At 37.4% G+C, this 72,089-nt stretch overlaps 2 protein-coding genes across 2 annotated transcripts; both read left to right on the top strand.

Annotated features, from left to right (window-relative positions):
• Window positions 1-44,923: 44,923 nt before the first annotated feature.
• Window positions 44,924-53,258, top strand: LOC120417031 (uncharacterized). Its single transcript, XM_039578974.2, has 3 exons — window positions 44,924-45,077; window positions 45,134-45,754; window positions 52,841-53,258. The coding sequence occupies exons 1-3, from the start codon at window positions 44,970-44,972 to the stop codon at window positions 53,216-53,218; spliced, it is 1,107 nt and encodes a 368-aa protein (XP_039434908.1). The 5' UTR covers window positions 44,924-44,969; the 3' UTR covers window positions 53,219-53,258.
• Window positions 53,259-57,011: 3,753 nt separating this feature from the next.
• On the top strand, window positions 57,012-64,116 carry LOC120417037 (proton channel OtopLc-like). Its single transcript, XM_039578984.2, has 4 exons — window positions 57,012-57,195; window positions 61,613-63,048; window positions 63,108-63,539; window positions 63,927-64,116. The coding sequence occupies exons 1-4, from the start codon at window positions 57,100-57,102 to the stop codon at window positions 64,069-64,071; spliced, it is 2,109 nt and encodes a 702-aa protein (XP_039434918.1). The 5' UTR covers window positions 57,012-57,099; the 3' UTR covers window positions 64,072-64,116.
• Window positions 64,117-72,089: the final 7,973 nt, after the last annotated feature.

The raw sequence follows: 72,089 nt of genomic DNA, 5'->3' as shown, positions 1-72,089 counted from the left end.
TTGTAAATTTTGTAAATTTTGTAAATTTTGTAAATTTTGTAAATTTTGTAAATTTTGTAAATTTTGTAAATTTTGTAAATTTTGTAAATTTTGTAAATTTTGTAAATTTTGTAAATTTTGTAAATTTTGTAAATTTTGTAAATTTTGTAAATTTTGTAAATTTTGTAAATTTTGTAAATTTTGTAAATTTTGTAAATTTTGTAAATTTTGTAAATTTTGTAAATTTTGTAAATTTTGTAAATTTTGTAAATTTTGTAAATTTTGTAAATTTTGTAAATTTTGTAAATTTTGTAAATTTTGTAAATTTTGTAAATTTTGTAAATTTTGTAAATTTTGTAAATTTTGTAAATTTTGTAAATTTTGTAAATTTTGTAAATTTTGTAAATTTTGTAAATTTTGTAAATTTTGTAAATTTTGTAAATTTTGTAAATTTTGTAAATTTTGTAAATTTTGTAAATTTTGTAAATTTTGTAAATTTTGTAAATTTTGTAAATTTTGTAAATTTTGTAAATTTTGTAAATTTTGTAAATTTTGTAAATTTTGTAAATTTTGTAAATTTTGTAAATTTTGTAAATTTTGTAAATTTTGTAAATTTTGTAAATTTTGTAAATTTTGTAAATTTTGTAAATTTTGTAAATTTTGTAAATTTTGTAAATTTTGTAAATTTTGTAAATTTTGTAAATTTTGTAAATTTTGTAAATTTTGTAAATTTTGTAAATTTTGTAAATTTTGTCAATTTTTTAAACTTTGAAAATTTTTTGCAACATTCTTATAGACATTTAAAAATTTGAAAATTTTAATCCTTTTGAATATATTGGAAATATTGTACATTTTTGACATTTTAGAAATTTCGGAGATTTTGGAGATTTTGGAGTTTTTGACATTTTGGATTTTTGGATTATGGATATTTTGGAGATTTTGGACATTTTGGGAATTTTGATCATTTTATATTTTGGACATTTTTGAACATTTAGGGCATTTTTGGACATTTTTGACATTATTGACATTCTGGACATTTTGGACATTTTGGACATTTTTGACATTTTTGACATTTTTGACATTTTTGACATTTTTGACATTTTTGACATTTTTGACATTTTTGACATTTTTGACATTTTTGACATTTTTGACATTTTTGACATTTTTGACAGTTTTGACATTTTTGACATTTTTGACATTTTTGTCATTTTTGACATTTTTGACATTTTTGACATTTTTGACATTTCTGACATTTTTGACATTTTTGACATTTTTGACATTTTTGACATTTTTGACATTTTTGACATTTTTGACATTTTTGACATTTTTGACATTTTTGACATTTTTGACATTTTTGACATTTTTGACATTTTTGACATTTTTGACATTTTGGACATTTTGGACATTTGGGACATTTCAGACATTTCGGAAATTTTGGACATTTTGGACATTTTTTAACATTTTTGACATCTGGAAATTTTTGACATTTTTGATATTTTGGACATTTCGGACATTTTGGATATTTTGGACATTTTGGACATTTTGGATATGTTGGACATTTTGGATATTTTGGACATTTTGGACATTTTGGTCATTTGAGACATTTCGGACATTTCGGACATTTTGGACATTTTGGACATTTTGGACATTTTGGACATTTTGGACATTTTTGACATTTTGGATATGTTGGACATTTTGGACATTTTGGACATTTTGGACATTTTGGACATTTTGGTCATTTTGGACATTTTAGGCATTTTGGACATTTTGGAAATTTTGGGAGTTGCTTTGGAGAATTTGAACGGTGCGGGTCGCGGTCAACACGCCGGATTTTCGTTGCCGTTTCCGTCTTTGTTTTCCCCCCGATTGTGTGTGTATTTCGACCCGGACGATTTCGCGATGTTTGACAGTTGCCTTGAAGAATTGGAACGGTGCGGGTCGCGGTTATCACACAGGAATTTCGATGCCGTTTCCGTCTTTGTTGACCCCCGATTGTGTGTGTTTTTCGGTCCGGGCGGTTTCGCGTTTTCTCATTTTATTTGGTTTTAACTTTTTACAGCCGGCTGTCTAAGATTGAATCATTTATGCTAAACTCAACACCAAATAACCGGGAATAATCACATTCGCATCATCCGACTGTTTGCCTTGAGAATGCATAATACATCACATCATTAAACAAAATTCATTGATTATTGGGTCGCATCATCATCCTCTATGATGAATCCTGGCCATTACCCTTACCCACTAACAAAATCCCAAGTAGATGTAGTTTTCCGGCACACGTGGGGGTGTGGATATCGTATAGAACCCACCCTTTGTAGCAACCTGTGCTAACTAACATTCCCGTCCCAATCCCCTCGAGATCTACAAACTGACATGGCGGGCGCCGTTGGTGGCCAGTGACTGTTACCTATTTGCTTCAGATCTAGTTTTAATGATCTTGATGTTTTATCTTTTCAACGCATTCATACATGCTGTTGATAAGGGAAACACCATTAGATCGTTTAAGCGTATGGTCAGTTGTATTGATAGGAGATTACGGTCCTGTTCAGCAACGGAGAAGGACAACCATGGGTGGTCTCTCATGCTCATGCTCATGCTCATGCTCATGCTCATTTTGGACATTTTGGACCTTTTGGACATTTTAGACATTTTGGACATTTTGGGCATTTTTGACATTTTTGACATTTTGGACATTTTGGACATTTTGGATATTTTGGACATTTTGGACATTTTGGACATTTTGGACATTTTGGACATTTTGGACATTTTGGACATTTTGGACATTTTGGACATTTTGGACATTTTGGACATTTTGAACATTTTGGACTTGTTTTAGACAAATTTGACATGCTGATCGTCTAAGGAATATAAAAAAAACTTATATCATTTTGGAAAATCAACACTTTCAGGGCATTCTGGCAACACTTTCCAAACAAAAAAACAGACTCATTACCGTGAAAAACTTCAAATGAAAAGCTCACCTGCTCGAGAGAACAAAGCCTGGTCGTTCTCATTCCTCAAAACGGAAGTAAAACTAGGCAGTGTGGCTGCTAACCAGCTGCCATTACGGTTGGTGGATGCACCACAACCACATATTCTTCACCTTTTAATTATCTGCGCTCGTTCGTCCCGGGTTTTCCCGAGGCCACATTTTCCACAATGCCGTCTTTTTTTCGCAACCCCCACTTCAGGCTTTTTCTTCATTGAAAAATTGTATCGCCGTGGATCAAACTGGAGTGCAGTGCACACATGCCATGAAAAAAGGGACTAAAATGAGATGCTGGGTTTTTCTTCTTTTGTTTTACTTATTTTTTTTTATTTTCCTTTCCGAGCCACACACACACACACATCCTTCCGGAAAAATGCTTTTCTTCTCACGGGGAAACGATACGAAAGACAAATACTTTGCAGTCAGCCTTTTTGTTCTGTTTGGTGGCCGAAATATGAAAAGGAATTCGGCATGAAAAGGGATCAAACCAATTTTCCTGGTTAAACTGGAAGAAGAATTCGTTGCACAACTTTTTTGGCAGTTTTCCACTTCAGATAGATTTCCATCTTAAAAAAAGTTTCTTAGAGAATGGATGTGCACTTAAACCAAATATTATCTAGTTTTTGAAATATTTTATTATTATTTTTGCATCTTTTCATTTCCTAGTGTTGTCTCAAGTTTGTCCAAAACTTTTGTCTTGCACATGGTCAGTGATGCAATATATTATCGACAATCCCACCCACTCCATTCCAAATATGTTTCCAAATCACGAAAAATCTGCCCCGATTTTCCTCGATGCTCGTTTGTTTTCATCGCTCGGAGCCGGGGGAAAAATAACTTTTCCAATTCCACCGGCAAAGCAAAACTTTTCCCGTCTCTCGGACGGCACGAACTCACGATCAGCTTGAAAACTACAATTCTTCACTTTTCCAGAAAAAAAAGTTCGTTCCTCGCATGTGGGCAGCGGAGGATTTCATTTTAAATTAGGCGAGCCACCCTAGGCGGCTGATCAATGTGTTCATGATAGCGAACATCGATGGTGGGTGGTGGGAGGAGGAGTGTTTCCATGATTTGGGAGAGCAAATAAGATAAATTGCTTCGGCGAACAAGTTGTACAACCAGCACTCATCGATGGTCACGTGCTCGGTTGAGGAGGGGAAATGTTGGATGAATTGAACTTTGTCGGTGGGATCATAACATACTGATTTGATGAAGGTAAAGCACGCTGTTCGATGAGGAAACTTTTGTTGTTGAGATTCGAACTACAAGTCGAAATCGTGTGGAATTGATAGTTTTAAGCTTGAAAAATCAGTTTGTTTGTAATTTTCTGAGAGAAACAATATTGAATAATCTTAATCTAATATTATCATTGCGCTCTTCTGTTTCACAAAATTTCACCCACTTCTGACGCAATTTTTCCTCTCGTAGAAAACAAAAAAAAGGCCTCTTCTGGCCGCCCATCGCTTAGTCTACGAACAAAAAAAGCGCGAAGCACTTAATTTATCAGCGAACACTTTAACATCAACAGATCCTAAATGTTTTAAAACAAGTCACTTCAGCAGCAAAAAATATGTCACGCTCGAGTTTGAACATAGCTTTCTACTAAGAATATGTTTACAGTTGAAGTAGTGGGGAGCATTCGAAAATCACGTAACACATTATTAGATATTGCTTAGGACTTTTCAGAAAAAAAATGTTACATAAAAAATCTATTTTTCACTCAAAGAAATTATTTGCGCAACTCAACTGCAGTACTTGTTCGGTAAAAGGGCGTTGTTTAACTGGGCGCTCGATAACTGCGCCGTAGCCCAGTTCAAAAACCGACAAACTTCTAAAAACCAAAACAAACTGAAATTACCGAGGGGTTAATGGATGCAAAAAACATGTTCAATAGATAAAGAAAACATTGTTTAAACTTTCACTAAATTTCAAGTCACAATTCAAAATTTTTGAAAAGTTAGCATTATAAATAAATCTGAGAAGCCTTTATTTTCAATTTTCATCAGAAAAATATTAAACAACGGTGGTCCCCTCGTAATTTCTTGTTCAGCTGGGCTAAACAAGAATTCGATGACTGTGCTACTTTCTCTGTATTTTACTGTGTTTTGAAAAAAATAGTTTTTGATTTGTTTTAGATGACAAATATTGCCATCTTTTAAGCTTTGGTACAAGTTTTTTTATTAGGCTGGTATTTTTTTTCAATTTCTATAGAATCATGTTTTTTTAAACGTGATAAAAAAAGTCGAAAAATTATGTTCACTTTATCAAGGCTATTCCAAATATTTTTCAAAGTTTATGTCACCCCCACCCCCCCCCCCCCCCCCCTTCAAAGTTTGCCTGAAAAATCAGGGGGTAAAAAAAATATTTTTTCGAAAAACTTCAAAATTTTAATGGAAATTAAAGTTTAACCAACTGAAAACCAGTTAAAACCCATTTTCCCGCGTTTATAAACATATTTAGCATGTTCCTCCTTTGAAAACATTTTAAATTTTCATGAAATACCAATGTACAGTGTTGTTTTGGGTAAAAAAAAATTCCGTCAATACCTCGATATTTTCAAAATTATTGATTGGAAAGCAACTGTACGCCTGCAAAAAGCATTTTAGAGCACTTTTTTCATCCAAATGTTGAAACCTAGGCTTGTTATTTCAATTTTTATATATTTTTTATTTGTTTGCCCCCCACTCGACTTTGGTCAGAGCCGAGGGACATAAACTTCAAAAAATATTTGCAACGGCCTTATTAGATAAAACAAAATTAATTTAAACTGAAAAGGTCTATACATTAATTTTGATATCGTGTCCGTTTTTGAGTTACTTCCACTAATATTTGAATTGATGAAAGTATCTTGAAATGTATCCAACATTTGAAAAATGTTTTTGCCTTTCTTACAAAAAAAAGCCAGATCTGTAGCCGTGGGGTCGGAGACGAACATTTTATTTTTCGATTCACAATTTTCGACCAGTAAATGTGGTCAAAGCCATTTTTAGAGGTATTTTTTGGACTATTTTACAGATAACACTATCACATTTAAAGAATTCAGTTTCAAACAAAAAGCCATTCGAAAACATGCGCCATAAACTGTTTGGGCCCAAAATTTGAAGCTTTTCCAAAATGTATTTCCAGAGATATAGCGATTTTAGTGTTTTTCGTCTTATTTTTACCCTATTTTTTCCTATTAAATTTTTGGATTTCTGCAAAATCATATACTGAACATCAAATTCGAAGTCCCGGCTCGTTCTCGCTCGAAAGCTCGACAAGTCGTCAAGTCGAAGCTTCAACGCCAGCGTTTTTACGCTTGCGCGTTTTACGCTGCGCGTGAAAGTGTTCTTTCTGGCTTCTCATAATTGATTGACTAAGTGCAATAGCGATACATATATTTTTAAGTTTATCATAGACTAACATTATAGACTGAGTACCCTTTATTTTTTTTTCTAATAATGTTAATCCAATATGTTTTTCTTAATTAAATTTAAATGTCTTGCGACAAATAATGTACTTCTGAAATTAAAAAAAAATGGCATTTGAGGTTTAGCCTTAAAAGATTCGAAGCTTTAGGTAAAATTCTTACTGGATGGTATCATTATGTTTTGAAAAAATAATTGCACCAATATATTTTTCGGAGTTTCATCATTTTGTAAGAAAGGCTCTATTTCACCTCTGGTGATATTAAATCGGGTTTTTGTTCTTTTGAATGTTTGGACTGATTTTAAAAATATAAAATATTTTTATTTGAAAGCACAGCAAACACGCATATTTGCTTAGTTAGCAGACTCTTAAAAATTCATCGCCATTTTGATGATTTAAAGTAAAGCACGTTTTTAATACGTGATTTTCGATATTCGATATTTTCAGAGAAGGTCATGCTTGGAAAATTCTTTTTTAAGATTCAGATTTTATAAATGTTTTAATAGCTGCCAAAATTTAATAAAATCATGCATGGACAAACAATTCATTGGTTACAGAATATTGTTCATGAGTAGAAGTACAATTCTCTACAAAATCGGCCGATTAATTTTTATTGACCATTTTTATTTCTTGTGTTTTTTGATTTGGCTCAAAATTTGTTGGAGCCTTCCCTATCACCAACAAAGCCATTTTGTGTCATTGGTTCACCCATACAAATCTCCATACAACTTAGGCAGCTGTTCATACAAAAATGGTACGTAAATATTCGAAAATCTGTAACTTTTCAAGTAATTTTATGATTAATTTGGTGCCTTCGTTAAAGTTGTAGGTATTAATGAGGACTATTCAGAAAAAATAGAAACACGAAAAATAATTTGGTGATATTTTAATAAACTTTTTTGTACGAAAAAAAAAAACAATTTCCCAAAATCCGCTTTTTTAATTACTTTATATGTTTTAGGGGACCAACCCCCGGCTCCATTCAGAAATATGAACCAAAATTTTGCTGACGAGTTATGTTTTTTAGAAAAATTTATTTTAGTTAAATTGAAATAAAGTACTTTTTTGACCTCATTTTTATGTAAAATCGAATTTGCAATCGAAAAGTACTTTACAATTTTTTCGATTAAGAGCGAGTTTTTCACCGATGTGAAACAGGTCGTATCGAGGTGCTCCGATTTGGATGAAACTTTCAGGGTTTGTTTGTCTATACATGAGATGAACTCATGCCAAATATGAGCCCTCTACGACAAAGGGAAGTGGGGTAAAACGGGCATTGAAGTTTGAGGTCCAAAAAACATGAAAAATCTTAAAATTGCTCGCATTTTCGTAAAACTTCATCAATTCCAACTCTCTTAGATGCATTCGAATGGTCTTTTGAAGCCCTTCAAAATGTGCTATAGACATCCAGGATTGGTTTGACTTTTTCTCATAGCTTTTGCAAATTAGTGTTAAAAATGGATTTTTTTGAAACCTTAATAACTTTTGGCAACAGCCTCCAGCACCCTTACTCCCAGAGGTCAAAAGTTAGGAAATTTCATGGACTATAAGCCTACGGTATTAACTTTTTGGCCAATCGAAGTTTTTCTCATAGTTTTACGATTTTTCTATAACAAACATTTTACAACGTTAGTTTTTTCCCTGTAGGCCTCCATAGCGGTTTTTTTGGTCTCAATTTTGACATATTTGGAATCCTCAGAAAATTTTACATTAGATTGAGGTGTTGGAATTTTGAATTTGATTGGAAAAAATGCCATTTAGAATTAATTAAAATATTATTTAGCATTTTGTCGGATTATGGGTAAAACAGGAATTCGCCTACTTGATACAGCATTTGACGTATTGAACACAGGGTATGTAAAATCTAACTTTTTTTCAGAAATGTTTTATCTAATTATTTTCCTAATCAAATTCATAACTCTAACATCTCAATCTAATGTAAAATTTCCTGAGGATTCCGAATATGTCAAAATTGAGACCAAAAAGAGCCGCAATGGATGCCTACAGGGAAAAAACTAACGTTGTAAAATGTTTGTTATAGAAAAATCGAAAAACTATGAGAAAAACTGCGATTGGCCAAAAAGTTATTAAAGTAGGCTTATAGTCCATGAAATTCCCTAACTTTTGACCTATGGAAGTATGGGTGTTGGAGGCTGTTGCAAAAAGTTATTAAGGTTTTAAAAAAATACGTTTTTAACAGTAATTTGCAAAAGCTATGAGAAAAAGTCAAACCAATCTTGGATGTCTATAGCACATTTTGAAGGGCTTCAAAAGACCATTCGAATGCATCTAAGAGAGTGGGAATTCATGAAGTTTTACCGAAATGCGAGCAATTTTAAGATTTTTCATGTTTTTTGGACCTCAAACTTCAATGCCCGTTTTACCCCACTTTCCTTTGTCGTAGAGGGCTCATATTTGGCATGAGTTCATCTCATGCATAGACAAACAAACCCTGAAAGTTTCATCCAAATCGGAGCACCTCGATACGACCTCTAGAACAAACCGAGCAGAATCTACAAATACTGCCTCTTAAGTGCACTGTTTTCAAAATATAGCCATTCAAAGTTATTTTGTTTTCTGATAAATTCCGGTCTATTAACTTTTCAAAATAGTGTCCATGATTGTTCATTCCTAAACATAATTTCCTACAATTTTGTCTAAGAAACATTGAAGGTTGGACCACTGGTTGCTGAGATACAGTGAATAAAAGAAACAGGACAATGGTTTTTTTAAGACTCACCCAAACAACCCTCAATATTCTAATGTCGATATCTCAGCAACTAATGGTCTGATTTTCAATGTTAAAATATGAAACATTCGTGAAACTTTCCGATCTGTACGAAAACAATATTTTAACATTTTAAAAGGTTGTTATCAATACAGTTTCAGTTCGAATTTAAAATGGTTACTAGATTTTCACATATTCTACTATAGAACAATCATTTAAATTATAAAAAATGGTTAGAGATATAGTATGGTACACTACAATTATTGCTTCATGCTTGCCAAAGTTGACCCCAGAAAAATGACATTTTTAAAAACATTGCCAAAGACACATAAAACAAGTCACAACTCCAACCTTAGAATTTTCATAAATTTTAAGAGATCTTCTTTTCAATGATAAAAAATAGGTTGAATAATTATTTTTGGCAATTTTTTAGATCGAAGCCCGATTAGAAGCATGGTTGGGTTGTAGAGGGTTAAATCTGATCAATAGAAAAAAAAAACATAATATTACATCTAATAAAAGATATGTGCCAATGGTAAACAGTATGTGCCAATGGTAAACAGTAAACATAAATTATTGTAATCATGGTCAATTTTTAAGAATGTTCACAGATTTTAGGGCAGATAACATGTGTAATTTTACTTAGATTTCACAGAAAAAAAATGATGGTAGTATGTAGGCTTAGTGATTTTTCACGCTCGAAAATTGCAAATTTCACGGGGACCTCAATTTCAGAACACCAAATTTCACGCAAATTTCGCGGAACTTGAAAAATGTTAAAATAACTCTGAAAATCCTATGTTTAAATCACAGAAACTACTTTTTATGCTTCATTATGTATTATTATGTGAAAAAATCTTTACTAAATTTGAATGCGACAAAAAAAAATCTTCCAATTTTCAAAAAAAAAATCCTCCTGGTTATTGGATGGGCTCTATATATATTTTGAAACAAAATGTAGGGCACGCGTATTCTCATTTACTGAACTGCTCTTTTAATATTCGACTAACAAAGCTCAAATGTTTTCGCTAGTTTGCTTCTGTTATATCATTTTACATTTTATTGAATTTCATATCAAAGCTAGATTTGTCCAGTCAAAATGAGTAAAATAAATTGAATTTTCTGCGTCATTTAGCCCATTAAACATATTTTTTAAGGGTTTTAGCTCATTTTTCAAAAACTAAATTTATAAACATTTTGCAAAAATAATATAATTTTTATCAAAATCGAAATTTTTATTCTAAATGAGAAGAGAAAACAAAAAAGTAGTATTTTTTAACTTTCACGGGAATCATCCACCCAAATAAACAAATATCGTTTAAATTTAACAGGCCCAAAAAAAATTTGTTATGTTTTTAAAATATGATTCCAAAGATAAAAAAATACTCTTAATTTTATTTTGAATAAAACAATTTCTTTTAATTTCTTTCAAAACTATACCTTTCAAATAAAAAAGCACTAAAATTTTTAATACAGCGAATGAATATATTACTAAATTTTGTTAGTTTCTAAAAAACTCAAAAATCTCAACATTTCTTCAAATGGTTCATATCAACTTGACACACATATATAATCAAGCTTTTTAATTGAAAACTAATAAAATTTCTTTTCTTTTTGGATGAAATATTTATTAAGTTGATAGGCTGGTACAAATTTTATTAAAAGTTTTTGTCCCCCCCCTCCCCATCCCTTCAAAGTTGGCCCGAAAAAACAGGGGGCAAAAAAAATATTTTTTCGAAAAACTTAAAAATTTCAATGGATCAGCTGAAATAAATTTAAAATTCATTCCCCTGCGTTTTTCATTCCATTTTTAGAATGTTTAGGATCATTATAAGAATGTTTGGGTTGATTTAGAAATCTTTCGAATTTTTGAAAATTTTCGATGTTTTTTTTTTTGCTAAAATTTTTGTTTTCGTCAAATCTTACATTTTTTGAAAACTAATGATTGCAAAACTACTGAACTAGTGTAAAATGCATTTTAAAACACTTTTTCCATGTAAATGTTGAAACTTTGGCTTGTTATTGCAATATTTATTTTTTTTATTTTTTTTTTTGCCCATATTTGCATTCAATGATTCGAGAAAATTGATAAAATTCACGAATTTCACGCCGTCTACGAAACCGTCAAAAATCATCAACCCTATATTAGTAATAAAACCAGGTTATTCACTCGCTTGATTCTACAGTAGTTCATAACATTATTTTTATTCCTTTTTGAGTTTGATAAGTTATTTTATGAAAAATCGTTACATTTTCACACAAACATAAAATTTCACGGGATTTCGCGGAAAAAGCCAAATTTCGCGGATTTCACGCTGTCCGCGAAATCGTGAAATTTCACTAACCCTAGTAGTATGTATCACCAAATGGTGGCAGATTTTGTGTTAAAAAATGTGTTTTATTACATCAGGAATTGGTGAATATTCATTAGTTTCTGATAAATTTTCATCAGGTTCTAATTTTTAAACATTTTAAAGTAAAATTACTCAAGAAATAGGTTATATTCAACCAACCAAAATTTCAACCTTCCAAACTAAAACTTTTTTTTCTGTGTATGTTTAAATTTACATAAATGTATCAAAAAAATCAAACCATCCACATTAACGACCCCCGGGTCTTTTGTGGTCTCTATTGCAAGTTTCTGCTCGAACCTAGGAGTCCGAAGGCTTGAATGGGGAGAGCACCCAAACCTCTTTCTACTCCAAGGAACCTTCCACCCCAGTGTTTGAACTGACGACCTTTGGATTGCGAGTCCAACCGCCGCCAGCGATTCCACCGGAGCAGGCTTGGTTTGGTGTGTTGTTTGTACTTATGGTATGGAGACGACTCCTACACCTGGAATGACTTAACGGCATAACAACCAAGGCCGGGACCGACATTTTACTTCCTCATCCGATGGAAGGTTGCAGCAGATGGGAATCGAACCCAGAATCATCCGCTTACAAAGCGGACAGCGTAACCATTCGGCCACGCACTGCCACATAAATGTATGCGTTACCTAATTTAAAGTAATTTTAAAGTACATTAAAAATAGAGCAATTTCACAATTTACAGTTTACCACCTTTCATATTGGTATGAGGTAAGAGGTAAATAATGAAAAATGCAGAACATATGCACAGTGGTTCAAAAGGCTGTTTTGACAAACTTAATTGATTAGAGCAAAAAGAAAGAATTTTCGTGCTTTGACATGTTCGAACACACGAGGCGTGTAGGCCAGACTGTTGTGAAAATTTTGATGTAGTGGAAGTCTATTTTTGGAACCAATTGGCTAATAAATAATATGAATGTTTGAAATAATTTACTGTCTTTGCAACATTAACGTTATAAAGTTGACTGAGATCTAGATTCGCCGATTAGCTCTTTTGGAAGGGTTTTTTTTTTCAAAGATACACTAAATCCCCTAAATACGCTCCCCCCGATTGCGCCTCCCCCGTTTTGCGCCCCCCGAATTGCGCTCAAACCCCGAAATAACGCTCCCCCCAAATAACGCTCTAATGGGCGCAAATCGGGGGAGCGTTATTGCGGGGTTTTAGCGTAAAATGGGGTTTTCTTTTTAAATGTACTTTATTTACATATAAATGAAACATTTGTATAAGGGGTCATCCACAAAACACGGATAAGGGGCCATCCACAAATCTGGGTATCCAAGAACTCCCGGAATTCATGCCCTAGATATCTACTTGATCAACGGGGGTCTATATGGGTGAACTAACCATCGATATAGCTTCAGGTAGCTTTAGTGAACCACGATGGATATTCTGGGGTACGTTGGATTGTTATGGGTCCTCCAAGAACTCCCGGGAGTTATGACCTGATGATCTACCTGATCAACGCGGGTCTATATGGGTGTGTTAACCATCGGTATAGCTTCAGGTAGCTTCAGTGAATCACGATGGATACCCTTCGCCATGTTGGATTGTTATGGGTCCTGCAGGAACTCCCGGAAGTTATGACCTGATGATCTACCTGACCAACGGGGGTCTATATGGGTGTATTAATCATCGGTATAGCTTCAGGTAGCTTCAGTGAACCACGATGGATATTCTGGAGTACGTTGGATTGTTATGGGTCCTCCAAGAACTCCCAGGAGTTATGACCTGATGATCTACCTGATCAACGGGAGTCTATATGGGTGTGTTTACCATCGGTATAGCTTCAGGTAGCTTCAATGAACCACGATGGATATTCTGGATTACATTGGATTGTTATGGTTCCTCCAGGAACTCCCGGTAGTTATGACCTGATGATCTACCTGATCAACGGGAGTCTATATGGGTGTATTAACCATCGGTATAGTTTCAGGTAGCTTCACTGAACCACGAAGGATACTCTGAGGCACGTTGGATTGTTATAGGTGGTCCAGGAACTATTGGAAGTCATGACCTGGATATCTGCCAGATCAACGGAGGTTTATATGGATGAATTAATCATCGGTATAGCTTCAGGTAACTTCAGTGAAGAGTTCCTGGAGGACCCATAACAATCCAACATGGCGAAGGGTATCCATCGTGGTTCACTGAAGCTACCTGAAGCTATACCGATGGTTAATACACCCATATAGACCCACGTTGATCATGTAGATCATCAGGTCGTAACTCCCGGGAGTTCCTGGAGGATCCATAACAATCCAACGTAACCCAGAATATCCATCGTGGTTCACTGAAGCTACCTGAAGCTATACCGATGGTTAATACACCCATATAGACCCCCGTTGATCAGGTAGATCATCAGGTCATAACTCCTGGGAGTTCCTGAAGGACCCATAACAATCCAACATGGCGAAGGGTATTCATCATGGTTCACTGAAGCTACCTGAAGCTATACCGATGGTTAATACACCCATATAGACCCGCGTTGATCATGTAGATCATCAGGTCGTAACTCCCGGGAGTTCCTGGAGGATCCATAACAATCCAACGTAACCCAGAATATCCATCGTGGTTCACTGAAGCTACCTGAAGCTATACCGATGGTTAATACACCCATATAGACCCCCGTTGATCAGGTAGATCATCAGGTCATAACTCCTGGGAGTTCCTGAAGGACCCATAACAATCCAACATGGCGAAGGGTATCCATCGTGGTTCACTGAAGCTACCTGAAGCTATACCGATGGTTAATACACCCATATAGACCCGCGTTGATCATGTAGATCATCAGGTCGTAACTCCCGGGAGTTCCTGGAGGATCCATAACAATCCAACGTAACCCAGAATATCCATCGTGGTTCACTGAAGCTACCTGAAGCTATACCGATGGTTAATACACCCATATAGACCCCCGTTGATCAGGTAGATCATCAGGTCATAACTCCTGGGAGTTCCTGAAGGACCCATAACAATCCAACATGGCGAAGGGTATTCATCATGGTTCACTGAAGCTACCTGAAGCTATACCGATGGTTAATACACCCATATAGACACCCGTTGATCAGGTAGATCATCAGGTCATAACTTCCGGGAGTTCCTGGAGAACCCATAACAATCCAACATAACGAAAGTTATCCATCGTGGTTCACTGAAGCTACCTGAAGCTAAACCGATGGTTAGTTCACCCATATAGACCCCCGTTGATCAAGTAGATATCTAAGGCATGACTTCCGGGAGTTCTTGTATACCCAGATTTGTGGATGGCCCCTTAACCGTGTTTTGTGGATGACATATGTTTCATTTATATGTAAAAAAGTACATTTAAAAAGAAAACCCCATTTTACGCCAAAACCCCGCAATAACGCTCCCCCGATTTGCGCTCAAACCCCGAAATAACGCTCCCCCCGTTTGCGCTCAAACCCCGAAATAACGCTCCCCCGAATTGCGCTCTCCCCCGGTGTGCGCCCCCCCCAAAAAGAGCGCATATGGGGGATTTAGTGTATTCCCAAAACTACAATGAATAGCCTCAAAAATAGACTTCCAATACATCAAAATTTTCACAAGAGTCTGGCCTACACGCCTCGTGTGTCCGAATAAATAGCAAAAATGGCTTATGTGCCTCAAAAGATTCCTAAATGCATTTAAATAGTCATCAAAAATAAAATTAATTTAAATGCCTGGAAATATATGACCGTATATCTTCGGGCGAATGATTCACCCGACATTTTATAGTGGAATACTGCCCATAATTGAAAATTCGGCTATTATGCCATATCAAGTATTCCGAGAAAACGCATTTTAGTGTTTGCCACCAAATCTTCGTCAAGGTAATTTCCCATAAGAGAGGCATATTAGCCGTTTGGTTTTTCGCATCGGCAGCCAAATCCAATCAATGAAATTGAAGTTTCAGAAGACGCGTTGGAACATCCTCTACCACCTGGTGCTAATATCTCGTATTTCGCAAAAAGTGGATATTTGCCGTTTTTTCAATGGTGGGCAGAATAGTCATACTTGAAGCCTATTGTATGAGGTTTTGCCCAAATTTGCCCGAGGCTTTGTATACCGAGATCGAAAATAAGCTAAATTATTACGAAATCTTGCTATAACTCATCACATATAGCTCCTATCAATTTGGCGTCTTCGTCAAGGTTGTTTATTTCGATATTACTGACAACTCTTCTGAACATTGTGATAGTCTAAAATCAAAGTTCAACATAGTTATTTTCAAAAGACTGTTTTTTGGCAGGGATTTATGAAAAAGGTTCCAAAACTGGTATTCAACGCAAAGATAGATCTTTGGCAACTTCGACAAAGTTTGTGGAAATTTTCAGTCCTACAACTTTGACGAAGACACCAAAGCTCTATCTCTTAACTGTCAAAAGTTATAAATTCCATACGCTGCTGTGATGAGTATTTTGAAACACAAATTTCACCAAAAGTAGGCCATGACAACGCTGAACAAAGTTGAAGAACATGTCAAAGCATGAAAATGCTTACTTTTTGCTCTAATCAATTAAGTTCGTCAAAACAGCCTTTTGAACCACTGTGATATGCAGTTATGTTTTTATGTATTTTGTTAAGTCACCTGTTGGAAAATGAGCTCTCATTACATTGTGTCAACTTTAAGGTAATTAACACGTCCATCGGTTCGTGAAATGGCTTCATTCGCGATACAATTAAAGCAATTAGCGCAATCAATAATTAATTGATAACACTATTAATAAATTTTCAATCGAGGGAGTGCGCGTTTGTGCGTGTGTGAGTTTTACCAGTTGGTCAAATCGGTAACAGTGAAACTTTTTTGCTTAATTTTGCCCAACGCATATCCCACCCATTCTGTTTAATTTATGGGATTTTTTTACTTCAATCAAACAGGTAGGGGAAATATACCCTTTCTAATCAAACACCTATCTTCGTCATATGGAGAGTTTGATGCTCGATTAAAGCTCCAAAAATACTATTTAGGCTGTAAACTTACCAGCAACAGCACCGCCTCGAGTAAGCACGCAAATGTATGCCACTTACTGGCCAAAAAGATCAAATTTAATGCACTTTTGATCATAATTTCTATTTTGCGAGACCATTTCTCATCATTTTGGTGGCACACACATCCACACGCAAGATCAGAGGTTAACTGCTTAACGAAAGTCGCCATCAATATCTTTTCACTTGCGCTAACGATTTCAAAGCGCTTAAGATATAAAATTGCTTCCAACTACCGGCAACATGTTCTTTTGACTGTTACTTAGTCACTCACTTGAACAATAATCCCGAAACATGTAAATAATTAGCAAGCGCCATCAAAACAACAAACGCGCTAAGTCTTTTGACGTTTCAATTTTGACCATCCATTCCAATCGAAGGCTGAAGAAAACCGAGCGAAAAGCGAAGGCAAATAAAGAACAAAGGGTGGCCACCAACACCACCAGCAGCGCTTGTGGTGTTGCCAGGAAACTTTCTCTATAAATGCTACTTTTCTTGAGTGTTCGCTCAAAATTTAATCAATTTTGGCAGCACGAAGCAAACCCAAACGAGCGTTGGAAGAAAAAAAGAACTACACTCAACCCCCGATGGCTGGTCACTTTTTCGTTTGACACTTTTTTAGTTTGTACCCCGTTGGTTGGTCAAAGTCAAACTAAAAAGTGACGAACTGTCACTTTTTACACGGCGCTCACGCACACTATCAAAACACACGTTTGGTAGTGTACGTGAACTCCGTGTAAAAGGGGTGTCAAACTAAAAAGTGACCCCGTTCGTCTGACAACAGTTGGTGTCAAACCATCGGGGTTTGAGTGTACAGTCATCCCTCATAATCGGAACAGTTTACAGATCGGCCAATGTTCAACAAATCATAGAAAATCGATAATTGAACATAATGATTTGCCTTTACCTTCATGTGAAAGCTTTTCTTGCGATCTTTCGAATGATGTACTGACCGTCTGGTCATTTTTACGCTTTATATCAAGTTTTCAAAGAAAAACATTGACCCTTGAAATCCACAAATTCGGAACACTTTTTTCTTACGATGTAAACAAACTTTTCATTCTCTCCAGGAGTACATATTTATTACAAAATAATGACTTCGCACTCTGAAACCAATTAAACTCATGCTTAGTAATGTTTTATGAATGGTCTGATAACATTTTTGTGAAAATATCAGTTAAATTCAGGTGTTCCACAATTGTGGGAGACACAATAACATCCCATATTCATGGAACAGGCATTTTGGATGCAGTGTTTTGCTGCTCTGGATAAAATAGTCTGGAAATGCAGTTTTTGTTTAAAAAGCATTACTTTTACTAGTGAAATAGCAAGAGAATGCCCAAATGAAGGCCTTAAAAATAGCAGCGTCGGCAGAAAAGTTGTATTTTGCATTCTATTGACAAATTACCACAAAAGTGTTCCGAATTTGTGGGTGTTCCGAATATGTGGGATGACTGTAAGCTGAAAATAGAAAAATGGGCGTGGCCCAATGCACTCGACTGATTAGAATGAGTTTTTGAAATATTATTTTAAAATGCTTGGAAAAGGAATAGCATAACTTTTAAATAAAAGTGAAAATAAACAGAAATGTTCACAAAAAGTTGCTCTACTCGTTGGTGTACTTGGTTTTACTGAATTTCAAGGAACACTCCAGATTATCCAGATTTTCTAAGGTTATGGTTCAGACATTTTTTTACTAATATGGTTTTTTCTTCAAAATTAATCATATACAGCACATAGAATATTAACATTTTTTTAAATGTTTGGAGAGCTGTTACATCTAGACTCACAGGTTGAAAAATGTATTTTTCAAACCAATATTAACATCTGATTGAAACGGTTCAAATTTTGCGGTTCACCTTTTTGCCTCCGGTCAACATATTTAGAGTGACTAAATGAAAAATAAATAAATCTCCCTTTTTCGAGTGCATTGAATTGAGCCGATTCTGTGTTTGTGTACTTGCCTGTATGTATGGGCCTCTCCCCGCTTCTGCACAGGACATTGACTGACTCTGGAAAAGCGGCTTTTCGATACGATTTATCAGAACAAAAAGGGGTTTACACACAAACACACACACTTCTATTGGTTTACCTCTCTATCTGCCGGAATATGGTTGCATGACATTTGTGGTGTAAGTGTGTGTCACACAGTAATGCAACGCCACAAATTGTTACACTCTGGCGAGAGGACCCAGGACCAATGGGGTCACACCACGCACGCACTCAGCTGTTTAAATATTTTAATAAATTAATTTAAATGCGGTGACCAATTTAAATAAAATAAAACCATCATTTGATTATAATAATGAAATGGAACCGTAATTACGGACTCGGGTATCAACGGCCAGCCAACTGTTCGCGGTGCATTGGTCAAAGAGAATCGATGCGAAATGAGTCGGAATGTAATTCCGCGATAGGTCACAACGGAGGTTAGGTACACTTTGGACTGAAATAATGACACTGTAAAATATGCATTTCTCATTAACTGAAATGTGAGTCATTTGTCCTGAGTTTTAAAACGTTTATTTATAATTTTCAAGAATTTTTTAAAACTTTACCTTAGTCAATCTTTTCAAAGAAAAAAGTCACAATTCTCATTCAAGCTGACCCAGAGCTCAACACTTTACCACCTTTCGTTCATAATGCCTAATGAAAAATAACCCATCATAAGTTTGTATCCTATCAGCTGGCAAACACTCACCGTTTGGCCATAGTCTCCACTAAAAGAACCCATTTTTTGCGGACGTCCAACCCGCTAAAGGAATTGACTACAAGCAATGATGTTGGGAAAAAAACTCATAACTTCATCTCAGAAGGAAAAACCGCAACAAAACGAAAGCAGCGAATTTTCTCCGTTCGGCCTGATTTTCACCCCGCCCAACCCAACAAACATGAAGGATCTTAAAGTTCTTGTTCTCGGGAGGGAAATAGACATCAGACGTAAAAAGACTTAAACATATCGTCATCACCGCATTATTATCGCCCAGCCTCCCAAGAAGTGGTGCGGGCGTTTTCTTGTTGCATTTTTTCGCTCGCTCCTGTTCTTGGAGGAACATCAGCCCGGTGAAACATGTTTATGTTGGGAAAACGGGCAACACATAAAAGTGGCACACTAGTGAGCAACGGGAAAGAGATGCCGCCGACCGCTCGCTACTCTACCGGTTTGCCAGTTTGAGAAAATAGAAAAGTATTAAGAAAAGCCTCTTTGGGAAGTTCTTTGGTGGCACATATTTTAGGGGGTTACTTTTTTTCTAGAATATCAGGCAGAGAGAATGAATATAATCTTGTGCAAAACATTTGAGGTAAATTTTTTAACATAGTTCCATTTTTTGACACATAGCATGTTTTAAATATATTTACAATACTTTTCAAATAAAGACTAAAGGCTTTGGCCTCTTCCATTATTGGGTTTGAAACCTCTGAAATTACCCAAAATATAACTCTTAGAAAAATAAAAAAAAATGTAAAAAAGAATGGCGGAGGTTTTTAATCTACTTCAATGAAAAAACACGTTTTTTCCGGAATTCTGAGTACGCCATCAAATCGAGTGTCAAATTGTTCAAAATGGAAAGGGATATCACGAGATATACAAAATGGACCTTGGATACGTAATCAGGGATCAAATTTCTCCACAGAAAAAAGTATTTATCACGCAATTTTTGATAATCATGTTAAATGGCCTTTTGACCCCCGTAGAGTAATTTTATAATTATAAAAAAAAATAGTTTAAGTTTTTGCATATTTTTACACTCAAAAGAAAAATATGTATCAAAATTTGCAACAGTGGATTTGCTGCAAAAAATGTTACATTTTAAAACAGTTTTTGCAGCAAGCTCATGGCTCATTTTTGCCCGCGTGTAAACATGTCAGCGATCTGCAGTTCTCACCAACACATATAATGCTGGCGCGTCCCCGAGCAACACTTCAGAGGAAGAATATGTTGGTGCTATGTCCCTCACAATTCATCAAGCGTCCATGGCGTGGCTGTAGCGTGTCAAATCAACAACCAAGTGGTTGATGGTTCAATCCTCGTTCTGTTAAGTTTTTTTTGCAATACAATCAATTAGCCGTCGGTAATGTCGATAATTGTCGGTAACGGACAAAATGTCATAACCCTATATCGCAAAAAATGTATGAGGCCAGATTTCATGCAGATTCTGATATACTTTAATGCCGCCATGCATTGGGTGTAGTATTAATTTTTTCTTCCAAAATATTTATAAATGAAAACAATAATGAAAATTCAAGAGCATGCAAATAAATATTAATTTTTGTTTTCAATATTTTTGTTAAATGACGATTGTATTCAGCCACAGAATGATCAATAGGGTGGCAAAAAATCGATCTCAGAGATTTGATTTGATTCCTTAGGCAAAAAAAAAGTAAGTGTGAATCTTTTGGGCAAAATCGGTTATAGTTTAGCGGTCACTATAGATCGTTAAAGTTTGTAAAAAAATAACAGGGTTAACTCGGATCGTTTTGTGGTCTTCGACAATTTTCCGACACATTTAACGCAACCTTCTGGTGTAATTATGTTTTTTTTGCTTTTCCCCATACATTTTTGCAAATTTTCCCAACGACCAATTTCGACTCTTTTAAAAACTTTACTAATTTGGCTCAAAATTGCCAAAGTTTTTTTTTATTTTACCTAATGAATCGAGCCAGTGAATATCTGTTTAGATTTTCCAAAATTCCTCAAACTTTTTATAAAAATATTGTTGGTTTTGAATTAAATGCTTGTTACTTTTGCCGATTTAAATGATTTTTAACGAATTGAATAAAAATGTTGAAACAAAAAAAAATTCTGCCTCAAATTTCCTAACCTAATTTTGGAAACACATTTTTAACATTTAGCCCACATGCTTTTGTGAGCTTCAAATTTGGCCCGCCATTTACAAACTTTTAGCACCCCTGTTTTAGATTGTAAATCTAGCCTGTCATTTGAGTAGAAAACATTAAATGTATTTTAATTGATGGCTTTGAAATCCAAGTTATGTTAAAAAAACATGTCTTGAAATCCTGTTGAAGAAAAATACACCATTTTGCAATATGTTGTGTAAATTTCCCGAGAAATACGATGAAACTCTCTCCTAACATATAAGTTTTTACACGCCATATTCAAATAATAGGCCAGAATGGCTAGGGGTTTGTTTTTGAGCAATTCCATGTCAAATAGGGAATCGGTTGTACCCGACCCTCTCCGATTCCAATGAAACTTTGTAGACATGTTATCCTACGCTTATATAAGCCATTTTTGTGAATATGGAGCCAGTTACACTCGATAATGATATTTGAGTAGGGCGTAAGTGTTTTAAATATGTTTGTATTTCGTTTTAAATATTGCTGTATCTCGAAGCCGTTGCATCGTATCAAAAAGTGATCAAAGACAAACTTGTAGGAAATTTGACGGGCTTTCCGAAAAAAAATACACTGAAAGAAAAAAACACTCCACTTTTATGAGATTTTTTGATTTTTAAGTTTAAAAGTCAAATTTGAGGGTGAGCCCACGATTTTTTTTCGTTCAAAATTTTTGTGAAAATAGCCTAAGATGTTACAAAAAGACTCACGAAAATGCAGGATGGAGCAACGCACCTAAAAAAATACAAAAATCATTTACTGAAACTGTTTTTTTCAAAAGTGCTCTAAACATCAAAATTTTCAAAATCCGAACACGAGAGTCGATTCTCCAGACAATTTTACATAAAAGTCTCCATATTGACCATTGTCCTAAGTCCAATCCTTGTGAAGTTACAGCGGTTTTAAAAATAAAAATGTTGAAAAAATAGGTTTTTTGATGGTTTTTCGCAATTTCTATATGACAGACTTGATTTTTTAGTCTCGAAAATATTTTTATCGGAAAGCTCGTCCAATTTCCCATAAGTTTGCCTTTGACCACATTTCAATTGGATGTATGGGCTTACAGATATAAGCTAATTACATTGCTCATAACTGAAAACATAATATTTTTTCAGTGTAGTATAGTAACCTGGATAGTAAATTAGCTTATATCTGTAAGCCCATACATCCAATTGAAATGTGGTCAAAGGCAAACTTATGGGAAATTGGACGAGCTTTCCGATAAAAATATTTTCGAGACTGAAAAATCAAGTCTGTCATATAGAAATTGCGAAAAACCATCAAAAAACCTATTTTTTCAACATTTTTGTTTTTAAAACCGCTGTAACTTCACAAGGATTGGACTCAGGACAATGGTCAATATGGAGACTTTTATGTAAAATTGTCTGGAGAATCGACTCTCGTGTTCGGATTTTGAAAATTTTGATGTTTAGAGCACTTTTGAAAAAAAAAACAGTTTCAGTAAATGATTTTTGTATTTTTTTAGGTGCGTTGCTCCATCCTGCATTTTTCGTGAGTCTTTTTGTAACATCTTAGGCTATTTTCACAAAAATTTTGAACGAAAAAAAATCGTGGGCTCACCCTCAAATTTGACTTTTAAACATAAAAATCAAAAATCTCATAAAAGTGGAGTGTTTTTTTCTTTCAGTGTATTTTTTTTCGGAAAGCCCGTCAAATTTCCTACAAGTTTGTCTTTGATCACTTTTTGATACAATGCAACGCACAGTGGGAAAAAAGGGCCCAAAAAATTACCGCAACATGATTTCGCGCAAACCATCGATTGCTATACACCAAAAGCTTCGTTTTTGCACCAGGAACAATAATCCGATGAAAAATCGCACTGCACGGACCGGTGGCCGGAGTACAGGCCACCGGAAGATCCGGATTTTTGGAAAAAGTGTCAGATTTATCCAATTGTGAACTGATAAGCTTTCTTTTGCCATGAATAGTCACGCAAAACAATCCTAGAATAATATAAAATACCATAGGACCCATCGGAACCGGTTCCACCGATCTCCGGTGGCCACATCCGGAACCGCATTAGAAAACAGCGTAAACTAGTCATGCGACGTATCAAACTTCTTGATTTTGGATGGGGACATGAGTTATACACTCCTCTCTTAAAAACATGAAGTTTGATATGTCGCAAGAGTGGTTTCAGGAATTTGCCAAATATGATCTTCGGATGTGGCCACCGGAGAACCTGGGAACCGGTCACCGGAGGTAAAAATACATTTTAAGGATACTCTCCATCCAAAATCAAGAAGTTTGATACGTCGCATGACTAGTTTACGCTGTTTCCTAATGCGGTTCCGGATGTGGCCACCGGAGATCGGTGGAACCGGTTCCGATGGATCCTATGGTATTTTATATTATTCTAGGATTGTTTTGCGTGACTATTCATGGCAAAAGAAAGCTTATCTGTTCACAATTGGATAAATCTGACACTTTTTCCAAAAATCCGGATCTTCCGGTGGCCTGTACTCCGGCCACCGGTCCGTGCAGTGCGGTTTTTCATCGGATTATTGTTCCTGGTGCAAAAACGAAGCTTTTGGTGTATAGCAATCGATGGTTTGCGCGAAATCATGTTGCGGTAATTTTTTGGGCCCTTTTTTCCCACTGTGCAACGGCTTCGAGATACAGCAATATTTAAATTACGAAATACAAAAATATTTAAAACACTTACGCCCTTCTCAAATGTCATTATCGAGTGTAACTGGCTCCATATTCACAAAAATTGCTTATATAAGCGTAGGATAACATGTCTACAAAGTTTCATTGGAATCGGAGAAGGTCGAGAAAAAAAGTACCTAAAAAATTCCTGTTTTGGGCTGGAATTGCTCTTTTTCAAAAGAGTGATTTCTTCGCTCACACCGAAAAACATATTTTTTTACCATTTTTGTAGGGGAACCACTTATAGTTTAATAGAAAGTAGGAGCAAATCATAATTCAACCTGTTTAAATATTTGTAACATTTTATTGATTAAATGTTCGATATTTTTTACAATAACAAGATAGCTGCAAAATAGACAATATTCAGTTATTTCAAAAAATAAAGGTGTGATCAAGTCATGAACATTTTCGAACATTTTGAACATTTAAGTTATAGTGTCACTTTAAAAAAATTAATAAATTCTGCGATACTTTTAGAATAAGCAAATTGCTCCAATAATGAATAAATGAGATTTCAATTGTTAAATAATGAAGCAGTACCATAATTCAGGGAGAAATTTAAAGCCAGGCTAACATTGATTGTTTGGAGATTTAACTTCAAAATTAATAATACGAATTGAATCCTAACAGAATGGTGTGAAATCATCTGTTACAATGCATTGTATTCAACATTTTAAAATACTTTTGGATTTTTTTCGGATACGCAGCTTAATTTATGTATTTTTTTTTAAATTCTTCTTCTCAACCTTGGCCAAAACAAAGAGAGGGACATAACGTTCATAATTAAAAAAAAAACTATTTTAGTGGAAATAAATGTCTAATTAACAGAAAACAAGTGCATTTTAATGCGTTGATAATAATTTTTAGCATGTTTAGGCCCATTTACAAATATGTTGAAAAATAGTGAATTTTGAAGTGCATTACCACAAAATGCATTTTTTTTTTCAAATGACCTGATACCTAATTTTAACTGTAATGCGTACAAGTCTAGAAGAACAAACTTTATCAAAAATCTGAAAAAGGCTGGGATTTCGTTTTGCTGATTTGGTTTGAGTTGACAAAGTTTGATTTTTTAATCTGGTATGATTTTTTAATTTGCGTAAATTGTCGTTTGCATTAAATAAACATAATTTTTTTTTTTATTGCATTCAATATATTTCAAATCATAATCTGAAAAATATTGAAAACTGTTCAATCCCAATATATCAACAAAAACGCACTTCTAAGTAGCTCACTCCCTTCGTCTCAAAATCACCAGAAGAAAAACTTGCGAAATTCACGAAAGATGACACGTGTCTGTGCAGCGATAGGCACTTCTGCTGCTGCTGCTGCTCCTCCAAACATCCATATATTCAAAGCTTTGCGGTCGTGATGCCAAAACTTGCGCTGTCGTCGAGGGGGGACTCCCCGTCCAAGTTTTCGGGACATTTCGATAAGTGTTATTTTCTGCGGCCGGGTTCTTCTTTGAGCTGCTCGTCGGTTATAACGGCAGTTTATGTTTGCGAAACTATCTTGATCCTTGTCGATGGTGGTGGCTGCTGGGGAAAAAAAGGGTTGAATTGAGTGTCGAGTCAAAAAAAGGGTGGGAAAGAAAAAATGCTTGGGTTAAAGTGTGTCAATAAGCCACTTACCAAACGACTTTATTACGCTGACCCCTTCGGGGAGGAAATTGAACCAGTGGCGAACCACTTCTTTTGCTCAAGTTTTTCAAGGGGAGGACAGAAAAAAAGGCTTAACCCTATTGTAATCGGCTTTCGGGTGTGGGTGAAGTGGGTTACGTATAAAACTTTGATTAAGGTGAAAGGAAACCTATTTCGGAGCAGCTCGCGGAATTCCAAACAAGTGGCTTGAAAAGAAGCCAACTTTTCTCTTTCAGAGACTTTTGCTAACTTTATAAAATATTGATGTTTCGCGCAGAAAAGCTGCTCGATAACACCTTGTGCATTATGCACTTTTCGCGAGTCTGCGTCTCGGGTGAAGAATCGATAGTCAGGTTAGGAAGTAGGAGCAGTTTTGTTCTGCTTTTTGCATATTAACAGTACTTTCTTAATTTCCAGCGAAAATCCACAAATTCATTACATTTCATACTAAGAGAGTACCCAACTGCCAGCGTTCACACGAGGGAAAGCTTTTCTGACCCAAAATCAGCGGAAAGCCCACTTGCATTTTTCCGCCCAAAGCCGTAAGCTGAGGAAATGTTCCCCGCTTTTCCGATTTTTGCATTTCAAATCTCGTTTGCGCGGGCTGTGGCAATTCAATAACCGTCAAACGATTCCCATTTCCCACGCGAACCCCGGTTTTCGGGCACGGTGGGAAAACAATTTCCGTGAAAGGTTAATTGGAGGATTCGGGAATTTTCCGAACTTTGCTCGTTGTGCACCGAATCGGTTGTCTGTCAGAGAGGTTTGAGCTTTTCCGAGTATCGTCAGCAAAAGAGAGATTCTTTGGAAACTTCTAGAAAGTATCTTTTACGAAAATTTTCCTCAATATTTATTTTGTTTTTTTTTTGTTAAGAATAAATATCAAATTTATTCATGTGACGTTTCATGTTTCTTAACAAAATATTTTACAGAGAACTACTCAACACAAAAAACAGCTCGAAACTATGGCTACAGATGTGCATATTCATGAGAGGAGGTCGGTTAAGGTTTCGGAACAAAAAAAAAAGCGCCCCATCCTGTTCAAGAGAAACAAAGAAGCGGTAATAAAGTTATGAATTTCAAAAGAACCATCCTCCGTCCGGGGGAAATTGGTCATTGCGGGAACCGACGACGGATTTCCTGCTTTTTTCGCGCCCCTCATGGTTTCAGGTTACGAGAGAGCATTCATATGGGAAGTCAGGAACACCGGAAGCCGATCCGAACACCTGTTGAGTCCCACACCGGGAATCGCACATTCCGGAATGATGATGATTGGAGGCAGCGTTCCGGAATGAACGGAATCGAGGACTTTTGTCCTTGTTGGTGGGTATTATGTCGTGGGAAAATGACTTCATACAAGTATTATAACTGATTTGTATGCAATCTTTGATTTCAATTGAACGGAAACCTTGGGAAATTTTACTGTTAAAAATATGATAAAACAAAAACAAAAACAAAAACAAAAACAAAAACAAAAACAAAAACAAAAACAAAAACAAAAACAAAAACAAAAACAAAAACAAAAACAAAAACAAAAACAAAAACAAAAACAAAAACAAAAACAAAAACAAAAACAAAAACAAAAACAAAAACAAAAACAAAAACAAAAACAAAAACAAAAACAAAAACAAAAACAAAAACAAAAACAAAAACAAAAACAAAAACAAAAACAAAAACAAAAACAAAAACAAAAACAAAAACAAAAACAAAAACAAAAACAAAAACAAAAACAAAAACAAAAACAAAAACAAAAACAAAAACAAAAACAAAAACAAAAACAAAAACAAAAACAAAAACAAAAACAAAAACAAAAACAAAAACAAAAACAAAAACAAAAACAAAAACAAAAACAAAAACAAAAACAAAAACAAAAACAAAAACAAAAACAAAAACAAAAACAAAAACAAAAACAAAAACAAAAACAAAAACAAAAACAAAAACAAAAACAAAAACAAAAACAAAAACAAAAACAAAAACAAAAACAAAAACAAAAACAAAAACAAAAACAAAAACAAAAACAAAAACAAAAACAAAAACAAAAACAAAAACAAAAACAAAAACAAAAACAAAAACAAAAACAAAAACAAAAACAAAAACAAAAACAAAAACAAAAACAAAAACAAAAACAAAAACAAAAACAAAAACAAAAACAAAAACAAAAACAAAAACAAAAACAAAAACAAAAACAAAAACAAAAACAAAAACAAAAACAAAAACAAAAACAAAAACAAAAACAAAAACAAAAACAAAAACAAAAACAAAAACAAAAACAAAAACAAAAACAAAAACAAAAACAAAAACAAAAACAAAAACAAAAACAAAAACAAAAACAAAAACAAAAACAAAAACAAAAACAAAAACAAAAACAAAAACAAAAACAAAAACAAAAACAAAAACAAAAACAAAAACAAAAACAAAAACAAAAACAAAAACAAAAACAAAAACAAAAACAAAAACAAAAACAAAAACAAAAACAAAAACAAAAACAAAAACAAAAACAAAAACAAAAACAAAAACAAAAACAAAAACAAAAACAAAAACAAAAACAAAAACAAAAACAAAAACAAAAACAAAAACAAAAACAAAAACAAAAACAAAAACAAAAACAAAAACAAAAACAAAAACAAAAACAAAAACAAAAACAAAAACAAAAACAAAAACAAAAACAAAAACAAAAACAAAAACAGCGAAAACAGCGAAAACAGCGAAAACAGCGAAAACAGCGAAAACAGCGAAAACAGCGAAAACAGCGAAAACAGCGAAAACAGCGAAAACAGCGAAAACAGCGAAAACAGCGAAAACAGCGAAAACAGCGAAAACAGCGAAAACAGCGAAAACAGCGAAAACAGCGAAAACAGCGAAAACAGCGAAAACAGCGAAAACAGCGAAAACAGCGAAAACAGCGAAAACAGCGAAAACAGCGAAAACAGCGAAAACAGCGAAAACAGCGAAAACAGCGAAAACAGCGAAAACAGCGAAAACAGCGAAAACAGCGAAAACAGCGAAAACAGCGAAAACAGCGAAAACAGCGAAAACAGCGAAAACAGCGAAAACAGCGAAAACAGCGAAAACAGCGAAAACAGCGAAAACAGCGAAAACAGCGAAAACAGCGAAAACAGCGAAAACAGCGAAAACAGCGAAAACAGCGAAAACAGCGAAAACAGCGAAAACAGCGAAAACAGCGAAAACAGCGAAAACAGCAAAAACAGCGAAAACAGCGAAAACAGCGAAAACAGCGAAAACAGCGAAAACAGCGAAAACAGCGAAAACAGCGAAAACAGCAAAAACAGCAAAAACAGCAAAAACAGCAAAAACAGCAAAAACAGCAAAAACAGCAAAAACAGCAAAAAAAAGCAAGAAATCAGCAAGAAATCAGCAAGAAATCAGCAAGAAATCAGCAAGAAATCAGCAAGAAATCAGCAAGAAATCAGCAAGAAATCAGCAAGAAATCAGCAAGAAATCAGCAAGAAATCAGCAAGAAATCAGCAAGAAATCAGCAAGAAATCAGCAAGAAATCAGCAAGAAATCAGCAAGAAATTAGCAAGAAATTAACAAGAAAGACAAGAAAGACAAGAAAGACAAGAAAGACAAGAAAGACAAGAAAGACAAGAAAGACAAGAAAGACAAGAAAGACAAGAAAGACAAGAAAGACAAGAAAGACAAGAAAGACAAGAAAGACAAGAAAGACAAGAAAGACAAGAAAGACAAGAAAGACAAGAAAGACAAGAAAGACAAGAAAGACAAGAAAGACAAGAAAGACAAGAAAGACAAGAAAGACAAGAAAGACAAGAAAGATAAGAAAGACAAGAAAGACAAGAAAGACAAGAAAGACAAGAAAGACAAGAAAGACAAGAAAGACAAGAAAGACAAGAAAGACAAGAAAGACAAGAAAGACAAGAAAGACAAGAAAGACAAGAAAGACAAGAAAGACAAGAAAGACAAGAAAGACAAGAAAGACAAGAAAGACAAGAAAGACAAGAAAGACAAGAAAGACAAGAAAGACAAGAAAGACAAGAAAGACAAGAAAGACAAGAAAGACAAGAAAGACAAGAAAGACAAGAAAGACAAGAAAGACAAGAAAGACAAGAAAGACAAGAAAGACAAGAAAGACAAGAAAGACAAGAAAGACAAGAAAGACAAGAAAGACAAGAAAGACAAGAAAGACAAGAAAGACAAGAAAGACAAGAAAGACAAGAAAGACAAGAAAGACAAGAAAGACAAGTAAGACAAGAAAGACAAGAAAGACAAGAAAGACAAGTAAGACAAGTAAGACAAGAAAGACAAGGAATCTGATATTTTCACGATCAAATCTGTGTTTTAATTTTCCTTTATTTACACAGTACTAATACAAACAAACGCTCTACAAGGCTTTCACTAAGCCCACTCTAAGCACTGCCGGAGATTAGCATGTTATGGAATTATGTCCTCATAATTAATTTATGATTGGTTTCTGATTGCGGTCTGTTTGATGAAACCTGGACTGGGTTGGCTGGGAGTGGTTCAAGCTGACGATGTGAGAGGATTAAGATTCACTCCCCAGCTGTGCGAGTTGATTCTTCGATGTTTGGAACTGTCAACATTATGTCTTCAGGTGTTTCAAACTGTCGAAGACACGGAAAATTCAGCAAGGGTTATTTCTGCTCTTCTTCTATTTCCGTTCGCAAACTGACAACTTTTCAGTGTCTCACAACTCGACAGCTGGAAGACATCGATTGACCCTTCGCTTTAAAACTGCATCGATAATGGCACTCGCATCTCAATTGTGCACTCTACATCTAGCCCACAGAGTCCCTCGTCAACGATTGTCGTTCTGGAGGATGACTAATTATAAATTCCCACAATCCTTGCAATCGTCACCCGGCAGCGAAATCAAACAGAATATTTTAGATTTAATGAACAAACAATTATCGACTGGTCGGCTTCGTCGAACAGAGGAGGCATTGTCAGGTGTTTTCTCCTGAGCGGATATGCAGCAGCAGCATTCGACGAAGCCGATTTGTTTGCGAGCAATCAACAATTCTAAACGTCCAGCCCCGTTGGCCACGTGCAGCATGCGATTCTTCTCATCGCATGAAAGCCCAGGTTTGATGGGGCTGATTCGAATGGTTGTTGTTGACATAATGAGTATGGATGAGGCAAATCAGGTGGAATTATTAGCCCGGAAAATTTAGAAAAAGCTATAGTTTAAAATAATACTAAAAATCAAGAAACAAGAAACAAGAAACAAGAAACAAGAAACAAGAAACAAGAAACAAGAAACAAGAAACAAGAAACAAGAAACAAGAAACAAGAAACAAGAAACAAGAAACAAGAAACAAGAAACAAGAAACAAGAAACAAGAAACAAGAAACAAGAAACAAGAAACAAGAAACAAGAAACAAGAAACAAGAAACAAGAAACAAGAAACAAGAAACAAGAAACAAGAAACAAGAAACAAGAAACAAGAAACAAGAAACAAGAAACAAGAAACAAGAAACAAGAAACAAGAAACAAGAAACAAGAAACAAGAAACAAGAAACAAGAAACAAGAAACAAGAAACAAGAAACAAGAAACAAGAAACAAGAAACAAGAAACAAGAAACAAGAAACAAGAAACAAGAAACAAGAAACAAGAAACAAGAAACAAGAAACAAGAAACAAGAAACAAGAAACAAGAAACAAGAAACAAGAAACAAGAAACAAGAAACAAGAAACAAGAAACAAGAAACAAGAAACAAGAAACAAGAAACAAGAAACAAGAAACAAGAAACAAGAAACAAGAAACAAGAAACAAGAAACAAGAAACAAGAAACAAGAAACAAGAAACAAGAAACAAGAAACAAGAAACAAGAAACAAGAAACAAGAAACAAGAAACAAGAAACAAGAAACAAGAAACAAGAAACAAGAAACAAGAAACAAGAAACAAGAAACAAGAAACAAGAAACAAGAAACAAGAAACAAGAAACAAGAAACAAGAAACAAGAAACAAGAAACAAGAAACAAGAAACAAGAAACAAGAAACAAGAAACAAGAAACAAGAAACAAGAAACAAGAAACAAGAAACAAGAAACAAGAAACAAGAAACAAGAAACAAGAAACAAGAAACAAGAAACAAGAAACAAGAAACAATAAACAAGAAACAAGAAACAAGAAACAAGAAACAAGAAACAAGAAACAAGAAACAAGAAACAGTTCATCTGTTTTTCTGTTCTTCTGTTCTTCTGTTCTTCTGTTCTTCTGTTCTTCTGTTCTTCTGTTCTTCTGTTCTTCTGTTCTTCTGTTCTTCTGTTCTTCTGTTCTTCTGTTCTTCTGTTCTTCTGTTCTTCTGTTCTTCTGTTCTTCTGTTCTTCTGTTCTTCTGTTCTTCTGTTCTTCTGTTCTTCTGTTCTTCTGTTTTTCTGTTCTTCTGTTCTTCTGTTCTTCTGTTCTTCTGTTCTTCTGTTCTTCTGTTCTTCTGTTCTTCAGTTCTTCTGTTCTTCTGTTCTTCTGTTCTTCTGTTCTTCTGTTCTTCTGTTCTTCTGTTCTTCTGTTCTTCTGTTCTTCTGATCTTCTGTTCTTCTGTTCTGCTGTTCTTCTGTTCTTCTGTTCTCCTGTTCTTCTGTTCTTCTGTTCTCCTGTTCTCCTGTTTTTTTTTCTCTAATATTTTTTTTTTCAATTCAATAAACTAAAATTAATCATACATTTTCAATATGCTCATTCATGTTCAAATTAGCTGAACACGAATTCAATTAGCAAAATCCGCTTTCTCACGTTTTGTTTGAAATCATTTACGCTGGCTTGATATCGAAGCAAAACATAATTAATATTTTGTTGTTTTTATCGACCCATTCACCAGACGATACTCTGAATATAAAATGGTGCAAAAAAATGAAAGCTCAACGAACTGAAAATTTGTCCCCGCCCGTACAATAACACAATTGACAAAAGCTCACAGCCGGCAATTACACGCTGATTTTCATAATTTTACACTTTCTGTAACGATCGGAAATCTAATGAAAACATTGTCACTGCAAATTTACTCGACCTCTCCACACTGCTCCCCCTCGTGATTTTTCCCACTTTTCATGCGTGAAAAAACATGCTTCGACAGTTGCGGGTCATCATAAATTGAGTCACACACACACACAAACACTCATAATGGCAACATATGTTTTTCTTTTGTCTCACGCGCCTCGCTGCTTCTCATTATCGATTGCAAATGTGTGTGTGATGCATAATTTCACCCTAGTTTCGAGGGGAAAGGGGTTTGCATAAATATGTTTGGACTGGTTGACAACTAGTTGAGGGAGCATAATAATATGAATAAAAGCGGGTTCCCGTTTAGCGCGATGGGCGTTGGGCAGCAGATGGTGTTGGAAACTGACCAGCACCACCAGCAAAAACATAAACAACAGCAACAATAACAATATCATTGCGTGGAGAATAAGGCATACTAACACACACGTGCGCGTTGTGCATTGTTGTCATTGTTCAAAGAGCAAACATTCGAGGGTGGAATTTGCGATGGGATAAAATGGAAAGGGTTAAATAAATTGTGTTAAATTTTTTGATCTATTCAATGAAAATGATTTCAAAATCTTAAAATTAAGAATTACTTTTAAAAATGTCTGCAAATCGATATTTTTTTCAATTTTGTAGTTTAGACCAAATTAAAAATAAAATTTTAATATTTGGGTAATTCTCTACCAACTCACACGAAATCGGGAAAAGTTGGCCCGACTCCTCTTCGATTTGCGTGAAACTTTGTCCTAAGGGGTAACTTTTGTCCCTGATCACGAATCCGAGCTCCGTTTTTTGATATCTCGTGACGGAGGGGCGGTACGACCCCTTCCATTTTTGAACATGCGAAAAAAGAGGCGTTTTTCAATAATTTGCAGCCTCAAACGGTGATGAGATAGAAATTTGGTGTCAAAGGGACTTTTATGTAAAATTAAACGCCCGATTTAATGGCGTACTCAGAATTTCGAAAAAACGTATTTTCAACGAAAAAAACACTAAAAAAGTTTTAAAAATTCTCCCATTTTCCGTTACTTGACTGTAAAAAAATTTGGAACATGTCATTTTATGGGAAATTTAATGTACTTTTCGAATCTACATTGACCCAGAAGGGTCATTTTTTCATTTAGAACAAAAAATTTCATTTTAAAATTTCGTGTTATTCTAACTTTGCAGGGTTATTTTTTAGAGTGTAACAATGTTCTACAAAGTTGTAGAGCAGACAATAACAAAAATTTTGATATATAGACATAAGGGGTTTGCTTATAAACATCACGAGTTATCGCGATTTTACGAAAAAAAAGTTTTGAAAAAGTTACTTTTTGCGTTTCTCTTTGTTTCGTCGTCCGTGTCTGTCGCGGTTGACCATGAACGGCCATGATCGATGACGACCAACTTTTTCAAAACTTTTTTTTCGTAAAATCGCGATAACTCGTGATGTTTATAAGCAAACCCCTTATGTCTATATATCAAAATTTTTGTAATTGTCTGCTCTACAACTTTGTAGAATATTGTTTCACTCTAAAAAATAACCCTGCAAAGTTAGAAAAAAACACGAAATTTTAAAATGAAAAATTTTGTTCTAAATGAAAAAATGATCCTTCTGGGTCAATGTAGATTCGAAAAGTACATTAAATTTCCCATAAAATGACATGTTCCATATTTTTTTACAGTGGAGTAACGGAAAATGGGAGAATTTTAAAAACTTTTTTAGTGTTTTTTTTATGAAAACTACGTTTTTTTCGGAATTCTGAGTACGCCATCAAATCGGGCGTCTAATTTAGCATAGCATAGCATTGGTGTCTACCCGTAGCTGCTACTTCGTTATTGACCAGGACCCCCAATCATTGCTCCGTGGACCACAGATGAAAAGTAGGAACCAATCATCACCCCTTCGCAATTTTCAAAGGTCCCTATCGTGCTGATCAATACCGACGCCGGCCACGACCAGTGGTAAGACACGGGGAAGTGGATGGGAATGTTAGTCCGATACTTGAGTGATGGGACCGCCAAATCGACTGCGTCTCCGACAAAGTATCACATGAGTTTTGAGGTGTTAGTAAGATGGGTATGAGTATGTGGGTCTCGTGGCGCAGGGGTAGCGGCTTCGGCTGCCGATCCCGATGATGCTATGAGACGCGGGTTCGATTCCCGCCTTATCCACTGAGCTTCTATCGGATGGTGAAGTAAAACGTCGGTCCCGGTTTCTCCTGTCTCGTCAGAGGCGCTGGAGCAGAAATCCCACGTTAGAGGAAGGCCATGCCCCGGGGGGCGTAGTGCCAATAGTTTCGTTTTTTTTTAAGATGGGTATGAGGTCAGGATTCACTGTGGTAGGTGATGCGACCATAAGCAATTTGTTTATCGGTTGAGTTTTTAAAATCTTAGGCAGCCGGCTGCGGAAAGATACAATGTTAATTATTTAGAAAGTTTTTTAATCGAACGCGTGCCTTCCGAGCCTTGGCGCTGTGGGAAGGACTTTTGATTTGCGAAAACTTATTAAATATTAAATGCAAAAATATAAAAATAAAAATATGCTAAATGCGTGGCAAACTCGACAGTAAACGTGGCAACCGATCGACCGATTTTTATTTATTTCGCGTCAAAAGATTAGTATTAAGCCATTGAGAAGAATGAGAAAATATTCAAAAAACAATGTAAAGTTGACTCAACCGCGCGCGGAAAAGAGATAAAACCGATGATTACAATTAGGCTGACTGGATAATCAACAGAAACAAATGCGCCCGAATCGAAGCCGAACAAAAATAAACAACTTTTCGATCAGATCTAATCATATTGGAAGATAACGACAAACCGACGGTACGAAATGATAACGACGAAATTATTTAGCGGGTAGAACCGACCACGACGCGAACGTTTAACAGCACCGAATCTACTGGAATATTCTGAAAAAATACACGCTAGCACTGAAAAAACAAGCACACACACACACACACACACACACACACACACACACACACACACACACACACAAAACAAAATACGCTCAACACCATGCTTGTTGAAAGGTATAATGTATTATTCTCAAGGCAAGCAATCGGATGCTGCGGATGAGACATTTCCCGTTTATTTCGTGAAATTTTAATTCAATGGTTTGATCTTAGACAGCCGGCTGTGGAAAGATAAAACCAAAACGATGTGTAATTAGAGGGTAAAATATTAACATCAGTGAGTTGATTTGGAGCGATTTACATACTTGTTTATTTAATTAATCGTTTAGCGTACGATCGGGATAATCCACGATGCTACAGAAAAGCCTTGCACTTGAAAATAATACTTCTCACCCTGCCTTACGAGCTGCGATGCTAAAGGAAGGTCCTGTCACGTGTACTAGAATTGCTAGCGGATAACACGAAAACATTACAAAACGAAACAAAATCTATTGAAATTGCGACATTGAAATTGTTTCTTAACTTAACGAATTTTATCAGCAAAATACCCAAAAAATAATTACAAAAACCGTCATAAAACGAGCCCGCCCGAAATTAAGTAGTCGTTTCAAATGCAACAGCTTTCTTGCAAATTCACCCGCGCCGCGTACTCAAGAACTGCAACTAAAATCTAGCGCGACGGCCGCGACGTGAACCGGTAGAGGAAACGGAATCTCGCGGCGATATAAATTAAATTTTATTTAACAGAAGTCATAATCCCGCACCGCATACACACAAACTCTCTTTTTTTCCTATCTCCCTCTTCCTCTCACACACGCACAAATACACTCACACGACATGAAACGAACTCACCCGAAAAACTTCTGACCGGCGCTTGTTTTGTCATCATCAACAACTTTGTGGCAAATAAACCCTAAATTCACCATTCCTTCACATACCAGATTTTTGACTTTGCTAAAACTCCAACTTACGATCAATATGCTCTTCTCTCTTTTCTTAAACAGATTACACTTTCAAAAAACACTCATGTTATCCAGTAAGTTGAATCGCTGTTACGCACTTTTTATCTAAAATCACGATAATTTCTTTTGTACTTCCATTCCACCACTACAACCGTTTCGAAAAATGGATTTCACTTCTTAACATAATAAAACACAAATCTAATTCACATCGATTAATTTTTCAAGCCTTTCCAAAACACTACTTGGGCAGAGCATGTCGTACGCCCATTCATCATATAAAAATATCGCTTCCTGAATTAAACTTGCCCCTTTCTAGCCAAAACTCGATAAAAGCGCTTAAATCAGCAATAACAAAAATTAAAATGTTTGGGAAAGCAAAAAAAAGTACAAACACAAACCAACACACGCGAGCACGATCGAGACAAATGTCACTTTGAAGCTTTCTCACAGCTGACAGCGCGCTGCCCTGCAGGAAAGAAAGAGTGACGTCTGGTAGCGTCTGATTTATGCACAACCGATGAAGTTTGCAACGCACTATCAAAACAATGAAAAAAATGAACTCCTCGTGGAACACCCAACGCAAATATTTAAACACTTTAAAACACATCGAAATCACACAAAAACTAAGAACCTTCACTAGGGGAAATATACCCATTTTAATCACTCTAAGCCGTTCGACCAATTCTCATCACTTTTGGTGTTTTCCGCTATTAAATCAACATTTCCGGATGTATCAACAATGGAGAGTTGCTTGCTCACTTTTATTTTAGCTATTTATTACTTTGGAACACTCAAAAACACTTTTTGAAAGCTGTAATTCATGATCAAAGTGCTGATAGGCCGATAATAGAAATAGGCTGAAAAAGGGTATAGTTCCCCTATCTCGTATTCGAAGAAGTACGAAGTAAGCTTTTTAACACTATTTTAGAATCAATACGCTGAATTAACCACGAAAAATCGCGTTCAGATCGGCTCTTACCCGAAAGGCAAACGCACTCGGCCAGTGCTGCCAAGTCCCTCCCCATCAAATCGGGCGTCTAATTTTACATAAAAGTCCCTTTGACACCAAATTTCTATCTCATCACCGTTTCAGGCTACAATTTTTTTAAAAACACCTCTTTTTTCGCATGTTCAAAAATGGAAGGGGTCGTACCGCCCCTCCGTCACGAGATATCAAAAAACGGACCTCAGATTCGTGATCAGGGACAAAAGTTACCCCTTAGGACAAAGTTTCACGCAAATCGAAGAGGGGTCAGGGCAACTGCTGTGTGAGTTGGCGGATAATTACCCATAACTTAAAACAGTACATTTAATTCAAAAAAATGCTGTGTACCAGTGTTGCAAATGAGTGATAGAAAAGCTATCAAATGATTATCTCTGCACAAGAATGCTCTTGCTCATGCTCATGCTCAAAATATAGCAAAAGTGATAAGAATAGGTTGAAAGGCTTAGTGTGACGATAATGAGTTTATTTTCCCTAGTATTTTTTTTTTCGAGCGCAGGATAAATAAGAAGCAGTTTTATGACCTTTCTTTTAAAAAATGTTATACGATTTTTGAATGATTAATCCGTGAAAACTCCAACAATCTTAAATCTTCTTTTAAGCTTGTTTTACAAATTCGGTAAATCTGCACCGATTTTGCTAAAATTTAAATACAGGATAAAATAATTCAATAAAGATTGTTGAGTATAATATTTTTTTCTGTTATCTAACGTTACTTGTGATACTTCTAGTGGCTTAACCCTTTCAGGCCTGATGGGTCATATGTGACCCAAAAATCAAAATTTTAAAAGTAGTCTATAATTTTCGTATGGTCCTCATTATCATTTTCCAATCACAAACTTAAAAAATATTTTTTTCGAAAATTCAGGCTTGAAAGGAATAAATTGATATATACATCCTAAGAGATGAGACAATTTCACTAAAGTTTTGTTTATTTTTTCGGGGTGAAATATTGCCATGTTCAACATATTTTTATTACGTTCCATGCTATGTTCAACACTATTTCTAACAAGTTAAAAGCACACAATAAAAAAATTCAAAAGTTTAAAAATTTCAATGGATAAAGATTAAACCTATAAAAGGAAATTTTAAATTTTAAATAAAATATTTTTTCAAAATGTGAAATTTAATAAAAAATGCGTAAATTATTTTTTCCGTGTACTTTTTTGCCTTTCTTACTAAAGAAAGGTATGGGGTTTACTTAATGTTTTTTAAAGGTCCTAAACATAACCAACAACTTTGCCGATGATACTAAATCGATCAGAAAATCCCTTCTCAAGATACATTTTTTCATGTATTTAAATACCCATTTTGTATGACCAGCTACCATAATTATATGAAGATTTGTATGTTAAAACTAATGATACAAAATTACTTCTTATAACAAAAAGCATGAAAGCACGAAAAAAGTTTCTTATAAATCAAAAAAATAAAATTAAAAAATCGCTAAAGAAAATGCCGTTGAGAACTGTTATAAATTTTTAAAAATAATTTAAACTAAATTTACAGAAACAAAAAACAAACATCTTCAAAACTAAAAATACTCAAAGCCAAATAACTATATTTAAAAAGGTGAAATATGCGCTGCGAAACGTTTGTCAAAAATGTTCACCAGCGATGGAATAATCATCATCAAAAGAAAATCATCGGACGTTCATCAAGAGAAAAAATCCGAAGGGATCATGGCTCTTCTCTCTCGCGCACGAAAGATCGGTAAAAGGAATCTAAAAAAATCATCATCTTGATTATTCGGTGGAATATCTTTTTCACTACTACACTTGCAAGTGTAACGTAATGCGTCGAAATATGACCTGTCACATTTTGTAGATGGGCAATGTGTGTAAACAAAGTGAAATAAATATTTTTAAGTGGTGCTGACAAGAAAATTCACAAAAAAATATCTGCAGATTGATTTTCTTGGTGCAGCTCGGGAGCGATTTTCTTTTGCGTGATGTGCCTCCACTTTCTTTCAATGGTGAAGAAAGTTCGCTAGCGAAAATGATTTTTTTTTTGCGATTATTCCATCCCAGATGTTCACAAAGGAATCGTTTTTATTAGGATCTATACAGAGGGAAATGAAATGTTCTGGGAGAATTTTCAAACACCCAAAGTCATTTGGTTGATTTTTTTTAGTATTTCTTTGGTGCTGGCACGTTTCTTGTTCCGAACAAGCATAAACATAACTAAAACTACCGAATAATAATAATTAACAGTTTTACAATGCGTGTGATTGCTGTAAATCTCGTGTTTTTGCCAACATTATTTTAAATTGATTCTGACCTTGTTGTTCCATGACCTCGTTGCTCAATTGGAACCCCGATTTGACAGTTCGATTGCAACCCTGAGAGTGACATTTCGCCTCTCCATATAGTTTTTATCAAACTCGGCAGAGTTTCCCAAGCATTTTTTTAAGTCTCGAATAAAAGTTTTACTAAATTATTTAACAACAATATTTTTCACGATTTTTTAAACTGTTGTTTTTTTTCATATTTTGTTGCTTGTGTGCTTTCTTGTAACAATTGCTGAATCAAAACCAAATTAGAAACTTTGTCATTTTATGGGATCATTAATTTCAAGAATCAATCAAACATCTACCTCCACAAGAACCAAAAATGCCATCTCCGCATGAACGCACTCGATGACGGGGCAAAATGCATCAGTTCGTCAGGATTTGGACAGCAGCTGACAGAATGAGGGACAACATTAATTTGCTATGCGTTCACTCTGTCAACAAGGAAATTTAGATATAATGTTTCCCTATGATGTTCATTAAATCACAATAAAATCAGGGTGTTGGCTACGATTTAATTATGCAAAATAATAATTGACAGCGTGTCAAAAAACGTAAAAAAATATTGCACAGAAAATTATTTTTTAAAACAACATAAGTTTAGTTTGATGCGTTCGATACGAAATATTTTTATCATGATTTTAAATAAAATTAACGAATCCCACAAGTAACCCATTCACATCGGCTTCATCAGCCAAACTGAATAATGTTTATTCCACCAATGTGTATTTCCACCAGCTGGAGTCGGAAAAGTGTGGTGGAAAACTCTCCCTCTCCTAATAAACCGAAAACCAAACGGTGAGAGTTTGAGAGAGCGAATGGCTGTGTACTCTTTCCGGTTCGGTTGTTTTTCGCAGGGGAGGTAATCGCTCGCGAGAGCAGACCAAATCTTCGTGCTTTTTGACAATGATTTTGTTGCAACTTTTAGGATTTCCTGGCGGGAGGTAAAAAAAGAGCTGAAAGTGAGTACATAAGAGCATGGTGGAAGCATTTCATCATGATCTGGAGTATGGTTTGAATCAGTAAGTCGGAATGGTATGGAAAAATTATCAAAACATCATAAAATCAATTTTAACATTAAAGTTCAGTTGATGATAAACACTCGATTCAAACCATCAAAATAATGGTAGATTAGATTCATTAGATTTATTTATGATGTTTTTTCACATAGTAAGTTTTGATGGTAATTAAATTATTTCTTTATAATTTTTATATTTTGTATTATGTTATGTCACATTAGGGTGGAATCTAGTTATATGGAAAAAATCAAAATGATAAAAATCCAATCAGCAACACAATTTTTGGGTTCCTTTTAGGGTCCCAAACAACCTCCCAAAATTTGGGAGCGATTGGTTAAGCCCACGATTGGCGCTTTGGATACAATAATTGTCAGAAATCAGAAATTCAGAAATGTATGTGTCAATTTACGGTATATTTTTTTTTTGGGTCAAGAGTGGCCATATTCAACCTTTTTTTATTATGTTCCATACTATGTTTCAAAACTACTTCTAATAAGTTGAAAGCTAATTATTAAATTGTATACCAACAAATCGACTGTTGTGTGCTATCTTGTGACAACGACCATCTTGGTCGAAAATGAGCTGTTTGTTGGAAACAAATATCTTGGTTTCTGAATGCAACAAATCAATTTTATAAACATAATTATCGCATTTTATTGATTCAACAAACATTTTGTTAGTTTGGCAAACATGTTTGTTTCCTACGATTCGATTTTTCTCAACGTGTACTGACAATTTTGAGTGTATTTTTTTACCCTCACCCTTACTGAATTATAAATATGGCTGAAGAGAAAAAAGGACGCGAAATGTATTCTTGATGTGGCTTTTTAAAGAAAATGCTGAAGAATGTGGCAAATTGGTAAGTATTCATTATCAGTATTGAATTTGAATATAATGTGTTTTATTTTTGTCTATCCAAACAGGGATGGTCGCGAACCAAATACAGTATTTGGGGTCTAGTTCAGGCCAAGGTTCCTGGTTTCCTGCTGTTATTAGGTTTGGGGTCTTTTTCCAAATACTTACTTTAGGAACAAATAGTGCCACAGTGAATCATGAATGATTATTCTAAAATAAAAGCCTTTTTCAGTATTTTCCCCACATTGGATCCACTATGATGTCAGCAGAGGATTTCCCTGGCTCCAGTTGCTGGACAACAGAGTATTATTAGAGGAATGTTTTGTGATTAATTAGGTAAATTATATAGTAAAAGGAATGTTTTTTGTGGAAAAATAAATAAATAAAACAAACAAACAATACTGTCTTTGAAAATACAGAAAAAGAAGAAGAGAAGAATAACATTTCAACCAGATTATCAGTTCAATAAAATAGTTTATTGTTCAGTATTGGGACTGATTGTTTATTTACCCAAATTGTTTTAATCACCTTAAATTGTATTGGAATTACGGGCTTTTGTCGGTATTTTTCGGTGAAATTAAACTCTCAAAATTAGAAGAAAGGAATGAAACTGATAGGTGGATAGGTGACTAGTGTCTTAGAAGAAGAGTGAAAAGGACGGAAACTAAGTCAGTGAAAGGGCCATATGAGAAAGCGTACGTGTGTGATCAAGTCTTTTAACCTTCTAATTTGGCTGTGTACAAGTTCTGAGTCGCAACCTCAGTAAGTGTACACAGACAAATCATCCCTGTGTGTCATCCAAATGACTCCAGGACGGTCACGCTTTCTCATATGGCCCTTTTGCTGACTTAGTTTCCGTCCTTTTCACTCTTCTTCTAAGACACTAGTCACCTATCCACCTATCAGTTTCATTCCTTTCTTCTAATTTTGAGAGTTTAATTTCACCGAAAAATACCGACAAAAGCCCGTAATTCCAAAATAGTTTATTCATCAAATGAAAATCTAGAGTTTTTTTTTTTCGAATGGGTCATATAAACATATGAAAGACAAAAGCTTATAGGACCTTTTTTTTTTAGAAAAAACTTTAGACATGTTTGTTGAACCATCTCATCCCTTTTTTCCTATTATCCACAAATTTGTGTTGGAACATTTTTTTTAAACCAATTCCACCTCTTGTTTTGGAAAAAAATACTAATTAATTCGGTTAAACCATTGATTTGAGCTTGTTTTGATTTGTAGGGGATATCTGTGCACACTTGTGACACCTAGTATAATTTTACTTTTACTTTTTCAGATTTTTGTTTACATTATTTACTGTATCTTTTATATGGTGTAATCAATTTGGTTGAAACATGGAACATTTGTTTGTTTAGCTTTTGTATACGAACCGATTGTTCCAAAAAGTTTGACTCCGAAAAAATAAAAAAAATTAATAACAAGCGATAGTTTCAACACTTAAATAAATAAGTGTCTTAAAATGCATTTTACACTAGTTCAGTTGTTTTGCATTGCAATCATTAGTTTTTAAAAAAATGTAAGATTTGACGAAAACAAAAATTTTAGCGAAAAAAAAACTTTGTGCGGTTCTGAACATTGTAAATTTAAAAAATTCAATAGTTTTTTAATCACCCCAATCATGCTCAAAATGATTTTAAACGCAGGAGATTGCATTTTAAATTGATTTCAGTTGATTGAACTTTAATTTCTATTCAAATTTAGAAGATTTTTGAAAACATATTTTTTTTGCCTCCTGATTTTTCGGGCCGACTTTGAAGAGGGGGTGACAAAAACTTAAATTTTTTTTTAAATTTCATCATCCCGATACGAGAATCGAACTCACGACCTCTGGATTGGAAACCCAGCACGCCGCTAGTCGAAACCCATCCCCTACCGGTCAGTACTCCCAGTGAGCATATTTACTCCTTTAAGGGATCTGACTTTGCCGAGCCAGACAGGAATCGAACCCATCACCATCCGCTTACAAGGCGAAACCCGTAACCTCACGGCCACGGAAGCTCGGCAAAAAAATAAAATTTGTACCAGCCTGAAATAATGTTTAAAGATGTGAAACTTAACAAAAACTGATGGAAGTTTCATCAGCTCTTTTTTGAAAAATTTTAAATACAATAATTTTCAAAAATGTGAAATTTAGCAGAAGGTTCTAAAAATTCCAAACATTTTTTGACAGAAAGTCTGTCACCATTCAGAGATATAATATTACCTTTTTAACTGTGAATCTATTTCAAGCAGTCCTAATGGCACAAAATTGATTAGAAAATTTCGTTTAAAGATGTTCGTTATTAATTATAAACAAATAACATTAAAGCAGATTGCAAACAACAACAACAGCATTCAATGAAATAATGTTCCAAGACATTTTTTTTTAAATTTATACTTATTCAGATTATTTTTCCATTCATTCAGTCAAAAATAATATTGAGTGTCCAATCACAATCGGTGACTTTTCACCTCAATTTTAAATACTAGGAACATTCATTCATTCGTGAAATATTGTGGTTTTCGCTATTCAGTGATTTCAAATGTAAGAGGTGCCACATTTACAAAAGGAAGTTTGAGACAAATGTTATTTGACTTCCAAAGGATGACAACTGAATCGAAAATTCAAGAAAAACATTTTGGTTTTTCGTAGCCAACCACCAACACACACAAAATCGGAAGAAGTTGTCCCGATCCCTCTTCGATTTTCTGAAAAACGTGTCTATGTAAAAACCAGAAAAACAAAAAAGGGTTGTACCGTACCATCGTCACGAGATATCGAAAAATGGACCTCGGATTCGTGATCAGGCAATAAAATTACCGCTTAAAGCAAAGTTTCAGGATATCGAAGAGGTGTCGGGGTTAGTGTTGTGTGGATTAGCAGAGAATGACCCAAATAATTCTTAATTGTTTTGTTATTGCAAAATTCTTGGCCGAAGTTAAAAAAATCAAAAAGAGTTTCCACAATTCTCACTCTCAGCTAAAATTAAGGTTTATATCAATACATTCTTGTCCGACCATTTTGCGAAAGTTTGAGGTTATGTTTGGGCATTGAAAATTGTAACCTTAAAGTTTTATCAAGACAGAAATACGTCAATCTAGTTGGCAATCACACTGTCAAATTATGTGATTGTACAAAGCAACAGGTCATTCCAGAAGACAAACATAAACAAACAACCTCGGCCAACACTGCGCATGTCTTTCAAGAAACACGTGCGTCCGTTGGCAACTGCTCGAATTCCTGTTCCAGGGCAACAAAATAAACAGTTCTCCATTTTTTCTACAAACCTTTCATCAAGTCTTTTTAAAAGCAAGCAAAATTGAGTAAAATGCCCCACAAATACAAAATTAAACCGTCCAGATATGAATCTAACGATCCGGAAGTTAAGGCAGAAATGCGGAAGTTTATCCAACAGTTTGAGGAACGGTTGAAAAAGGTAGTTTTCAGATCAAACCACAGCTTGCAACTAATTTCAACTTGTAACCCATCCAGAAACTCCAACACTCCCCGATCGACATCGACCTTACCCACGTAGTCCCCCGCCAGCTGTACGGCCGGACGGGGAAGATTGTCCCGCTGAAGCCGTACGATGACCGAGAGTTTGAGCAGATCGTACGCTGCCGGATGGAGGAGGCATTCCGCTGCTACAACCTCGAGGACCAGGACACGGACAGTCTGAGTCCGGAAACGGGCGACAAGGACGAGGACGATGACGGTGACGGCGAGGATCGGCTGTCCAAGTTTGAGATGCGGATCGACCCGAAGACAAAGCCTCGCGAGCTGAAGCTCAAGGAGGTCAACTGGATGGAGAGCTTCCTGCGGAAAACGCGCAAAGAGCGAATCAAGTGGCAGACCAAGCTGTACAAGTCGGACAAGAAACTGCTCGAAAAGCCGCTGTTTGAGCAGGTCGAAGAACTGATCGACTTGGGGGCGCAGGATTTTGCCGAGTGGCTCAACACGCTGGGCGCGGAAAAGTCCAACATTACGAAGGACATCATCAAGCAGCTGTTTTCGATCGGGGTGGAGGGCGATTCGGCGAAGGCGTTGTATGTGGAACCGAAGGAGATACGGGCGATTCCGGCGGAGGTGGCGCGCGATTGGAACTTGCACTACGTGAGTATGGTGATAATGTTGTGGGTAGAGGGTGACGATTCCCGAGATTTTCAATTTCCCGGGAATCGAGAGTTGAACTTGGCCATTTCCCGGGAATTCCCGGGACCCGGGAGTTTTTTTTTCGTTGCCAACAGTGGCAATAATTTAAAAGACAATGTAATAATATTGTTTTTTTTTTTCAATCAATTAAGTTACATTTAGTTCATACTTATTCTAAGAAACGTTAACTTCAGTATCCTCTTTACCTGAGGAACTATATTTACCTTTTGATTTTTTTCTAAATCTGCAAAAACAAGATCGTTTCTTGAGCTTTTTCTGTCTCAAAATTGTAGTCTAAAATGTTAACGAATCTTTATTCGCACTGAGTAATTTTTAAAAAGTTTCACAAGCTTGTTCCATGACTTTTGTGAAGTAAAAACTAATAGCTAATATATAATTTCCCAGTATCGGGATTCGGGATATTTGCAATATGAAAAACAACGAATTAAAAACAACAATTTAAACTTTTTTTTCCTTTTTAAGGTTAACTGTAAATATTAATTAAAGAAATATTTACAGTTATCAGGAAAACCCGAATGATCACAATTGTTTTTCTAAAATATAATTGAATATTGAGGTTGACATGAAACACAAAATGACTTATTGACATCAAGAAAGGATTGATACAGCGAAATTACCCTAGAGAGGATTGCTATGCTAGAGAGAGGATATGGAAATTGAACTTATTTTGAAAAAGCCTTTCCTTCTTTGAATTAATTAATAAAAATAATAAGAAAAAAAACTTAAGATTTCATTTCTGGGGTGTAACTGCTAAGTATGCTTCAAGATAAATTTTGGGGTCCATTATTTTTTGGCTTCTCTCAGTTATAGTTATTGGAATTTTTAACAAGTTAAATTTTAAACTTTTTGAATAAGAAGATCAGAGAAGCATTGGTTTATTCAAACTTGGACATCGAACATTGAACTTCTAATGTTCTATACAATTGAGAAATTGTATAATATTTATAAGTATAAAATTTCCCGGGAGTCTCGACCGAATTGCAAGGGAATCGAGAGTTCCAAAAATGGTCGATTTCCCGGGAAAATTTTCCCGGGAATTCCCGCTCGTCACCCTCTAGTTGTGGGGGAGAGCTTTTATCCAGAAACGGGGGAGCTTTCGAGCAGTCAGGGATGCCAGAAGTATTGGGTTAAAATATTCAATTATTTGAGCTTTCAATTGCAGGATTTTTATTCAGTGTTATACAAATTATGGATGGGCCTCGTGGCGTGGTGGTTAGCAGCTTCGGCTGCCGATCCCTAAGTTGCTATGGGGCGCGGGTTCGATTCCCGCCTTATCCTCCTGGCCTTCTATCGGATGGGGAAGTAAAACGTCGGTCCATTTGCGTAAAAGAGGTTTTTGGTGACTCACCACACATAACCTTCGGACGCCTAGACATGAGCAAAACTTGCAACAGACACCACAAAAGACCCGGGGGTCGTTAAAGTGGATTGCTTTACAAATAATGGTGTCTAATTTCCTATGGCTTGAGTTTTGTTATTCATTGGAAAATCATTTAAAAAAATATGTGACATAATAGTTTGCTCATAATTTATTATTTAAGCAAATGTAAAGCTTTCTTACTATCGTAGACTAAACCAATTACTCCAACACTCAATTCAGTATCTAGTGATCAAGGGGCGGTATGACTTTTTCTATTTTCTGTCCATATGCCGCAAATTTGTAGCTTAAAACCTTGAGAATTTCTATCAAAATGATTTTTGTTTACATGGCAACATTAGGTGCTTCATGAAATCACATGGCTTTCCCCTAAATATTTTTGTTGGGAAAAAAAATCCCCACACTCAAAAATATTTGCTGAAACATTAAGGCAGTTGCATATATTTTTCAAAATTTATGTCGCCCCCTTCAAAAACCGTCCGAAAATCAGCGACTAAAAATGATATTTTTTCAAAAAACTTCAAAATTTCAATTGAGGTAGGAGTCTAATCAACTGCAAACAATTTGAAATGCAATTCCTTCGTTTAAATTATTTTTGTAATTCCGTTGTGAAAATTCTCGAACGACGAAACATCCTACTTTTCCTTACCAAAAATTACAGAATCAAATAGTAACCCTTTTCAAAACAAATGCTGAAAAGTAATACTTAAAAAAAAATATGGACATTTAATTTTTGCAATTCCGTCGTGAAACTACTTACTTTTCCTGTCATTCTTGAACGACGAAATAGCCTACTTTTCTGTACCAAAAATAACAGAATCGAATAGCAACACTTTTCAAAATAAATGCTGAAAAGTTCTACTTTTCAGCACTGAAATGGGTGCTGAAAAGTTGAACTTTTCAGCACTTGTTTCGAAAAGTAACACTTTTCGAATTTTTTTTGATTTAAACGATTTATTGACAAAATACATGAAAATTCGACTTAAAATTTCACTCAATGGGTGTTTTTCGAAATTGCAAAAAATGTTGTATGGAACTCGTTGCAAAACTTGATTTTTCAGCACTCGTCGTATTTATCCAACTCGGTGAACCTCGTTGGATAAATGTACGACTCGTGCTGAAAAAATCCTCTTTTTGCAACTTGTTGCATAAACTACTATTATAATTCTGTTCAAAGGGTGTTTTCGGAATTTTCAAAAAATGTTGTGTGGAATTCTAATCTAATCTAATCTAATCTAACACAAACGCAGCCAGTCCGATGAAAGCATGCTGGAAAGTCTTGTGATTAGATTACGCCCCAAGCACTTTTGTAAAGCACTTTTTGTAAGCACTTTTTTTTTTGAAAATGTATTGCAAAAATTAAAGCGGCCAGCCCTACTACGTTGTGTTTACCGCAGAGAGGATTCTGAGAACGGATCACATTTCACAGAATCTAAGCGGAGGAAGGATGCGTGGACATACCGTACCAAACGCTCCAGTTTACAGTTTCATATGTGTTTTGTATAATGTGTTAAGTGTGAAATATACCTAGTGTGGTTATATAATAGGCCGTCCCAAAAAAAATAAAAGTTGTTAAATCTTTGGTGCTCACCCCTAGAATGATAGATTAGGATGTCAGGAACAATGTTTTCATACAATAAAAAAATCCCAAAAATGGTTTACAACTCGCGCGCGGAGCTTGAATGAAAAAAGTGCATTTTTCGAGTATTTTTCAGAAATGCGCGTAACAATCATACTAAAGTCATTCTAATTTGGTCGCCTTGGGCTTCAAGTTATAGTTTTATGTCCCCTGAACAAATTCCTGTACAGACATGGTCCATAAAAGCTTGTGTTTGAGCATGGCATGGCGTTTTAGGGAGAAAAATTTGTATTTTTTAGCTAAAAAATTTCAAAAATCACTCCCCAAAACGAGCCAAAACATTTTGCAGCCAAAACTAATGCATTCAGCTTATAGGAAATTTTACGGAGATCATTTTTCTTTTTTTGACATTCAATTTTTGTCAACGCAAAGCCGAGATATTTGCATTTTAGTGAACAAAAAGCGACGAATTTTCAAAATTCTTAGTATATACATAAAACATGGGCTACTATGATTACAAACGAGAAGGCATATATTTTGGATATTTTTATTTTGTTCGCTCAAAAACGATATTTGTTAATAACATTTCATGAAAAAACATGAGATTTTCTCACAATGTGACGTAAACGACGGATAAACATAAATCAAAAGTAATTTTATTAAAGTTTGTATATCCAAGCTGTGAACGTGATTTTTTTGCATGTACATTCGATTGAAACAAATTCATCTATAAAAAAAAATATTTTTTTCAAAAATAGTTACCCATAAGAACATTATTTGTTCATATCGAGAAGATCACAGAGCAATACTTATAAATATGTCGTTTACGTCACATTGTGAGAAAATCTCATGTTTTTTCATGAAATGTTAACAAATATCGTTTTTGAGCGAGCAAAATAAAAATATCCAAAATATATGCCTTCTCGTTTGTAATCATAGTAGCCCATGTTTTATGTAAAAAACGCTTATATACTAAGAATTTTGAAAATTCGTCACTTTTTATTCACTAAAATGCAAATATCTCGGCTTTGCGTGGACATAAATTGAATGTCAAAAAAAGAAAAATGATCTCCGTAAAATTTCCTATAATGCATTAGTTTTGGCTGCAAAATTTTTTGGCTCGTTTTGGGGAGCGATTTTTGAAATTTTTTAGCTAAAAAATACAAATTTTTCTCCCTAAAACGCCCTGCCATGCTCAAACACAAGCTTTTATGGACCATGTCTGTACAGGAATTTGTTCAGGGGACATAAAACTATAACTTGAAGCCCAAGGCGACCAAATTAGAATGACTTTAGTATGATTGTTACGCGCATTTCTGAAAAATACTCGAAAAATGCACTTTTTTCATTCAAGCTCCGCGCGCGAGTTGTAAACCATTTTTGGGATTTTTTTGTTGTATGAAAACATTGTTTCTGACATCCTAATCTATCATTCTAGGGGTGAGCACCAAAGATTTAACAACTTTTCATTTTTTTGGGACGCCCTATTATATTATCAATAAAATTAATAATGCAATATAATGATCATTCAATATAATCCCTTCACCTATATTTAAGGGGTTACATACATGTAAAAAATCACAAAATTTCATATTTCAGAAAATTTATTAAATCACCTTAAAAGATGATTTTCAATCACTCCTGAAAGTTTCATGAAGATATTTTATGATTTAAGTAAGTTACAGACGATTTAAGCTGAAATTTTTGCCATGCGCAAAGCTAACTGTCAAACTTCGCGAGCGTTTTTCTCTGAACACAGAGTTGATTTACGGGTGCCACGATATCTCGAGATGGGATGGACCAAATTGGTTGAAATTAGGGGTGAAGACTCGAAAGACATATTACGTGTGCATGACAAAGCCCAGTTTTGAAATTTTGCATTTTTAAAAAATACAAAAATCGAAAACTTTTGATTTTTAATATGAAAAACATAAAAATATTGTTATCTTTTTTTAAAATATTTTTTTTTGAAAATCGGCCTTCGTCATGCACACAGGACCGGTTTAGCGAGTCTTCACCAAAATTTTGAGCCGATTTGGTCAATGCAGTGTTGAGATATCGTGGCACTCGTTTTTTGAAAATGCTAACTTCATATAGCTGTATCTCGGCAATGATACAACCAAATTTCTTCAAATTTATTTTGTTAATAGTTGAAAATGTATATTTTAATGTCCTGAAAACAGATTAAAAAAAAGTTTAAGTTTGTGCTCAAACCAACCTCTGACATTTTTGCCGATTTACATGTATGTAACCCCTAAATAACCACGCACCCAAGCACACAAACAGCGACACAAAAGAAATGAAAATGAGCATGCAAAAAACAAGACAGCGCGTACCCGTGGTCAGCGCACTAATGATGCCATTATTTAATTATAATAACCACGCACCCAAGCACACAAACAGCCCAAAAAATGTTGTGTGGAATTCGTTGCAAAACTTGATTTTTGGCAACTTGTTGCATAAACTTCTATTTCAGCATGTCTGGGATCGATCAAAAATATTTTGATTGTTTGTGAAATTCCGGTGTAGTTTTATTTTTTGTAAAAATAAATCGTCAATACTTAGATTTTATAAAAACTAATGATTGGAAAGCAATTGGGCGCGTGTAAAATGCATCATTCAAATGTTAATACCGTGGCTTGTTATTTCCATTTTCATTTTTTCCCCCAGCCTCACCCAAATCGACCTCGTTGGATAAATGTACGACTTGTGCTGAAAAAAATCTTCTTTGCATAAACTACTTTTTCAAAAAGATCGGAATTCACGAATGTTTCATTTTTTTACATTCCAAATCGTATCATTAGTTGCTGAGACATCGGCATTAGAAAATGGATGTTTGGGTTAGACTTAGAAAACTTCAATTTTCCTATTTCTTTTTCTTTAAGCCGCTGGATCTCAGCAATCAGAGGTCCAATCTTCATTGTCTCTTCGACAATTTTATAGCAAATTATCTGAGCCTTTGAAAAAAATATTTTCATAAATAGTCACTCATTGTTACTATATTAAAAAATCGAAAAACTCAAAAAATTTCACTGAAATCAAAATTTCGATGGCTATATTTTGAGTGAGGTACTTTATCAAAAAATCTGTAAAGTACTTTTCAGTTGCAAATTCAAATTTACATAAAAAAATTAGGATGACAAAATTTTGTGTACAAAATTTCGATTTTTTCCAAAAATTACTATTTTTAAAAAAATCACAACTCGGCGGCAAATTTTTGGACCATACATGGTTCAAAAGTAACGTGTTTTGGTCCCCTGAAACATATAAAAATACCTATTTTGGGAAATTAAGTTATTGTGAAAAAAAAATAATAATCGTCAAGATTTTTTTTTCGTGATTATATTTTTTTCTGAACAGTCCTCTTCAATATCTTCAACTTTGCCGAAGGCATCAAATTGATATTGAAACTTGTATGGGTTAACCAATAACGCAAAATGGCTTCTTTTGTCAGAGGGCAGGCCCCCATAACGTTTGAGCCAATTCAAATGGCCCAATAAGCCGATTTCGTAAAGAATTGCTCAGTTAATTTATTTTTTAAACAAAAAAATTGCCTGATTCAAGGGCAGCCATTTATAAAAAATCTTTGCTTGCATTGTTTTTTCATTAGAAAAAAGATATTTTCCAAAAGCTGACATGCATTTTTATTTTTAAACATAAAATCAGTTTTAAGTAAAATATAAATAGTGATTATTAGATCAGCAGCACAAATTCCGAGTATAATTATTTTCGTTGTTGTCCTCATTATTACCAACAACTTTGCCGAAGAAACCAAATCAATGCAAAAAATTGCTTCAAAAGAAACACATGTTTGAATAATTACATATCATTTTGTATGGACAGCTGCAAAATTTGTGTGAACATACAATTGGATAGCCTCATCAAAAATTAATTCGGAATTAAATCAACCAAATGAAATAAAAATAAAATAATAAATTAAAACAATCATTTGCACTTTTTTCGTTATCTATCATTTCAATCAAAATTCCAACACTGCCGCTACTATCCGAGCTTTATCTCTACAGCAGTGAAAAGCTTTTCCATAATGTTTCCCTCCGTTTCCCCGCAGATGGCACTGCAGCGCAAAATCGCCCAAGTTATGCGTAGTGACCGGGCGCAGGCCAAGGTACGCGAACGGCACGTGGCCTTTGGACGTACGCTGCCGATGGAGATGCGCCGGTTCCGGCGGTTTGACGACATTGACGAGATCGTACCGAACTTCCCGCCGGAGACGAAAACGTTCGAGAAGGTGTTCAAGGGTATTTGCCATTTGAGGAGTGTTCGCGTGCTGGTGGATCACCTGAAGCAACATCCGGAGATTCATCGGCCCAAGTATCTGGTCGATCTGGGCATGTTCCGCGAGAAGGAGGCCAAACCGGACGATTACGTGCCACTCTACGACAAGTACTTCAAGTGGACCGCTTCGGAGGGGATAACGCCACGCTAAATTGGAATTGCATTTATTTTTTGAATTTGCTTCACATTGACTCAATAAAGCAATAGTCGGAATAGTCTGTATGATAAAAACCACAAAAAAGGTAGATAAAATGTCAGACGAGGATATCACCAGACCAGGATTAATAAACTTTTTATCGAAGCGCATGCGTTGACGTGGGAAATTATTGTTTTTGGAAACGCGTCATGGAATGTGATATCAATGACCAATCGCAAGGAAATGGTTTTCGCGTGTTGATGCTTTTTAGTTGGTAACGACCAACGGTTAGTCTGCTGAGCTCTTGGGTTGAATGATATAACTGAATTGTAAAAAAGTAAACCAACAATATAAGAAAATGTAAAACGGTAAAAATATGTGTTCCTAGTGAAATACAATGTATTTTTGAAATTCCAGTGTTAAACTACTAACTTTTCCTGTAATTCTTGAACGATGAAATAGCCTACTTTTCTGTACGAATAATAACAGAATCGAATAGCAACACTTTTCAACCAAAATTATTTGACGGATCGTACTCTACAGGTATGTTATCAGAATAGCAAATCTGATCAACTACCTGTACGTGCTGGCTCCCTCAAGGAAGCATTTTGGGTCCAATTTTATACAATATTTTTACTTCTGACTTGCCTGATTTGCCCCCAGGATGTCAGAAATCACTTTTTGCTGATGATACAAGCATCTCTGCCAAAGGTAGAAGCCTTCGTGTCATCACAAGAAGATTACAAAAAAGCTTGGATATTTTCAATTCTTATTTGAAAGAATGGAAAATTACTCTAAATGCTGCAAAAACTCAACTTATTATTTTCCCTCACAAACCAAGGGCTGATTTTCATAAACCAAAAAGTCATCACATTATAAAGATGAATGAGATAAATTTAAAGTGGGAGGATCAAGTGAAATATCTTGGACTTGCTTTTGACAAAAACCTTACTTACAAGGATCACATTGAAAGTATCCAGGTTAAATGTAACAAATATATTAAATGTTTGTATCCACTTATAAACAGGAATTCTAGACTTTGTCTCAAGAATAAACTGTTAATTTATAAACAAATTTTCAGACCTGGTTCAGCACCAGTGAACTTCATCAATTAGCCGAAGTTGACACTTTGGATGTTATGTCCAATAAGATAATTGATGCATTTCGACAAAAATCATTGCAGTCTTCAGCTGCATTGATCCGCTCTTTATATAGTTTATAAGTTAGTTTTAAGGTATCCCTTTTCCCTTTTGTACATGTAGGACCTCCTACATTTGAAATCACTGAATAGCGAATGCTACAATATTTCATGAATAAATGAAAGTTGCTAGTATTTGAAATTGAGGTGAAAAGTCATCGATTGTGATTGGACACTCAATAATATTTTAACTGAACGAATTTACATGGAAGAGAAAATCTGAATAAATATAAATAAAAAAAATAAAAAAAGCAACACTTTTCAAAATGAATGCGGAGAAGTTCTACTTACCTTCTATCGGATGAGGAAGTAAAACGTCGGTCCCGATCTTGGTTGTTGTTAGGCCGTTAAGTCATTTCAGGTATGGGAGTCCTCTCCCTGCTATAAATACAAACAACACACCAAACCAAGCCTGCTCCGGTGGAATCGCTGGCGGCGGTTGGACTCGCAAATCCAAAGGTCGTCAATTCGAACCCTGGGGTGAAAAGTTCCTTCGAGTAGAAAGAGGTTTGGGTGCCCTCCCTATTTAAGCTTTCGGACTCCTAGGTTCGAGCAGAAACTTGCAAAAGAAACCACAAAAGACCTGGGGGAATCCTGCGAAAATTTTCATTTATTTCAAAATTTAGAACATACGATCTGCGGTCTGCGATTTTAGTACAGAATCGCAGCACCGCAGCATTGTCATTGTAGAAGATCAGATTGATTTGCATGTTTTTAAAACTTGTGCTTGCATCTGCGAACCTGCGAGTTTTCTATTGTAGACTCCTACATCAGGGAATTTTTAGTCAAGGAAAACTAGATTGCGTAAAAATTACTTAAAATGGGGTGACTTTGAGTCAAATACAATCAAAGGCTTGATATGAAATTTTGAAAAATCTTGAAAGGAGCATTTTAATAAGGTTTTTATCTTTATCATTGGAAGTCGAACAAATAAGAGCGAGTTGTGGTGCTATAACCACGGCAAATAGTGTCCAGGGCATTCGTGGAAATACAATGTCCCATCCCAGAGGGTCCCGGAGTACCAAACCTTCTTAACATGGTGCTCCCAACGAATACAACCAAAAATTTCGGAGCGTATGTTGGTGTGTCCCCACGCTTCTTCCTCTCCTGTCGATTCAGAATTGTGTTGTTGTTCGAAAACTCAGTGCTCAAACTCAACCTAATTACGATTCATCTCTGCGATACGGCTTTACGCAGTAGGCCTGGCTGCTTTAACGCTTGTGATGGTTCAATGCATTCTAATGGAATGGCGCACAACAAATGTTAATGAATGACAAGAAGAGTGCTAGGCGTAATCTAACCAAAGGCAATCTCCAGGATCCCTTCGAAAGATTGGCTGCGCTATGGTCTGATTAGATTAGATTTGATTATCATTGGAAGTCGAGCAAATAGTTTCCAAGATATCTATTATAACACATTTTTTTGCTTGTTTTTCAAGAAAGATATGTTGGTCCGATTGTGACAGAAAGGCTGTTTTTTAGTGATTTTTAATCAATAAAGTAAGAATTGAAAGTTATCCAATGTGTTTGATTTTTTTTTTTCATTCAAAAAGTATGGAAATTTTTGTGCGCAAATTTCTTTTTAGGAAAAATGGTAAAAAATAAGAAGAAGAAGAATTTCAAAAATTCTTTAACCTTTAGCAAGGTAAACACTAGCTTACAGGTTACAAAGATTTCTTGAATCTGAAGTTTTGTAAGCTCTGGTTTAAAAAAGTACACAAATATCACTTAAGTGGTCATAACTCGTGACAGGGTTGCCAGATCTTCAATGTTTTGGACTCGTTAGAAAGGTCTTTTGATTAGAGACCTTAAATAGGGTGACTGGTTTAAGTTTGCTAAATGGATCTGGCAACGTATGTTTCGAGCTTGGCAACACTGATAAATTTACGCTTTACGCTGGGCGTAAAGGCAAATGCTCGTTTGGATACGTCAAACTCGTGTCTGTTTGGGTACGTCAAATTCACTACGACCAGTCTCCCTATTTAGGGTATCTACTTTTTAGGTAATCAACTAATGATCTACAACTATTGGGACTTGAGTAGTGTTATGGCCTGTTTTGTAAAAAAAAAAATTTGTGAAATGGGAAGGGGAATCCCATAGCGTATAGGACCTCTTCGAAAAAAAAAAAAACTAGATGTTTTCCTAACGCTACCTCTTCCCGGAGTCCCAGCCCCCATTAACCCGCTGTCAGATAACCGAATATCGTCGTAATTTACAAGCGCCACTAGTGACAATTCTGTCACTCGATCAAAATAAATCATCAACGATTGCGGAGGGGTACAGACGGCAGGCTACACAGCTCTCTATCAAAATATCAGCCTTATCGCCTCACCTTACGGGGAGCTTAACCCGCTACCACTTCTCACAGCCGGCGCGTAGGTCCGGAATATCCGCTCGCTGGCTTCTTATCTTGAATCCGAGCTAATTGAACGAAAAGACAATAAATTTTCTTCGCGACTCATTTGTCGGCACGGTCTCTCTCTCTGTCCTTCATTTTTTACTGTGATTTTGGATATCTGATCGTTATCGTTGCTGCTTTTTGCAGGTAGTCACAACCTCAGTGATAGTAGCATTTCCTACGACGTTCCTTGAGTGTGGGCTCAGTATTCGAGTGGAGTCGGTCGAGAACGGGTAAAAGGACGCGCGCACGTGGAAGTGGATCTTTCCCGGATATTGGTTCTAATCGTGAAAATTGAGAGATGGCTACCGAAGGCGGTGGTGATCCGCAGTCCGTAACTCAAGCGACGGCTCCGGTTCTTGAGGCTGCCCTATCCGTTGAGAATGAAAGACCCACGGTAGGTGTTCCCGAGGGGTCAATTTCCAATATTGGTCTATGATCTTACTGTTGTCGAGGTCGATTTTAAGCAAATCTCTGAAGATTGGATTTTAAAGGTTTTAAAATACTCAAAAACCGTAAATTACTGATGGAAAATGCTCCTGAATAGCCACAAAAAGTCATTTTGTATCAACCTTCTTTGCAATGACTCAATATTTTTTTAAACTAAAAAAAAGCAACACTGATAACTCGATGTTGTGATAATTTATCGAAATTTCGAATACAATAACACGACTCCCAGCAAGAATTATCTGCGTGCAATCAACTGCTTTTGATTTACGATTCGTCGATAGCGGATATTGGAACCGTCGTAAAAAGACTATCGGATCCCAACTGCAATCGCCACCAGGTTGAGGCCAGCCTTCCGTTGATCAGCCGCTATATGAACACCTGGCCCGGATTGCACCAATATGTGACAGAGGTTCTGATGAGTGAGACCTGTTTGAAAGTTGAGCAAAAGGAGGAGCATGTTTATGCTAGTGATTGAAGTTCCAGTGCGATGAGCCGCATTTTAACGGTTGAATGAGTGCTTTGGTAATGGTCCGCTTCGAGGCGGAAATGTATCAACGGAATTCCCCCCTTCTAAATAACCATACGAGCGGGGGCCATTACTTCCGGTGAAAGTGAGTTCAAAGGGAGTGGCAGGGGTTCGTTGTTGTCATTTTTGAATTTGTGCATGGTGCATTAGGGTGTAATATGGTTGTATGGAAAAAAAATTAAATTGTCCAAATTTAGCGAGCACAGCAATTTTTCAGTTCCTTTTGGGGTCCTAAACAACTCCCCAAAGTTTGGTAACGATTGGTTTAGTCCTCACTTTGCGCAAAGCGATTCAATTTTCTATGGGAATTTGTATGGGGAAAACCAATTTTTTGGATTTTGATATTTATAAATTTCACGCATCACGCTGTACTTAAACCGGATTCATATTCGAATACTCTGAAAGATGCTCTACAACTTTCCCGAAGAGAGTATGGTGCTAACTTGCTCCTATAAAAAGATACAGCGTGTTCAAAACTCGTCTAAAACGTGTTTTTTGCTCGAAAATCACGTTTCAGACGAGTTTTGAGGACGCTGTATCTTCTTTCAGGGGCAAGTTAGCACCATACTCTCTTCGGGAAAGTTGTAGAGCACCTTCCAGAGCATCCGAATATGAACCCGGATTTAGTACAGCGTGAAACTAGGATTTTTTAAATATTAAAATTCAAAAAAATGATTTTTCCCATACAAATTTATATGGAAAATTGAATCGCTTTGCGCAAAGTGAGAACTAAACCAATCATTCCCAAACTTTGGGGAGTTGCTTAGGACCCCAAAAGGAACTGAAAAATTTGTTGTGCTGGAAAATCGATTTTGATATTACACCCTAATGGTGCATGGGATGAGACCAACTTAGAGTTGCGGATGATTTTTTTCTTCTTTTTGACAAAGAACTTTGTCCTTAGATTTGAAAACTAATGATTGCAAACCTCCTGGACTGATGTAAAATACGGTTTTCATTCAAACGTTGAAACCATGGCATGTAAAATCAATTTTTATATTCTTTGTCAAACTGGTCATGTCTGTAGCATAACACCATACACTTTTGTTTTGTTTGATTGTTGTTTTGAAACTTACTACAAAGAACTTAGACAGTTGCAAATAATTGTTTCAATTTATTACCCTCATCGTTATTCGTTGAATAAAATCATAGGACACCATATTCTTTTTTTAAGTCACTTTTTTATTTTCAAACGATTCTCGATTCACGCAACTTTTTTTCAAGTCATGACTTAAAATGAGAATGTCCATGACTTAAATTGAGAACATGACTTAAATTAAGAATCTTTGGGATTTTGTAATTTGTCAGAAAATTTTCAAAATGTATCAGTTGTATATTGTTTAGTTATGTTATTGAAATATTTTTGCATAGTTTTGGAACACCTGGGATGTTCAAGTACATCCGAAACTCCCGGAAATGTGCAACAGACTTACCAAAGAAACAAGTCGAATCATGAAAATTTTGACAACGGATCCTAACCAGACTGCTTCAGTGAGTATGGTAGGCTACAGTGCATTGCTGTAACAACTTATTGGGCTTCCATTCCCACGACTTGTCTTCTAACATCAATCCCTTCGCTACTAACCCCGAGTAGGCCGCGGGTAATCGGCTCCCCTCCCACTAACATTTACACACAAGATCCTCTGTAATTATTAAGTCAAATGTAATTACAAAAGCCGACTCGGTCCTGTGGGGACGCTAATTTATTGCCGACGTCCTCGCGGTCCCGACGATGAACTCGACCCGATGACGGCTGTCCGATGAAAGAGCCAGACGCTGCTCGCCGCTTTGACAGCTCGCGGATGCGAGCGTAACATTGTGAAGGGGCACATAATCAACAAGCACAGTACGCACCCACACAGGTCCTAACCAGGTCCCAGTACCGAAAAGGACCTAATAAAAATAATTTTATGAAAAAAAAAACAACTTATTGGGATGATCTGGGTCATCCAAGAACTGCTTGGGGTCAAGATCGGTGCGTCTACCGCCGTAACAAGCAAGAGGTCGACGGATTTTCATCACGGGACACACCCGAATAGCTTCAGTGTGTATGGTAGACTTCTTTGCTGATATGTTGGGATGTTCTGGGACACACAAGGACTCCCTGGAGTTTAGATCTGTAGGTCAACCACCGTAACAGGCCAGAGGTCGTCGGTTTTTGACCACGGATCATATCCACATAGCTTCAGTGAGTATGGCTGTAACAAGGACTTTCTGGAACATGCCAGCAAAGTAGTCTACCATATTCCGTGAAGCTCTGCGGGTATGTTCCAAGGTCAAAAACCGTCTACCTCTTGCTTGTTACGGCGGTAGACCCACAGATCTTAACTCCAGGGAGCATTTGGATGTCCCAGAACATCCCAACACATCAGCAAAGTAGTCTACCATACTCACTGAAGCTATGTGGGTATGTTCCAAGGTCAAAAACCGTCGACCTCTTGCTTCTTACGGTGGTAGACCCACCGATCTTGACTCCAAGCAGTTCTTGGATGACCCAGCCCAAGTAACATTTTTTTCCAGGAGTTCTACAAGAGCTCTTCAAGATAGCTACAGCATAGCAGTTTGGACCGCGGTAGGATAAAATTCTCTTCAAAACTTCTTCAGGAGTTTGGAAGAGTACTTGAAGAGAATTTTATCCTACCGCGGTCCAAACTGCTATGCTGTAGCTATCTTGAAGAGCTCTTGTAGAACTCCTGGGAAAAAATGTTACTTGGGAGATCATCCCAATAAGTTGTTACAACAATGTACTGTAGCCTACTACGCTTGCTGAGCAGTCTGTGTAGGATCCGTTGTTAAAATTTTGAAGTTTCGACTTGTTTCTTTGGTAAGTCTGTTGCACATTTCCAAAAGTTTCGGATGGACTAGAACATCCCAGGTGTCCCAAAACCCTGCAAAAATGTTTAAATAACATAACTAAATAATAAAAATTGATACATTTTGAAAATTTTCCGGCAAAAACAAAATTAACACTGGAACGCCCAACGCATGTCCAACTTACACGGACGCCCAAGCCTCCCAAAAAAGGTGGAACGGTAACTTCAACTTGCTGGTTCTCGGGCATTACTCAACCAATCGGGACGGTTCTTGTTTCCATAGATTTGTAAGAAAGTCTAGATGATTCTGAAATGTTGCAGAACTTGATTTGATCAAATCTGTAATTTCTGCGACTGAAAACATCGTTCCACCTTATTTTAATACAACTGCCTCCGCGGAATTTTTGGCGAATTTTTTTCACACGCGAAAAAAAAGTTGGAACGATGTTTTTGATCGCAAAAATTACAGATTTGATCAAATTAAGTTCTGCAAAGTTCTAGAATCATCGAGACATCCTAAAAAATCACTGGAAAGAAGAATCATCTTGATTGGTTGAGTTATGCCCGAGAACCATTGAGTTGAAGTTATCTTTCCAACTTTTTTGGAGCCTTGGGCGTTGTAATGTTAAAGTACTATTCTCAATTTAAGTGATTGACATTCTTTTTTGAAACGATTCTCGATTTAAACACCCCCATTTCGTTGTGTTAATCAAGAATATGGTGACATAGAGCCATAGACGTCTACAAAAAAAAACAAACTAATTACTTCCAATACCCTTCGATATCGCATGGCATGACTCAAAAATCTCTCACCGTTCTCTCGGTTGAACTTTCAACGATACCAAAACCGCTTCCATGGCCAGACTTAGATAAAGAAAATCCCCTCGCAATTTGGACGCCACCTCCGACGCGTCAACCCGTAAGACGTCAGTTGTACTTGCTCATCCCCAGCGATAATCCCTGCCCGCTGAAGATTAGTCTCGGCAAAATTCCTTCCCTAATCTTCTATCTACCTTGATTTCCAGCACATTCCAGCCCTCCCCGGCGCAGCTGATCACCTGGACGAGGAAACCAGACCGGACGAAGATCCGTTTGACCCGAGCCACACGCCAGCCATTTCGTTCCGCAAGCGTCCGCTGTCGATGAACTCCAGCAGTAAACCTCCGCCTGTGATGCAGCGAGCCATCTCCCACCCGGCCTCCGTCGGAGGTCACTCGCACCGATCGCACGGATCTACGACGGCTAGCGATCACCTAATACCTCCCCCGTCGACTCAAGACGAAAAGCGCAAGATGACCCGCCGGTACATGGCCGTTGTAACGGCGATCAGCTATACGCTGTTCTTGATCGTGTTTGCACTGATCGTGTTCATCACTGATGCCGCTGAGAACAATGCACGATATCCGCTTGCGGAAGTGTTTGGACTGTACATGGTATCGGTCGGGATCGTGTACTTTGTGTTCCTGTACATTGACATCCGGTTGCACGTCCGGAGGACGCACGCAGCTATCGATGAGCTGGATAGACGTCGGCAAGCTTACGATGACATGATGGCACGAACGGCGGCACAGTTCAACAATGGTCCGCTGGCGTTGAACCCGAACGCCGCTCAGAACCCGCACGATTGGAACTTGCCACGGTTGGAGCCTGTCCCGCATAACTACTGCTTCGTCAGTGGACGACACGGAGAGTTTATCTACCTGAAGTTGGGTGCCACGTGGTTCTGCTTCGGGCTGTTGATCCACTCCGTACTGCTGCTGTCGTACCAGGGAATTCTTATGAACAGTGCCGATGCCAAGTGGGCAGCGTGTGCCTCGAACAGCACGATCGCGCTCGAGGTTCTGTTTCTGTGCTACTGTCTGTTTCTGGTGTTCTTCTTCTGGAAGTACGCCAACGTCGTGATCAACCACTACCGTGGTCTAGCTCGGTTTGGACTGATGCACGCGATCGGGACAGCCTTAGCCTTCTGGGTGTACACGATCGTGCGGGAAACCCATGTTGCAATCCTTATCAAAATGGCGGAGGATAAAGCCAAAAATGCAGATGGAATCGATGTGCAAGGGTTCGGCATGCCGCTCTGTCCGGGACCGGAAGACCTGAACGCGATCCTGAACACCTTCTCGCCGTACCTGTACCCGTTTGTGATCGAGTTCAACATCCTGATCGTTGGTCTGCTGTACATGATCTACGCCAACATCAACAGCTGTCCGAAGAAGCTGTCCGCAAAGGGGCACAGTGGTGGCGGACACGGGCACGGCAGTACAAAGAGCATTACGGGGGATGGGGATAGTGTTTGCTCCGAACACCACGACAGTTCGAATGATCATGAAGTGGAGGTCAAGGGCAAGATGGTCGTGTACGGAGATTGCCACGCCGCGAGTCGAGGACTGTTCGCCGGAATGATCCTGATCGTGGCGACGATCGTGGTGATCATACTGTTTCACATCGCTTCGCGAGACGAGTAAGTGTTCACGGATCATCGTCACTTCTCCTGTTTCCTAACTTGTTCTCTCTCTACAGCGACTACCGCGACACCGGCATTCTGCTGGACTCCATCTTCGAGGTGACCGTGCTCGGCATCATGATCCTCGCCACGATTCTGGCGTACTTCCAGACGTCCAAGCTGGACATCAACCAGCATCCGATCTCGCGGCTGGACGACGTGCTGCTGTTCATCGCCATTCCGGCGTTCTTCTCCGAGACGGTGTTTACGCTGGTGCCGGCCTTCGCGAACGTGTCCATCCTGAACGGGTTCATCGCGTTTGCGCAGATCATTCAGGTCCTCATTCAGACGCCGTGGATCATTGACACGCTGAGGCGCTGCTCGAACGCGCCGGAGCTGAGGCGGAACAAGCCGGGCAAGGAGCTGGTGACGTTTTTGACGATCGCGAACGTGTCGCTGTGGATTTACTACACGTTCTCCGTCAAGACGGGGGACTTTGGCGATGAGAGGTGAGTGATCGTGAGCTAGCGTGTTCAGCTTAGGAACATCTTTAAGAGAACCCACATCTGTAGGTGAGTGCCTTGAAATACTTGTCAAAATTGATACCCCGATTGCAGAGACATCTAGGTCGTAAAAGGTTGATCCCTGATTTTTGGGAAAGTGTAAGCAATGCCTGATTGATTGAGATAGTGACATCTACCGATGAGAATCAACCCTAAATATAAGGATATCTACGATCTAGATGTCTCTGCAATCGGGGGCACTCAATTTTGACAAGTATTTTGAAGCACTCACCAACCGTTGCCTTACTTCTTTAAGAATTTCTACTAACAACATGTACTCATTTGTCCACAATGAGACTAAAGTTACACATTCTTGATCCCTCTCTTCCCCAGGTACACCTTCTACGGGTACGTGCTGTGGTCCATCCTGAACCACCTGTCCCTGCCGCTGATCATGTTCTACCGGTTCCACGCGTCGGTCTGCCTGGTGGACATCTGGCGGCACTCGTACGAACCGGGCGAGTTCGCCCACCACTGAGGGCTCTTTTTCTTGGAGTTCTTGGACGAACCAAGCGCGTTGATATTAGACCACAGAGAACAGATGTATATCATTGAACAAACAGCATTGAAAAACGTGTGTAAAAATTCAAACCAAAATACGTTGAAAAGAGCTAGGGTGTGCACCATCCGCCTAGATAGCGCCACTTCCAAAATCATGATGGGCTACAGTAGCAGAACGTTGGACCATCTAATCAATGCATAAAACATTCCGTACGAACGACATCAGACCAATGTCTGACTGCCCTTCATCAGAGGGTTGCAGTTTTACGCGCCAAAGAAGGTAAACAAAACGAAATCGGACATAACATGTGTAAAGGGACTATTTTACGTTGTCGCTTGAAAAATCATTTTTGAATGAATTTTCTGTTATGTTTTCGTTAATGTTAATGCATTTTTGCATTATTTTTAGTCAACTGGAATTAAACAGAAGAGAATTTTATATTTAAACGAGGTTAACATTTATTTTCTTTCGAAATTATTGAGCCTTTTTCATTGTTAAGTCATGTATTCTCAGCCGCGACGGTGGCGCCGCCAAGCGTATCCTGCACACTCTAATTTCTTTGATGCAAGATTGTATGCAACGCATTTTTTTAGTTTTTTACGGTTTACACACAAGTTAGAGCCAAGATGTACATCTGTTCTCTGTGATTAGACGTTTAGGTAGGAAAGGCGCTGCCAAGAAGGCGCTCGATAATCTTGATAATCTGCTGTGTAGATAAAAAAAAGTCGAATAGAGCGAAACCAAAGTTAGATCGCGTATTTTTTTTTTCTTTTTCAAACTGATAGAGGTGAATAAACTTGTATGTTTACAGAAGAAGAACGCGCCATTGGTGATAGCTGATATGATTTTATATCACACGCGCAAGTTAGTTTGAACTGGATTAGGTAAAATTCCGAACTTTATCTTACGAATTGCGTCTGTATCACTTGACTTGTTTGCTGTGGAAATCCGGAAGAGCTCGTCATACTTCCTCACCGCTTATCTTTGTCAATATTTTGTTGGTGTTATCAGCTTTTTTGCAATCTTTTCAAATCTTCATCCTTATCTTATCATTTTTAAACCGCATTTGACTTGTATTGAACTGAATATTTGATTATTTCAGAGTTCAAACGTTCTACACATCTGTTTGCAAACTTTTTATTCAATTAAAATGCCTTTTTGCTTCAAAGTCATTCTCTCCCTCAACCACAAAGCCACTTTGTTTAGTGTCACACCGGAGGAGGAGGTCGATGGAAAGGGGTTAATCATGTTTGCGGCAGCTTCCTGTTCGGGCAAGAGTCCATTTGTGGACGTTTCTTCCTCGGAACACCACCACCACCGCCGACACCGGTAGTATGATTCAATTACGGCCAATAATAGGTTAGCTATTAACTACAAAGAGGCCCTCTGGTTTGATTTATCAAATTGGCTGGCCCCCGGTGCACCCTTTCAAGCTCGGCTTCAGCGGCCAATCTGGTTAGCCCTGGCCACTTTTTCAGGAAGGATTTCTGGTCGTAGTTTTTTTTTCTGCAGTCCACTCCACGTGTTCAACACACAATTTCCCACAGGCTTGAATTAAGGGGGGGTGGGGTAGGACAGTAAGGAAATGGGATCAGAGCGGAGGGACACTTGGTGAGAGGCTGTTGTTCTATTTCAATTTATGGGGAATAAACGAAAAACAAATACATGGGGGGAAGCACAAAAAAAAAGCGTCCGGATGGATGACATCCATCAATTAAGGTAGTTTGCAAGTGGTAGAATGTGGAGCTATCCACATTGAAGGATTAATGGAATTTGTCTCATTAGTACATTTCAAGGTTGTCGTTAACTGGTTACGTTGATAGATGTATAATGCATTTCACAACCATTTTCATTTAATTTAAAAAAAAAATTGTTTTAAATTTTTTATTTTTAAGTCTATCAATTTTGGTAGAAAAAATAAATTAAAAAATCTGTTATGGTTTGAAATTTGACGTTTTCACAGATTTGCGTTTAAACACTTAAGTTTCAAAGAAGTTTTTCCTCGAAAAATTCAATAAACAAAATGTGTCTAACTCGAAACGGTGCACTTCATCCAACTTTAACTAAAGTGTTTTTCGTTACCAAATTCAATTCAATTGCATCTAAAAATAGCTTTTTTTTCTTTTTTAAAGCTGTCGCAAATATAAGGAGGCAAAAACATATTTTTTTTAATCTTTAAAAATTTTTAAATGAAAATTGAAGTCGAATCAACTGAATCCTATTTTTCTGCATTGATAACACCGATCAACAAAATTTCTGCGCAGGCTCAACTCGATGGGAAGCATGAAGTTTAGGTCCCCAGAAACACGTGCACTTTGAATTTTTCAAAAGTATTTAGACTGGGCCGAATGGTTTTTCTCCAAAGTTTGTATGGAGAATTAGTTCTGTTCGGTTCTCCTACATATTGCATGCAATTTTTTAGTTGTATGCAACAGTGACGAACCGCCCTAATTCTCCATACAAACTTTGGATAAAAACCATTCGGCCCAGTCTAAATACTTTTGAAAAAAATCAAAGGACACGTGTTTCTGGAGACCTCAAACTTCATGCTTCCCCTCGAGTTGAGCCTGCGCAGTCAGTTTTGTCAATTTTTGTTGGGCAGTGTAATAATATTTTGCATTTTTGGGCTCGTTTATACATATTTTGAATTTTATGAAATCCCGATGTAGGGCAGGGTAGTCATCGATGAGACACTTTTGGTTTTTAACTTTCAACGATTTTTGTATTTTTTTTATCAGCATGTTTTAATGAGCTTTTTGTTGCATTTACTTTCTTTTAATGTGTTCTAGCATTGACCAAAATATGAGATCGATCTGACGTCTACAGCCAGAGTTATTAGACGCACTTGGCAGGAACAATGAGACACTCTACAAAAATCAATTATTTTCCAGTCAAACATCATGTTTTTGTATTGTTTCATTGCAGGTGATTTGCCTGGAATATTTTAAAGCAATTTTGCCAACTACAGTCTGCATCGATCTCTTGATGCGGTAGGACGTAGCTATCGGAGCTCCTCTGCGCGTTTCAAATCGTTTCGTTACGCTCGCGGTCTGCACCACTAGTTGGTGCAGATTTTAAGTCGTTTCTCGTCAGTTTACCTGACGACAGGTTTAATTTCTTTGCGTACCGGATAGACAGTCCGAACACGAAACTATGTCTCAAGTGAGAACTCGCGAAAACACCTTCAAGGTGGACTTATCGAATTTTGCAAAGCGACCCTCCATTGAAGAACTCCAGAAGTTTGTTCTAGTGAATTTGGGACTGGCCGTAGGTCAAGTGAAGCGATTCCAGGTGAATCATGCGCAAAATTGCGCACATGTAAAGTGTGTGGATCTAAAAACCGCTCAGGACGCTGTTGCCAAGCACGATGGGAAACACGAGATGGATGTGAACAAGACCAAGGTCAAAGTTCGCTTGGTGATGGAGGACGGGGGAGTGGAAGTGAAGATCCACGATCTCTCGGAGAACGTCACTAGCGAGGAGATTGTGGCTTTTCTGCGGAACTACGGAGACGTACTCAACATCCGAGAGGTACCCTGGGGAGAGAGTTTCCCTCTCCGTGGCATGCCATCGGGCATCCGGGTGGCGAAGATGGTTCTTCGCCGCCACATTAAGTCGTTTGTCACGATCCAATCGGAACAAACACTTATTTCGTACAGAGGGCAGCCGCAGACATGCAAACACTGCACGCTTACCCAACACGAAGGCATCTCATGTGTGGAGAATAAAAAAATACTCAACCAAAAGGCTGACCTCAACGCTCGTCTGGATAAAAACCGAGGATCAACATCTACAAGCTACGCAAGTGTGCTCAACACTAGCGCATCTGCCACTAACACACTGCTGCCGGCGTTCAGTAGTACAATTCTCGGTCCGGTCATGCCGCAACGACCGCCACCGACTGTGCTCGAGAGCACGGCACCTAACGGCTCTCTGAGTCAAGCGACGACGAACGTGGCCGGCCAGCCAGCTGCTGGATCGACGATCTTCAGCGAAAACACTGCTCAGTCTGTTCACACGGACGAACAGATGGACGTTGCTGAACTCTCAGTTGGCTTCCAAACCAGCGGAGGCAGCTCGTCATCAAATGCTCAAAACATCCTCACAAGCGTCACCGAACTCTCAGCTGAATCAGCTGCGGCTGCCAGCGGAGGCGGTGCGATCGTATGTCCAAAGGAGTCTGAAAGCTCATCTGAGCCGACCGTGGACGCCAGCGTGAGTGACGTGATGCTCTCTCCACTCTCCCCTGCTGTCCCTACCGCCCCTGCTGCCCCTGCTGGCCCTGCTGCCCCTGCTGCCCTTGCCGTCCCTGCTGGCCCCGCTGGCGGCCCTGCTGCTCCTACCACCCCTGCTGCACCTGCTGGCCCTGCCACCCCTGCTGCCCCCGGTGGCCCTGCCGCACCTGCTGGCCCTGCTGCACCTGTTGCGGAAGGAGAAACCCGTGCTGCTGTCGAAGATATGGAAACTGAGGACCCAACTGCTGCTGAAGGTGCCGCGGAACTCAGCACTCAACACGTGCACGAGTTACTGCAACCGTACGATGAGGACGCAGAAATGCCGGCATTGCCGGACTCCGCATGCTCAGCCTTGGTGAGTACCTTTAAATCGCCTCTCCCCGTCCCCGACCTTAAGAAGGCGCATTCGCTCAGTTCCATCACTGGTGGGAGTGAGAGCGATAGCAGCGAGCACTCAAAGTCTGGTGAGCAGTTCACTGAGGTGAAAAAGAAGAGGCGACCAGGTCGCCCGAAAAAACCGAAAATCAACTAGCCTAGAACCCTGCAGCTCCCACTGCAATGAACTTGCCTTGCTCGTACAACATTGCCACCATTAACATAAACGCCATTTCGAACGAAAACAAACTAAATTCCCTCCGATCCTTCATAAGACTAACCGATCTCGATATAATTCTTCTTCAAGAAGTTGAGAACCCACATCTCGTACTTCCGGGATTTAACGTTTTGTCTAACGTTGACGAACATAAGAGAGGAACCGCCATTGCACTTAAAGCTCACATCCGTTTTTCCAACGTCAGGCGCAGCGTAGACTCGCGCATAATTGCTGTAACTTTGAGTAACTCTGTGACAATCTGTAACGTTTACGCACCGTCTGGGACGTTAAATGCTAAAGCTCGTGAACGACTCTTCAATAGCACGCTTCCGTTCTACCTACAAATAAGCTCTGACCACTACATCCTCGGCGGTGATTTCAACTGTGTCACCTCCTCGAAGGATTCGAAGGGCAACAGCAACAATAGCTTAGCTCTTAAGAATCTAATCGACAACCTGGCCCTGAAGGATGCGTGGGAGGTTCTGAAGGGAAATCGAACCGTATTCAGTTTTATTCGTCCTAACTGTGCTTCGCGTCTCGACCGGTTGTACATATCTGAGTCCCTGGTAAAATCTCTGCGTACAACAGAGTACCTAGTAACGTCCTTTTCCGACCACAAGGCGTTCAAAGTAAGGTGTTGTCTCCCAAACCAAGGTAGAGCCCATGGACGCGGCTTCTGGTCAATACGCGCTCATGTTCTAACGGAGGAGAACCTGGCCGAGTTCGAGAGCAAGTGGAATCGCTGGTTACGAGAAAAACAAAACTTCGGAAGCTGGATTGACTGGTGGGTCCGGTGCGCTAAACCAAAAATCAGGAGCTTCTTCAGGTGGAAGACCAATGAAGCCTTTCGGGAGTTCAACGCTGAAAACGAACTACTCTACATACAACTGAGGACTGCCTACGACAATCTCCACCAAACCCCTGGAATGGTGTCTGAGATCAACAAGATCAAAGGAAGGATGCTTCTCCTGCAGAACAAATTTTCGAGGGCGTTCGAGCGACTCAACGACAAGCTTGTCGGGGGTGAGAAAATGTCTTCGTTTCAAATCGGTGATCGCACTGGACGGAAGAAGAACAGCACAATATCAGCTATTGAACATCAAGGAAGGTTACTCCAAGATTCTGCTGAGGTCGAACAACACATCTTCGACTACTTCCAGCAGCTGTACAGTACCGGATCTGTGGAACCAAACACAAATTTCCCCTCTAACCGATCTGTGGACGCAGCCTCTGAAGCCAACATCCGGTCAATGGACGAAATCACGACAGAGGAGATCTTTACTGCCATCAAGACTAGTGCTTCACGAAAATCACCTGGCCCTGACGGTATCCCGAAGGAGTTCTATGAGAAAGCGTTCGACATCATATACCGACAGCTCAACTTGATCCTCAACGAGGCACTCCAAGGACAATTTCCGGATCAGTTCCTGGAGGGTGTAGTGGTTTTGAGCAAAAAGAACTCCAATTTGAAGACGATCAAAGGATACAGACCCATCACTTTGCTGAACTACGATTACAAGCTGCTGTCACGAGTGCTTAAGGTGCGTCTGGAGCGGATCATGCAAGAGAACGGACTACTGAACTCAAGCCAAAAGTGCTCCAACTCCAAACGGAGCATTTTTGAAGCTGTGCTAGCGGTAAAAGATAGACTAGTTGAGCTCAACTGCAAACGGAAAACTGGGAAACTTATTTCGTTCGATTTGGACCATGCGTTTGACCGTGTGGATCAAGGTTTTCTGCTAAACGTGATGCGCAGCATGGGATTCAACGAGGACCTGGTGGCTCTCATCGCAAAATTGATGGCAGCAGCTAGATCGCGAATTATCATCAACGGGAATCTGTCCGCAGAATTTCCCATCCAAAGGTCAGTACGCCAAGGCGATCCCCTCAGCATGCATCTATTTGTCCTTTTCCTGCATCCCCTCCTTGAGAAACTCCTGTCCATATGTAACCACCCCCAAGAGCTATTGGTAGCTTACGCAGACGACATTTCCGTCATCCTGGTGGAAGAGTCGAAGCTGGCAGACATCAAGCAGGCGTTTGAGGACTTCGGCTTGTGTTCGGGAGCAATGCTGAACTTGGAGAAAACCGTAGCGGTGAACGTGGGAATACAACGAGGAACTGCAACGGGAGCTGTTTGGCCGACTGTTGCTGACTCTGTAAAGATCCTGGGAGTGATATACTTCAACTCCTTGAAACGGACCATCGAAGAAAATTGGAGCGAACTTATTAGGAAGACTTCCTTCCTCATGTGGCTTTTCAAGCCACGTGTCCTTACCATTCACCAGAAGGTGACTCTGCTAAACGTCTTCGTAACTTCTAAATTGTGGTATTTGTCATCGGTGCTTAGTATGCCAAACGCTGCGGTAGCTAGAATGACTTCTCAGATGGGGCGGTTTATCTGGGGAAGGTATTCATTCAGAGTACCCATGGATCAACTGGCATTGCCAGTAGCCGAAGGTGGACTCAACCTGCACACGCCCAGAGTGAAGAGTAAAGCTCTTCTCATCAATCGCTTCATTCGTGATACGGAGGTAACTCCTTTCGCTTTGTCGTTTACGAGTCAACTCGAAAATCCACCTAATCTTAGTGGAATCCCAGCGATGTACCCATGTTTGAAGGCGATTGCTCGTGAGCTGGCTTATGTACCACACAGCCTGGCGACGAACCCGACTGCTACGGAGTTGCACGATTTCTACCGGAAAACGCTGAGTAAACCAAAGGTCATGGCGGAACGCTCGGCCACATCGTGGAGACTCGTTTGGCACAACATCCGGTGTAAAAGATTCACATCGGCAGAGAGGTCTACGTACTACCTGTTAGTAAACCACAAGATCTCGCATGCAGCGCTGCTGTTCCGGCAGAACAGACAGGACAGTGAAATGTGTCAACACTGTCCCAATGTAGTTGAAGACCTGAAGCATAAATTTACCAACTGCAGTCGAGTGAAACATCTGTGGGAGTACCTTCAGCCGAAGTTGGAGGCGTTTTGGATAGAAGGGTTAGGTTTGAGATGTTTTTAGTGCAGGAACTTACTCATAGCAGTACAAGGAGAAAACACAAGGCTCTTAAGCTTTTTATTGTTTATATAAATTACATTCTAGAGCCAGATTGTCCTCTCACAATAGAAACACTCGAGTTTGAACTAAACATGATTGAACAGTGAA

The sequence above is a fragment of the Culex pipiens genome, chromosome 1 (genome assembly GCF_016801865.2).
Source record: "Culex pipiens pallens isolate TS chromosome 1, TS_CPP_V2, whole genome shotgun sequence".
NCBI lineage: Eukaryota > Metazoa > Arthropoda > Insecta > Diptera > Culicidae > Culex > Culex pipiens.
This window is presented reverse-complemented; position numbering and strand designations above follow the sequence as displayed.

Excerpts from the sequence above, each read along its gene's own strand:
- LOC120417037 (XM_039578984.2), top strand. The coding sequence starts at position 57,100 with ATGGCTACCGAAGGCGGTGGTGATCCGCAGTCCGTAACTCAAGCGACG. Across the intron at positions 57,196-61,612 it reads TTGAGAATGAAAGACCCACG|CACATTCCAGCCCTCCCCGG; the intron begins GTAGGTGTTCCC and ends CTTGATTTCCAG. Across the intron at positions 63,049-63,107 it reads CACATCGCTTCGCGAGACGA|CGACTACCGCGACACCGGCA; the intron begins GTAAGTGTTCAC and ends CTCTCTCTACAG.
- LOC120417031 (XM_039578974.2), top strand. The coding sequence starts at position 44,970 with ATGCCCCACAAATACAAAATTAAACCGTCCAGATATGAATCTAACGAT. Across the intron at positions 45,078-45,133 it reads TTGAGGAACGGTTGAAAAAG|AAACTCCAACACTCCCCGAT; the intron begins GTAGTTTTCAGA and ends TAACCCATCCAG. Across the intron at positions 45,755-52,840 it reads GCGATTGGAACTTGCACTAC|ATGGCACTGCAGCGCAAAAT; the intron begins GTGAGTATGGTG and ends GTTTCCCCGCAG.